The sequence below is a fragment of the Arvicanthis niloticus genome, chromosome 20 (genome assembly GCF_011762505.2).
Source record: "Arvicanthis niloticus isolate mArvNil1 chromosome 20, mArvNil1.pat.X, whole genome shotgun sequence".
Classification (NCBI taxonomy): Eukaryota; Metazoa; Chordata; class Mammalia; order Rodentia; family Muridae; genus Arvicanthis; species Arvicanthis niloticus.
The window spans coordinates 51,762,604-51,831,506 of record NC_047677.1 but is presented as its reverse complement, the minus strand read 5'-3'; the positions used below and the strand labels follow the sequence as shown (position 1 = coordinate 51,831,506).

At 38.1% G+C, this 68,903-nt stretch overlaps 5 protein-coding genes and 1 pseudogene across 10 annotated transcripts; 2 read left to right on the top strand and 4 right to left on the bottom strand.

The window, feature by feature from the left end:
- Positions 1-6,117: 6,117 nt before the first annotated feature.
- Positions 6,118-6,645, top strand: LOC117724150 (olfactory receptor 11A1-like; annotated as a pseudogene).
- A 4,522-nt stretch (positions 6,646-11,167) lies between these two features.
- Positions 11,168-18,580, bottom strand: LOC117724800 (olfactory receptor 1f45-like). 3 transcript variants are annotated; one of them, XM_076916444.1, is made up of 2 exons: positions 18,433-18,580; positions 11,168-13,093 (listed from the first exon to the last, which is right to left on the bottom strand). In XM_076916444.1, exon 2 carries the CDS (start codon positions 12,578-12,580, stop codon positions 11,651-11,653), a length of 930 nt encoding a protein of 309 aa, XP_076772559.1. In that variant the 5' UTR covers positions 12,581-13,093; positions 18,433-18,580; the 3' UTR covers positions 11,168-11,650. The 3 variants fall into 3 exon arrangements, with proteins under 3 accessions (XP_076772559.1, XP_034380612.1, XP_076772560.1); XM_034524721.2 differs by having other exon boundaries at positions 11,168-12,760; XM_076916445.1 differs by lacking the exon at positions 18,433-18,580 and adding an exon at positions 14,902-15,041.
- Positions 18,581-21,446: 2,866 nt separating this feature from the next.
- Positions 21,447-28,446, bottom strand: LOC117724759 (olfactory receptor 1f45-like). The gene is made up of 2 exons (XM_076916509.1): positions 28,375-28,446; positions 21,447-23,886 (listed from the first exon to the last, which is right to left on the bottom strand). The coding sequence occupies exon 2, from the start codon at positions 23,386-23,388 to the stop codon at positions 22,459-22,461; it is 930 nt and encodes a 309-aa protein (XP_076772624.1). The 5' UTR covers positions 23,389-23,886; positions 28,375-28,446; the 3' UTR covers positions 21,447-22,458.
- Positions 28,447-32,481: 4,035 nt separating this feature from the next.
- On the bottom strand, positions 32,482-36,103 carry LOC117724296 (olfactory receptor 12D2-like). 2 transcript variants are annotated; one of them, XM_076916451.1, is made up of 3 exons: positions 35,918-36,103; positions 35,017-35,109; positions 32,482-33,602 (listed from the first exon to the last, which is right to left on the bottom strand). In XM_076916451.1, exons 2-3 carry the CDS (start codon positions 35,054-35,056, stop codon positions 32,674-32,676), a joined length of 969 nt encoding a protein of 322 aa, XP_076772566.1. In that variant the 5' UTR covers positions 35,057-35,109; positions 35,918-36,103; the 3' UTR covers positions 32,482-32,673. The 2 variants fall into 2 exon arrangements, with proteins under 2 accessions (XP_076772566.1, XP_076772567.1); XM_076916452.1 differs by having other exon boundaries at positions 32,482-33,551; positions 35,918-36,102.
- Positions 36,104-44,384: 8,281 nt separating this feature from the next.
- On the bottom strand, positions 44,385-48,387 carry LOC117724295 (olfactory receptor 12D2-like). Of its 2 annotated transcripts, XM_076916440.1 has the most exons (4): positions 48,263-48,387; positions 47,416-47,510; positions 45,381-45,986; positions 44,385-45,194 (listed from the first exon to the last, which is right to left on the bottom strand). In XM_076916440.1, exons 2-4 carry the CDS (start codon positions 47,453-47,455, stop codon positions 45,058-45,060), a joined length of 783 nt encoding a protein of 260 aa, XP_076772555.1. In that variant the 5' UTR covers positions 47,456-47,510; positions 48,263-48,387; the 3' UTR covers positions 44,385-45,057. The 2 variants fall into 2 exon arrangements, with proteins under 2 accessions (XP_076772555.1, XP_076772554.1); XM_076916439.1 differs by having other exon boundaries at positions 44,385-45,986.
- Positions 48,388-59,837: 11,450 nt separating this feature from the next.
- LOC117724868 (olfactory receptor 12D1-like) lies at positions 59,838-64,133 on the top strand. 2 transcript variants are annotated; one of them, XM_076916470.1, is made up of 3 exons: positions 59,838-60,023; positions 61,085-61,288; positions 62,337-64,133. In XM_076916470.1, the coding sequence occupies exon 3, from the start codon at positions 62,340-62,342 to the stop codon at positions 63,264-63,266; it is 927 nt and encodes a 308-aa protein (XP_076772585.1). In that variant the 5' UTR covers positions 59,838-60,023; positions 61,085-61,288; positions 62,337-62,339; the 3' UTR covers positions 63,267-64,133. The 2 variants fall into 2 exon arrangements, with proteins under 2 accessions (XP_076772585.1, XP_034380712.1); XM_034524821.2 differs by lacking the exon at positions 61,085-61,288 and having other exon boundaries at positions 59,839-60,023.
- Positions 64,134-68,903: the final 4,770 nt, after the last annotated feature.

The window sequence follows — 68,903 nt, the reverse complement described above, 5'->3', positions numbered from 1 at the left end:
ATTCTCCTATTTCTCATTCAATTTTTGCCACAGTTAAAGACCATTTTCTTTTTTTCCATTTTTTATTGGATATTTTATTTACACTTCAGATGCTATCCCCTTTCCCCATCCCCCCCCCTTAGCAAACCCCTATCCCATGCCCCCTTTTCCTTTTTGCACTTATACATTTTTTAAAAATGTTAATCAAAGGCCTTATAAGTTTGGTATTGCTCAATCAGAGGTGTAACCCACTACCCAACCTATATATATCAACTATCTTTTACTGGTGGATACATGAACATCTGCCTCCCTGTCTCCCCCCTCTTTCTCTCGTTCATCACCTAGCTTCTCCTCTCCTTCTTCTCCTCCTCTTCTTACTCCTTCTCTTCCTCTCAGTACTCCTCCCACCTTAGCTCCTCCTACATATCACCCTTCCTGTTAAAATGAAACTTTTCTCTCAAAATACAATTAGAGAATAATTATGCCAATTTGTACCAGTGAGGTACAAGATAGTCCTAATAACCAGTCCATCATTTTTTTGACTAACCAGAACCTCTGTCATCTATCCTAAGACCATTTTCACAATTCATAAATAGCTCTACAGTACCATTCATTGAAATAAGTTAGAAAACATTTAACATTTTTGGACCCCCCAAACAACATGTGAAATTAGCAAGTCCATTTCTCACTCTAATAAAGATGTCTAGAGGTTTGTAATATATAGCAGAGCTGAACCATTCCCAAGATCATGAGACAATAATGTTTCTGTGTCTCTGGTTATATAGAGGCACCTGCTAGAACTGTGTAGTTACAATAATTATCTTATTTCTTCCCTCCTCTTAGTATCATGACTGAATTCAAAAATCAAATTGGTCTGATCAGATTAACAAGAAGAAAATGTGTAAATCTTTTCTAATGTATGACATATGAGGCAACTTAGAGAAACAATGAACAATAGAAGGTCATGAAGTAGAAATTTCACAAATTCTACAGTAAGTTATTCTATGAATAGATTCATATTTGTCTCCTTCGGCAAAGCATATAATCATTGGAGATTTTTTAAATTAGAGTATGTGTGTGTGTTCGTGTGTGTGTGCATTCGAATATATATTTAAATTACAATGATATATATCTATATATACACACACACGTATATATCTCCAAATCTTTGCAATTCCAAACCATACAAAAGACAGGTAGAATTAAAATGATCCATTATTTTAGCCACTCAGTACTATCCTATGTGACTGGTAGAAAAAAACAATGTTCCTAATGATTTTACTGGTAAATATAAAATACATATGGAGTCTTAGAATGATATTATTTTCATTCATTTCCAAGTAATACTGCTCTTTAAACCCATCTGGGATAACTGTTACCTCTTTCTAATGATCTAGTCCCTCCAATGCCTCTCATTTTTTTTGAAAATCAAACAACTCCATCCAGGGCAGATCAGGCTTGCCTATCTCTCTCCCATCCCCCACAGCCTGCTTGTCACCCAGGAAGTCTGCCTTAACTAGGGACACAGACTGCCTGTCTTCCAGGAAGTCTGCCACAACCAGGTACACAGGTGAAACCCCTGCCCCAATACCTGACCCAGCTGGGACCCCCTGAGATCTCAGCATATGCAGGACCCTGAACTGGTTTCACTTTTAGTTTACATCCAAATCTTGTGAGTGGGCAGAGAAGGGTGGGGTAGCCTAGGCTGACAGGCAGGTTGCTGACAGGCTTTCACATCCTGCAGAGGAATATTGCCTGCAAGGTAGGGCCAGATATGTGCCTTCTTGGAGCACTCTATCAGACTGTCTATGATGGCTCAGATTGCATCACCCTGAATGAGGACCTGAACTCCTAGACTTCAGCAGGCATGGTAGCTCAGATCACCAAGCTCAAGTTATAGTCAAATGGTACAGCAGAGTACTTCTGGGCCTATATGGAGGGAGAATGCCTGGAGCTACTCCAAAAATTCCTGCAAAATGGAAAGGAGACTCTGCAGTGAGCAGGTGTGAGGAACAACTAGGAACCACATTTAATAAGTAAAGATATCACCCCAAGCTAATTCTCTCTCTCTCTCTCTCTCTCTCTCTCTCTCTCTCTCTCTCTCTCTCTCTCTGCCTCCCTCTCTCTCTCTCTCTCTCTCTCTCTCTCTCTCTCTCTCTCTCTCTCTCTCTGTATGTGTGCGAGTGAGAGCTTGTGTGCATCTATGTGTAAGTAAATGGGTATTGTGTGTGTGTAGGCATGCATAAGCCAGGGATCAGGGAGATGTGTCTTCTTCTGTCCTTTCTATGTTTTCTGGAGATGGGATCTAACCAATTTGGTTAGAACAGCTAGCAATTAAACTCCAGGGATCCTCCTATTTCTGCCTCACTAGTACTAGAATTACAGACATGAACGAACCACATACAGACATACTCCAAACACACAATTTAAACTATTTCCATCTAAATCCCAAATAATCAAATCTTAAGAGATCAAAATTACAAAATTACAAATCTGGAAAAAGATTTTTTAATTCATGTCAAGACATTTACTTACATTTTAAAGAGATATTTATTTAAAGTGCATAAAATATCACAGAAGCCACTTTATCCCATAAAGTAGGTAATAGCATACATATTTGCATACACAAGCACTAGGGTACACTAATGAAACTCACACTGATGTAGTTACATGAGCAGCATGAACTGGAAAGAAGTATCACAAACAAAAGCTCACCTTGCCTGAGTCTCTGTGCTGACAATCTACTGTGCATGGAAACATGGGAAATAAAGGCCATAATCAAAGTAGAAGGTCCCTGCTGACAATAGACCGTCTAGGAGGCTCCTTCATATCTCGCCAGGTTTTCACATCCTTCCATGAGTCTGAAGTCCTAGTTCTAGTTGCTTTCTTTGGGCTAGGATTAAGGCTTGTCATAGACTTTCATGGCCCTGCTGCCTTCCAGGCCTCTTGCCCACTTTCACCGCCCCCCCTCCCCATGGGTGAAAGAAGCAGCAGTTACACCAAGCCTGCCAGTACATATGGTTGGATATGATTCCTAGTATGGAATAGGAGCCCATGGGAAAACACAGGCAGCTCATAACTCCTTCTTTATCCCATCATATTGGTTCTGATCAAGTCTCATTTGTTCTACCACAGACAGGAATATGATTAAGGCTGATGATTCTCTCACCTTCTTGAAAGGTAAGAACTAGCAGGGCCTAACGTGTGGCATGTGCTTAGACAGATAGATTCCTAGGTTATGGGGACTCTAAGGATTGGAAATTTTTGAGTTGAGTTCATTAGATTATCACCATTTCCAGGGAATAGGCTGAATATCTTGTATTCTCCAGTATAAAAGTACTGCCTTTTGTGTATTACAGGATGTGTTCAGATCTCTCCTTCTCTACCATGAATCTAAGTCCTCCAGCTTCTCTTTCTTCAGTTGGCATCTCATGCTGTGCCCTGTCAGCACAATGTGATGAAGTGAGCAGCCCAGGGCAACCCTGAGGACTGACTCTCTTGCCCATGACTGTATATCTCTCCTGTCTCACCTGTAACATAGGGGGATCTGAGACTTCATCCCTTATGGAACTTTAGGATTCTATGAGGCGTTTTTTACTTCCCTACTGAAAATGAGAATGTAGATATAGCTTTTTTGTTGTTTTTATACCTTCTGAATACAAGATTTGGTTGGTGTTATTAAAGTAGAAAAATTTGTAAATTTGAAAGGAAATAAAACATTAAAACTAACACAAACACCATAAACCTCAGTAATGCACTGAGCCTATTGTGGGGTCAGAAGAAGGCTAGAGAGCAGACTGTGGGGAATGACTAAGACGATAAAGGGAATGAAGACTGAGCCCTGAAACTCTAATAACTTTATGTTGGCAGTTATCTGAATACAGTGATGAGTTGTATTCTATCTCGTATGGAATTTTTACTTTAGCAGTTTTAATGCTTTAGGATTTTACTATGTGCCCTTTCCTCCATTGGAATGGTAATGTAAATTCTATGCCATCGTATGTTGGAAGTGTGTAATTTGCTTTGTAATTTTGATTTTACTGTGGGTTACTAATAATGTAGTGTGTCAAGTCTCAGAAGAGACCTTAGACGTGGGAATTTTAAGCTGTATCAAGACTGTAAAAGACTATGGAGATGTTTGAATTTAGACTAAATGAATTTTGCAATATGATATGGCCACAAGGCTATGGGCTCCATGGAATGGAATGTGGTGTTTTGAATAAGAATGGCAACAAATGATGAACTATTTGAATATTCATGTCTAGATATTAGAACTTGATAGGTTTCTTCACCTAAGTAATAAATTGAATTGAGTCAAATTAAAGTATAAAGGCAGGTTTATGAAAAGCAGCTCTCAGGTGAGTTCACTGGATTCACAGGAGGAAATCAGATGAGTTCACTGGATTCACAGGAGCAGTTCAGTGAAGTTTCATAACTTGGCCAGGTTGTGGCATTGCATATCTTTAATCCTGGCACTTGGGAAGCAGAGGTGGGTGGATTTCCAAGTTCATGGCTATCTTCCTCTGCAGACCAAGTTCCAAGATAGCCAGGGCTACAAGGAAAATACATTATCTTGGTTAGAAGACAGAACAGAAATAGGAGGATGATGAACAAGAGGAAGAGAAGAAGAGAAAGGAAGAAGGAAGAATAAAAAAGAAGAATGAGAAGAAGGAGGAGAAGGAAGAGGAGGAGAAGAAAAAATAAAAGAAAAAGAACTGTCAGGGAATTGGGGGTGGGGGTACTGCTTGGAGTTTAATAATAAAAACATAGAGATATCTGTATAGTATAAGTTGTTAGCCTTTTTTTTTTAGGGTAGTCTACTGAGCTAGTCATCCCAATTCAACCCTACTCCCATGCCTCTTACTCTTTAACATTTAGCTCTCAGACTGCCTCCCTGTTCTGCCACACCTTAAGCTCCAGCCTCCAGCTCTTTTTATTGTGGCACAGCAATGGCCAACAGGGAAAGACATACACAAATGTGCAGTAAGTGATACTCACAAGTTGATGGCAACCAACTGCTGTCTAATTGGACTTAAAGTCCACTCATCAGGAGGAAAGTCATACCTTGTACTAGAAATCTAGCCAGCTTCTTAGGGCTAAAGAGGTCATAGACCTTAGTAAAGAGTCTACTGTGACCCTTTGCTTAACCTTATTACTTTCTAAATCTTATTCTTATACCCACAGATATGTGTAGCTTTGATCCTTCATCAAAGAAGCCTCTTTTTACAGCAAATGAACATTATTAGTTAAGGTTCCCAATGCTGTGAAGAGACACCATGACCAACGTGAATTTTATAAAACACAACATTTAACTGAGGCTGACTTACAGGTTCAGAGGTTCAGTCCATTGTCATGGCAGGAAGCATGGCAGCATCCAGAGAAATGTGGTGCCTGGGAGTTCAACATCTTGTTCTGAAGGCAAACTGGAGTTGTCTCATGGGAAGCTAGAAGGAGAGTCTCAAAGCTCAACCCCACAGTGACACAGTGAACTAGCTGCACTAGTTCCTCTAGCAAGGCCACACCTACTCTCAAAACTGGACACATTCTAATAGGGCCATTCCCTGAACCAAGAATATTCAAATTACCACAGAGATCATTACAGAAAACCACAATTGAACATAGAATAGAAATCAGGTGACCACAGGGATCTCAGCTCCAATGGATACATTTACATCACAGCTCCTGTCTCTATAGTTCAGCAAACATCTAGAAGGAGGTGAAAAGATAGTAAGAGCCAGGTGATCTGTTCTCAAAAGGTGTCTGCTAGAAATAGCTTCATAAAAAAAAAAAGACAGGAATAATGGCAACATCAACATGCAAGAGGGAAACTTGTAGGGAGTCCCCACCCTAGATAAAGAACTATGGAGAGCTGATAACTGCTGCAAGAAGAAGAATTAGAGTCTAGAATCTCCCACGAATAAATCCACTCACTGCTTTTCCAGTGCAGGGTGGTCAGCACTAGAGTCATTTATACATAAACAACAAAATGGACTCTGTACATTTTATCTATATTTGTGTATAAACATACATACATACTTACACATACAAATACATATATGTGTATAACTATAATAATCAAAGAAAAATCGATATCAAGTTTATCTCTATCATGAAATCTGTTGCCTTCTATGATACCCACATCTCATAGGACCTGAATGGTGCCTGTGGCTGGTGCTCATAGTCTGGCATGATGGTGTTGTTGTTCTAATGGCTCAGCTGAGGATCTGTGGCCCCAAGCTAATTAATCACTTTTACTATGATTTCTTACCCATGATGTTCCTGGCTTGCTTATATGCTGGTCTGGTCCAGGTGACTATTTGTTCTCTTTGTTGTCTTCCTGACTCTCCCCTTTGGGCTGGTTTTGATGTCTTATGCTCAGATTGTGGTAATTGTGCTGAGAGTTCCATCTTGGGGCAGAAGGACCAAGGCCTTCTCCACATGCTCCTCTCACCTGGCTGTGGTGTCCACATTCTATGGAACACTCATGGTCTTGTACACTGTGCCCTCTGCTATCCATTCCCAGTTCCTCTCCAGGGTTATTGCAGTGCTCTACACAGGGTTTAAGATTTCACCACCATCTTAAACCCTGTCACTTATACCTTGAAGAACCAGGAGGTGCAGCAGGCACTAAGAAGGCTTCTCTGCTGCAACCCAACTGAAATGTGATCTAAGATGGAGAGCAGTGAAGATTCTTTATTTAATTGTCAAGCATTTGAGACTTTTTATCAACAATTTAATATTCCCATATTACTGGAATTCCTTATAATCCTCAAGGGCAAGGTATTGTGAAATAGGCCTATGGAAATTTTAAACAATATCTTCATAAAATGAAAAAGAGAGAGTTGTATCCCCATACACCACAAATTTATTTAAATCATGTTCTTTTTATTTTAACTTTTTAAAAATTTGGATGCTAAGAAACTTTCTGCTGTTTATGGCACCCTACATCTAGGCATACTTATGCATAGGTGAAATGGAAGGATCCACTTACTGGCATAAGGCATGATCCTGATTAGGTATTTAATATGGGGAAGAGAGCACGTTTCTGTTTTTTCTGCAGAATGCTAAAGGAGCATGGCAGCTGCCAGAGTGATTAGTGAGACATGCTGTTGCTGGAACAAAGAATAATGCTGACCTGTGAGCTTGCTGAGTGCCCTGACAATGGTGACTGGGAAGCTGTATTAGACATATGTTCCTGACCCACTTTTGCTTGCCTATATCCCAGATGGGACAAGCTGCTTTGCATCAAGATTTTAGACCCTGTGGAACAACAGAGAATCAAAAAGAGAATTTATAATGACTCTTGTATTTTTCTTAAAGGTGACCAGTTATTCAGACTCAATCATGGACTGGTCTAGAAATCAATCCAAAATTGGAAATAACAGTCTTCATTTGGAAGGCTGGTTCTGAACATTTTCAGAGACATATTTGGAAGTTAGCTACAGGTGTCTATGATGCTATATTAGCAAAAGATAATGTTGGGACAGGATCTGGATTTTAAACAAGTGTTAGTACATGTTTTAAGGCTCTTTTAATTGTCATGTCAAAATTACTTTTGTTTCTTCTACAGTATTTAATGTAAGTTGTATTGATTGTACACTTTCTAATTGTGTTAGTGTGTTGAAACCTGGCATGTCTGTTACAGTGGTCTATCAACCAGCCTTTTTTTTTTTTTTATTGCCCTGAGTATCACAGGACCTTAATATTTTGAAAAAAAGCTTGCAAGTACTGGAAGAAGTGAATCAGACTTTAAGCAGAAGCAAGAAGGTAGTGGGCTTGATTATTGCTGGTATAACAGCTTTAATTACATTAATACTTAGCATCACTACTTCTGCAATTGCTCTGACACAAGAAGTTAAGACAGCTACTTTTGTTAATTATTTAGCAAAAAAACTGTTACTAATGTGTGGAGTATTCAAGAAAATTTAGAAAGGCATTTGGAGCAATCGACTGATGCTCTTTATCCTATTCAAATTATTGAAAGGAGATTCAGAGTAAGGAGCCATCTTGAGTGTCATGCCAAATACCAGTGGAGTTGTGCTACTTCTAAAATTTACAATAATGGTCATTATAATTAGGAAAAAGTGTAATGATACTTGCAAGGTATTTGTCATAATTCTAACACCTCTCTGGATGTTTTAACTTTGCATAGTGAGATTATGAACTTAAATAATACTGCTCTGCTGAGGTTTGATGGGGAAGATACTGCTGATAAAATTATACGTGGCATGAGGTCAATATTTCCATTTTGGTCAAAATTCACTAATGGTATATATAGCTTGATCATGCTAGCCCTTTTTGTCCTGGAAATACTTTTATTCCTGCCCATCATGTTAAAGCTTGTCTTGTAAGGCCCGACAGGTAGGGAGGAACTCCCTCCCTGCTCTTGGGAATTCATGGCCACCCCAATAACTGCAAAGACACCGAACTTGATGTAACAGCAAAAGGTATATTTCAATCAATGCGTTGAGGTCACACTTCCAGCCCGTCCTACACAGAGGCAAGCAGTGAAGTATGACCCCCACTTAGGGAAAAGCTAGAGTTTTTATAGTAACCGCAACCCAGGGAAACGAGGTGGAAATATCAAACACTATTCAATTTTGTCTTGTGGTTCGTTTTGTTCCTGGTATCCAGGATGCATGGGCACACTGAGAACTCCCAACTCAAACTCTTCTGTATCCAGGGTGAACAAGAACGCTAACTTGAACTCTCAGCTCAAACCCTATTCAATTTATCTTATGGTCACTTTTTAGTTCCTGGTACCCATAGCACTTGGTCACACTATGTTGAACTCCCAGCTCTGAACTCTATTCAATCTATCATCTATTTTGTCTTGTGGATAGCTAGTTTCCTAGGACCCAGAACACAGAACAAGCTGATCTGCACTCTTGATTCCATCTGTGGAAGGTTTAAAAATTTTTAACCCTTTCAGTCTTTAACAACATCAATATGTTTGCAGCCAAAGTACATGGCTTGAAAATGAAAATAAACCCCCAGACAGAGTTATTAATTTAACAGCCTGGCAAGCCAAGCACAGGTAAGATTCTGCACAGAGCCTTACCATCCTAAGAGAGAAGTGCATTGCCTTTGATAATGCATATTCCACAAAGGGTAAAGAAGGCATTCTTGTCAGAATGACCTAAGACAAGCTCTGTCTTGTTTATGAAATAAAAAAGGGGAGATATGAAGAGCTTTAGGGGCTGCTTGTCAGGAATCTGACACTGGCCAAGGAAAGGCAATGGGCCTCAGGCAGAAATCTGACATTAGGCTAGAACAAAGAAGTAATTTCAGGCAGGAATCTAAATATTAGGTAAGAACAAAGAAGTAATTTCAGGCAGAAATCTAAATCTTAGGCTAGAACAAAGAAGTAGGCTTTAGGAATGAAAATGATTTGGGCTAGGACAGGGAAGTAGACTCAGATATTTTGGTCTTCTGATTAGCCCTCAGAAACAGTGATCACGGGAGTGATCGCAGGACTTTGTTTATGGCCTTGCTTGTTCTTTGATTATTTGTGTTTATTGTCTTGCTTGTTACTTGACTATTTGCATCTATTGTACTACTAGTTCCTCGACCTAGAACTGACCTTAATACTTGCATGTAATTAAAATGGAATAAAAGAAGATTGGAAAAATATAAAAAGAAAAAAAAAAGAAATCTGTTGGGAGCCGCACTAGCCCCACATTTGGGTGGCCAAAAAATGTCAAGGCCCAAGCAAAATGTTGAGGCCCCGGGCTGACCCACGTTTGGGCAGCCACTGTATCCTGGCCCAAGCTGCCGCTCCGGTCCGAGGGTTGGGGTTCAGCAAGAGCGAGGGTGAGGACGGACTCGAAGAATGCAGACCAGACAGAGTGTAATTCAATCCCATTTATTCTTCAGTCTAAGTCCTAAGTCTTGAGTTCCTAGTGCCTAGTCCCTAGCTCCTAGTCCCTCCAAGTTCCAAGTTACTTCTTCCAACTTCTCTTCCAGGTGCCTGCTACCTGTCTTCTCTCTGCTGTGTCTGGTTCTCTGTTCTGTTCTGTCTCTGCCTTTTATTTGTCTCACTTCTAAGCCATGCCTTTTGGTCACACCTTTAATCATGCCCTTAGGTCTTGTCTCTAAATCTTATCTCTAAATTATACTCTTAAGTCACACACCTTTAATCTCACACACCTTTAATCTCTCGAACCTTTAATCTCAAGGTATCTAAACCAAGATTATCTGAGTGTGCTCAGCTGTTGTAGGTTATTGTAATCCAAGTCACATGTCAGGATATATGGCTCAAGATGGCTGCAAAGCTGATAGCTGCTTTCTGCTAAAAGTCGGCCCCCAACATAAATCTATAGGGACACTTAAAGCATATTAGTTTGGGCAGTATATGATACATGTTCAGCTATATCCAGAGCATCAAGTTTAAGCAATACCATAGTTATATCAAGTAAATAAAGTAAATAAAAATGTGAAGAAAAAAAGAAATACACCTAGAGAACAAGGCGATTTAGAGATCCAATCTGTTCAATAGAGTATCTAATTACATGATATTAAAATGTATATGTTTCATAAATTTTTGAATGAATAATGAAAAAAAGGAAATTATAGAAACAAGACACCAACACAAACACATATCTAGAACAATGTTCATGTATGTTATTGCAGTATGACACTTGAACAGTTCTTTCCTATTGTGTGTATTTGGTTTGAGCATGCAAATTTAATGGTGGAACTTGTAATTTTATTTCCCACAAAATGATATGCCATAAGTAATTTTATAAATATACACACACTAACAACAAAAATAAAGTATTTTAAAAGAAATACTGTAATATACACTCCATTAAAAGATAGAATAAAATTATATTCTTTCTTATCCTGTTCCTATTGACCTGGGTTATTGTCAGAGTCACTAGCTTTCTAACTTCTTACTTGTGATTTAAGTTCTGTGAAGCTCTCTAACACGATGTGTCAGTGGTATCTAGGTTCAGCTGGAGGAAAGATATTAGAAAAAGATCGGAATCCTTTAATTCACTAGATCTCCAGAACAGGAGATGCTGCAGTAAAACCTATAAGGCTATCAGGAGGCTGTTGTTATTAAATGACTGGTAAAAGTTTTTTAAATTATCACATGATTGCAGTGATTGCAATGGATATTCATACATCAGGAATATGAGTATAAGAGGACAAATTAAAGAATATCAAACCCAACATAGTAATCTTCCAATAAATTATTTTATTTGGTACTTGTCTTGTTGCTGTGACAAAACACCTGATAAGCAATTTAAGAATGAAAGTTTCATTTTATTCATGATTGAAGAATAAAATACATCATGATGAGAAAAGCAAGGCAGGAGGTTGGGGTGAAGGGTTACATTGCATCTGTGCTTAACAATCAAAAACTGATGAATAATGATAATAAGCTAGGTTTGTAATTTTTTCATTATTAGTCTAGGATACTTCTATGAAACAGATGGTGCCATGCACATTCAAATAGATCTTTCTATCTCGGTGAAATCTCTCCAGAGATACCTTCACAGAAGTGCCCAAAGTATTGTCTTCAGGGTCATTCCAAATCCAGTCAAGTTAACAATGAAGATTACCCAAAGGCCTCATGTAGTTTTCACTTGAGCCATGGTGTTAACTGACTCACTTTGCATGTGTTGTACTGATGTGGGTTGTAATCATTCCTGAGTGATGATCCTTAGTCCTGAGACTTCTCAATGTTCAGAATCCTTCTCAATGAACTCTGAACATCCTTATTTCTCAGACTATAAATGAAGGGGTTCAGAGTGGGAGTTACCAAAGTATACATGACAGCAGCTACCACCTCCCCAGAGGAATGAGAACTAGATGGGGGTTTCAGGTAGGTGGCAAAGACTGTGCTGTAGAAAAGGAGAACTACAGAGAGGTGGGAACTGCATGTGGCCAAGGCTTTCCTTTTCCCCTGTGCTGATGGAACCCTAGCCACAGCATAAAAAATACAACCATAAGAACTTACGATGCAGAGAAGTGCACTGATTCCTAAAACTGCAGACAAAGCTATCATCAAGAACTCATTGAAGAAAGTATCAGAGCAAGACAGCCACAAGAGAGGCCTAGAATCACAGAAAAAATGAGGAATCTCTTGATTGGGATGAAAAGATAGCTGAGAGAGGAATAAGGTATAGAGCAGAGATGCACAATGAGCTACTCCCCAGGACCCACAAGCTAGAACACCACATCTCCAAGGAGTCATGAGAAGTGGATACTGAAGTGGGTGACAGATAGCAGCATAGCGGTCAATTGCCATGACTGCCAGAAGCAAGTTATCCATGTCAGCAAAAACAGCAATCAAGCACAACTGAGTCAGGCATCCAGAGAATGAGATTGATCCATCTCCAGTCCACAGAGCCTCTAGCATTTTAGGGGCCGTGGTGGTGATGAAACAAAGGTCCACGAGTGAGAGCTGACTAAGGAAGAAATACATGGGAGTGTGGAGGTGGACATCAGCACCAATGGCTAAGAGAAGTAGCAGGTTCCCTAAAAGTCCCAGCAAGTAGAGAGGAAGGAAGATGCTAAAGAAGAGCTGCTGTTTCTCTGGGTCACTGGCCAGTCCCAAGAGGATAAATCCAGGAGCCTGACTGCAGTTCATTATGGGTCTTGTATTTCAAACAGAAATTGGTATGAAGACAACTCTTTCACTGAAGTCAACAATTGGCATCCGTCCAGACTGATCCCTTGGCAATGGGTCTCCCTCATGGCGTAAATTGAGCAATAGAAACTAGAATAGCAAATGGAGGGACAAGACTTCAAGTTCATTAAAAATGGCTCCCTAGGGAGACAAAAGACAATTTGTTGAGTATTTTTCTGGAATTCTATTGGTGAAAGCTATGCTATTTAACTGTTGTGTTGCTTGATTGAATAATCACTTTCCTGTGAATCTGTTTAACTGTGATTCCTTTGAAGGCAGAGACTGTATCTTAGTATGTAGCTTCCTGCTTTGCTCACCGTTAGATTTTAATAAATATTCCAGTCAATCCATAGAGTTGCCCCTCTGGTTGCAGATTCAGCAGAGAAAGTACAGTATTGCTGTTTTACTGGGTGACTTGCTGTGACCACTGTTTCCTCAAATAATGTGTTGTCCACAGTGTTGTGATGAGATTTCCTTCAAATAATAAAGTTATGTTACATCTTTGCTTAAAAGAAGTTACTTGGTTGTTGGGAGCCAACCTTTAGCAGAAATCGGCTAGAAAGCAGCTATCCACATGCTAGCCATGCCCCCAAGGCTTACGGCATATCCACGAGCCTACAAGGGGCGTGGCAAAAGTGTATAAATGCCCTAGATTTTCCTTAAAATAAAGAGACTTGATCAGAGATTTGATCAGAACGTCTGTCTTGTCTTCATTCCTTGTGTCTTTTCTCCTCATCCTCACTCTCTCTCCCTCTAGACCCTGACCGGAAGACCAAAGTGGCAGTTTGAAGCCAGGCAGAGCGGAGCAGGCCGCAACATAGTAACTAACCAGGCTTTTTAAGTCTTTTGTCTCAAGCCAGGTAGAGCAGAGCCGGTTGCAACACTTGGTAACCAAAATTTGTATGAAACCCTATAAGTCCTTGAGTTTATAAGGCTCTAGTATTTTGACCTGGGGATGCCTCATCAACTCAATCATGCCTCACTGTCCATAATCAATGAGTTTTGGGCAGGCAACATTCAAATTTCTCAGTATAAATTTTCTGTCTTAGTCTGCTTCTGTTGGTAGCATAATAATACAAGCTAATTAATGAAAAAAGATTCATTTTGGATCAAAGGTCAATTAAAAGATGAAAGAAACCTCCCATGGACTCTGAGACAGCAGAACATAACACATAGAACAATGTGGGAAGTGTGTGTTTGTGGACTTCTGGTAACTTTGCTTAAGCCACTAGTGTGTAATCATTGTGTGTTTACCTAATCCAAAGACAACCAAAAGTGTCATTGCAGTCAGACTCAGTTTCCCCCATCTCGCTACCTCAGTGAGCTATGATATGACTGAGACATAATACATGGTTTCAAACAGGAGGGTTTATCTATGCCAACTCAGTTTCTTTCCTAGGAAGTCTTATGCTTCTTTGATTGGCAGATCTACCTTACACCATCATAGATTACCACACTTGTGCTATCCAGTATGTTACCATATATATTTTGTTTAAATATTTAGTAAAGTTTTAAGTTAGTATTTGCCTTTTTTACAAGGAATTGAGATATATTACTATATTATGATAGAGTAAAGCAGAATCTAATTTTCCTCTTCAAGTAATGCCTAATGCTTGGCATTGCAAAGAAACAGCAACTAAGAAGTGGGCATTGCGTTGTAGCTGCTGTGGTTAATTTTAATATTTTAAGAATGAACCATATTTCCTCCAAGCATTGTTCTACTGGTGTGAATTGAACACATAGTGCATCCATGTCCTTCATTCCCACATATGTAAACAATGTTATAACATTGTTCTCCCAACAACATCTTCCTCACTTTAGCCCCTTGTTCACCTTTTCTTTTCTTACCTTAACTGGACATTTCCCCATCAATTCAATCAAAGCTCATTGCATCAAGAGTATAACTGGCTAGATTCATTGTACTCTAATGACTATAATTTAAGCTGCAAACATTTCACTTTTGCCTCGACTCTTTTGGTTAAATACCTCTAGAGTTTCTTATTTTCCATTAATTACATATATTGTACTGTGCCTGGTTATTGGGAACTCATGGATGTGCCTCTGCCTACCTGTCCCAGCTGTAGCTATGCAGTCTTATCTTTCTGGCTGGTCATCCATAGTTTTTCTAGTTCTCACTCCAGATATCATGCACTCTTGTTAACATTAATCACCATAGATCCTTTCACCTGAACAACTTCATCTTTAGTCAAATTTGACAGGGCTGCAAAACTGTTATACTTTTATCTTCTTGTCCACTTTTAAACTGTTATTGAATACTTTACCTTTTGTTATCTCTTCTTAAATATAAACACAGGATGATCTGGTGTTTAGCTTGATATTGTCTGAATGAGTTTTTTAGTTTCTGTAACTTTTCTAGTTTCTGTATTTTTTTCTTCTTGGTTAAATGTGAATTTCCTGAAGTGAGAGGCCATAATTTCTGTTTTACAAAAAGGTCACAGAATAGATGAATTTTGTAATGATTAAAACTGGTCTTTAGAATAAGATGCTACTCTGGAGGCTGCCTCCCTAGACCTGGTCAAGGGCAGTCAGAATTAGAAAAACATGACTCTGTTCCAAAGAAAATAATGGCTTTGAAAACCCACAAAGGAAATGAAACAATATCTTAAGAGTGTGGAGAAAAAATATATTATATACTAGTAAGAAGAAGACTGACAGAGAGGGTGCTCCAATACTGTCCAATCTTTTGTTCTCTCTCTCTCTCTCTCTCTCTCTCTCTCTCTCTCTCTCTCTGATTCTTTTTCTCTCTCCCTCCTTTTTTATTATGATTTCCTTTTTCACACCTCAGCAGTATTTTCTTCACTGTATTCTCTGCTTAACTATGTTTTTATTCTTTCTTTCATGAGAAGAATGGGTTAACAATAGAAATCTAGGAAGGAATCCATTGTGTTACTGTAAAAGGCAGGGCTCTACTATTAATAGAAGATAAGAAACATAATCTTCTTCATCAACTGCTTGCCAAAAGTTATATTATCTGTATATTTAAAATGAAGAAACTAATGAAAGTTTATTGTTGAGTGGTATAACTTAGAGATTTGTGTTTGGGGCTAGAAAGGTGGCACAGTACTTAAGAGTGTTGCTGCTTGTCCAGAAGATGTGAGTTTGGTTCTCCACATCCAAGTCAGGTAACACACAAGCACCTGAAACTCTAATTCCAAGCTCTCTAAGCTCTTTTTTGGTCTCTGTGGGCACTGACACACATGTGCACATACAAATACAAATATACACACATGTACTTTATGATAAAATATCATTTAAAAAGAGGACAAAAAGCAAGTCTCCCTGTATACAAGAAAATTGAAATAACTCCCTGCATCTGATTAGTATACTGTGGATTTAAGCTGGATATCATCAACAACGAAAACAAAAGAGAGCCTACAATCTCATGGAAACTAAACAACTCTCCCCTGAATGATAAATGGCTCGAGACAGAAATAAAGAAATTAAAGACTTTCTAGAATTCAATAAAAATGAATACATAGCATTTCCAAACATATGGGACACAACAAAAGTGGTGCTAAGAGGAAAGCTGACATCATTAAGTGCCTGCATAAAATAACTGGAATGATCTCATAGCAACTTGACAGCCTACCTGAAAGCTCTAAAACAAGAAAGTTCTAATCATGATCAAGAGACGTAGACATTGGAAGAGGGGGAGGAAAGATTTGAGGCATGAGAAGGGATGTAGGACATCAGGAGAAAATGACCCACTGAATCAACTAAGTAGGGTTTATATGAGCTCACAGTGACTGAATCAGCAAGCACAGGACCTGCATGGGTCTTTATCAAATCCTCAGTGTGGGTGTTATGGTTGTTAGTTTGGTGGTTGGTGGGAGTCCTAACAGTACGAGCAAGTGCATTTCTGATGCTTCTGCCTATACTTGGTACTCTTTTCCTCCTAATAGATTGCCTTGCCCTACCTCTATATGAGGGGTTTTGCCTTGTCTTTTTGTATCTTGTTTTGTTGTGTGTGGTTGCTGTATCTTAGAAGGCTGCTTCTTTTTGAGGGGAAATTGAGAAGGAATGGATCTGGTAGAAGAGGGGTATGGTGGGGGGAAGAGATGGGAAAACTGACAGGAGGAAAAACTGAGGTCAGGATGTATTGTATGAAAGCAGAATCTACTTTCAATAAAAACAAATATGATACATATACATGATAAGAGTTTAATTACTGATTAAGAATAGTTACATAAAAATTTTCAAGTAAATGAATGGTCCTGAAAAATAATTGTATTAAATGAAGTGATACAAACTCAGAACAAAAGAACCCTCACATTCTCTCTCAAATGCAGATTCTAGATTGTGACATACATACATACATACATACATCTGTGTTTGAAATGATGTAAATGTATATAAAGCCGTAAATATTATAAAGGGGACCAAAGGAGAATGAGAGAGAGAGAGAGAGAGAGAGAGAGAGAGAGAGAGAGAGAGAGAAAGAGAGAGCGAGCCTGTCTTTGTGGTGCATTAGGAACATACATTCTTCCCACAAACTATGGGGGGAGTTAAATCCCCACACGTGGGGAGATTGTATAATTTTAGTTATTTGGCATTGCCTTTTCATACTGTACAGTAAAGAACATATAAAATGCTCAGAAGTAAAAATTTTTTTAAAAAAATCTGGATCATGTTACACTAACTGGAAATGAAAAGCTGTATTTGAAAGACAGAAGATCCATATAGTATGACTACAGTATGCTTTTTTCCTTTAATTTTTTGTGTACATGTTTATTAACTTCTGGATGCTCACATGTACTTCTGCCAATTGTAAATGTTTTAGAACATGGAGACATGCGTTTTAAGGAATATGTTTCTAAGTGAGAATGAGAACTTCAAAGTTTCACAAAGCTGACACTCACTGGAGATGCTGTTAAATCACAGGTGTCTTGTATTCATCTCAAACCTATTCATCTATAAAATATATAGGTCTTACTGGAACTCAGAGAAACTGAGACTCAGTACTGAGTTTATCTGAAAACTACTTCAGCATCTGAGGTAGCGTGGAAAGACTTAGGTACAGATGGGCTACATAGTAATATGTGACGATCCCTTGGCATCTAGAGCTACTGGCTCATTTTTCTATTTCTTATGATGTATTTATCCAAAGGCTCCTGTCCCAATTCCTAGTTACTTTATAATCCAATAGTTTTAATTCCATGCATTTTGAACCCTCTTAAAGCAAGCACTTATGCTTGTATTTCACAAAATAACTCTCATCAATGCCAGGTTTGTACTTCAGTCTTTAAGTTATAATTTGATTTTTCAAAAAGAGGGCACAATTTAAAATTTTTTGTTTTTACTTCAAATTTTTCATTTGTCTGGCTTTCAAGGTACCTACAATACTCTCCTGGTGTCTATTGATCTCTCTGCCTCATCTTCAGTTTCCTAATCTGGTTTTTCCTCCTGTTTTAAATCACTTTTAAACTCATCTTTGTACTTCTTTTCTATTTCCAGTTTCATGCTTCAAACACCTGTAAGCAAATCACTCTGTTTTCAATTCTGGATCTTTTTCCTCAAACGTGTGTGTGTGTGTGTGTGTGTGTGTGTGTGTGTGTGTGTGATATATATATATATATATATATATATATATATATATATATATATATAAACATATAGTATCATTTCTTCATTGAAGCATATTTACTGGGAAACATGTTTTTTTTTATGTGTGATTATTTACATTCAACTTTAGAAACTAACATACAAATGGAATGATGTCCTATATTACATCTTCTATGTTCCACTATGAAATATGAGCTCATACTCCTTGAAATACCACATTTCACACTTACCTTCTGACTTCTCTAATGTCCACTCATGAGTGATGAACTTAGAAACATCACTTTGCCCAATGGTCTTAGACCCAAAAGCATCCTGCCCTTTGCATTCATTGCTGAGACCATATATGAGAGTACAGATGATGGAGTCTGCAAGTCTAGTTTGAATTACTTCTCTTGGGATCATAAAAGATTTGCCTACAGAAAAAATATTCTTTCTTGATCTTGGAGATTTAGTTCCCAAAGTTACTCATTAGTGGAAAATATGTAATAACTTTCCATTGAGAATTTTTCCTAAAGAGTATTTGAAGAATAAAATCACTATACAGCCATACATTTTGGGCATAATTCAGACATGAAAACAGAAAGGTATTTACAACTCATGGTCTGTTTCTAGTCATTAACCTACCTTCTTAACTAAGGAAAACTTGAATGGTGTACATGAGTCCATAATATTACATGGCCTCTAATTAGACCCACTCTAACTGATGTATGAGTTTTAAATTGCACTTTTCTAAATAAGTATAAAGATTCAAACATACATCCTATTCATTAATCATCTACCAGAAGATTCCAACAGCACTGCAAGCTTAATTCTATCTAACTAAGAATTCCTGTTTCATTCTCCTATTTCTCATTCAATTTTTACCATATTTGAAGATGATTTTCACAACTCATAAACAGCTCTACAAGTACCACTCATTGAAATAAGCTAGGAAACATTTACAACTTGAGACTACCAAAACAACATTTGTAACTAGTAAAAGTCCATTTTTCACTCAATAAAGATGTCCAGAAGTTTGTAGTATATAGAATAGCTTGACCATTCCCACGATCATGAGAGCATAATGTTTCTGTGTCTCTGGGTATATACAGGCACCTGCTAGAACTGTGAAGTTATAATAATTATCTTACTTCTTCCCTCTTCTTAGTATCATGACTGAATTCAAGGACCAAATGGTCTGATCAGATTAACAAGAAGAAAATGTGTAAATCTTTTCTAATGTATGACATACAAGGCAACCTAGAGGAACAATGAAACATAAAAGGTTGTGAAGTTGAAATTTCAACAATTTTACAGTGAGTTATTCTAAGAATAGATTCACATTTGTCTCCTTCAACAAAGCATACAAACATTGGAGTTTTTTTAAATTAGAGTATATATATATTTTTTTCAAATCTTTGCAATTCTTACACCATACCAAAGTTGGGTGGAATTAAAATGGTCAGTCATGTTAGGCCCTCATTGCTATCTATCATAAGTGACTGGTAGAAAAAAAAAAACAATGGTCCTAATGAATTTACTAGTAACTATAAAATACATATGGAGTCTTAGAATGATACTATTTCATTCATGTCCAAGAAACACTGCTCTTAAAACCCTTCTGGGATTACTGTTACCTCTGTCTAATGCTCTAAATCCTCCGATGCTTTCCATGTTATTTGAAAGTAAAACAACTCCATCCAGGGCAGATCGGGGATACATGCCCCTCTCTCCCATACCCAACAGCCTGACTCTCTCCCAGGAAGTCTGCCTTAACCAGGGACACAGACTGCCTGTCTTCCAGGAGGTCTGCCACAACCAGGGATATAGTAAGAAACTTCCCCAATACCTGCCCCAGTTGGGACCACCACAGATCCCAGCTTATGCCTGAAGTATCAGTTCTGCTGCAGCCCTGACTTCCTTCTGTTGGCAACTCCACCTGGGGAAGATGTGGCACACCTGCCCCTCTCCCATTCTCACAGTCTGCCTGTCTCCCATGAGGTTTTCCATAACCATGGACACAGGTGAAACTCCTACCTCAATCATAGATATGATTCCTGGTATGGAATAGAATAGACAGAAGTCCATGTGGGAACACAGGCAGCTCATAACTCCTTCTATATGCCATCATGTTGGTTCTGATCAAGTCTCATTTGTTCTACCACAGACAGGAACATATTTAAGGTTCTGATGATTCTCTTACCATCTATACAGGTAAGAACTTGCAGGGCCAAACCTGTGGCATGTGATTAGATAGATAGAGTCCTAGGTTATAGGGACTGTAAGAGTTGGAACATTATGAGTTGAGATCTTTAGAGTATTACCACTCCCAGGGAATAGTCTGAACATCTTGTATTTCCCAGTATGAAAGCACTGCCATGTGTGGGACTGAGTCTTACAGGAGCTGTTCAGATCTCTCCTTCTCTACTATGAATCCAACTCTCCCAGTTTCTCTTTCTATAATTGGCATTTCATGCTGTCTCCTGTCAGCACAGTGTGGCAAAGTGAGCAGCTCAGACCAACCCTCAGGACTAAGTCTATTCCCCATACCTGTGTCTCCTCCCTCTCTCACCTGTATCACATGGGCATCTGGGACTTCTTTATCCCTTGTGAAACTTTAGGTTTCTAGGAGCAGCTTTTTACTTCACTGTTGAAAATTAAAATGCAGATATAGCTTTATATTTTTTTTTTACCTTCTGGATATAAGGTGTGGTTTGTGTCATTAAAAGAGAAAGATTTGTAAATTTGAAAGGAAATAAAACATGAAAACTTACAAATCCCATGTGTTTAATGCACCGAGTCTGTTGTGGGTGTGTCAGGAGGCTTCTCTACTGCAAACCAACTTAAATATAACCTAGGAAGGAAGGCAGTGGTGGTTTTTCTATTGGACAATCACTGTCTTGATTGAAAAGTCTCCCTTAATGGGATGGAGGTGAATAACTACGCTCTTTCTTAAATTCTGCTTTAGGTTTTAAGAACTATGCCCAGGAGAAAGATGATAGTTAAACAATTATCTCATGTTAGTTTAAGAGATATAAATGACTGAGTTGTTTATTGAATACACCATAAATAGTGCTTTGAATTGATTATCACACAGTGAAGACATGTACTGGATTGTCACTCTGTAGCCTGTTGCTGTATGTAGCACTGCTGTTAATGATTAATATAAAATAATTATAGAAACGAGACACTAATACAAACATAAATCTTGAATAATATTCATTTATTTTATTGTAGTATGACATTTAAAGAGTTCTTTCCTATTGTATATATTTGGTTTGAGCACACAAACTTGATGATGCAACTCACAATAGCAATCCCACAAAATGATATGTCATAATTAAGTTTACACATATATACCCACACAATAATACATTATTTTAAAAAGAATCCTATTCTATACTCTTCATTAAAAGTAAGAATAAAATTATATTTTTCTCTTCCTGTTCCTAATGACCTGTGTTATTGTCAGACTCACCAATCTCCTAACCTCTTACTTGTGATTTAACTTCTGTGAGCATTAAACTGCATTTAGCATGATTCATTAGTGGTATCCAAATTCAGCAGAAGTAAAGATATAGAAAAAGATAGAAATACATAAATTCACTAGATCTACAGAAAAGGAGAGACTGTAACACCGATAAAGATATCAGGGGGCTGTTGTTACTAAACCACTGGTAGGAAATCCACCAATTATATAAAGATTGTAGTGATTACAATGGAGATCCATCATCAGGAATATGAGTAGAAGAAGAAAAATTAAAGAATATCAAACCAAACATAGTATGATTTCCAACAGATCATTGTAATTTTTTTACCTGTCCTGTTGCTTTGGCAAAATTCCTGAGAGGCAATTTAAGAATAAAAGTTTTATTTTATTCATGGTTTGAAGAATACAGTACATCAGGATGAGAAAAGCACAGCAGACAGATGGTATCACAAATCACATTACATGTCTGTTCAACAAGCAAAAACCAGATGAATAATGACAGTAAGTTTGGTTTTTTTTCTTTTTCTATCAGATCAGGGTGATTCTATGGAACGGATAATGCCACCCAAATTAACAATTGATCTTTCCTTCTCCATGACATCTCTGCAGAGACACGCTCACAGAAATGTCCAAAGTAGTGTGTTCAGAGTGATTCCAAATCCAATCAAGTAAACACTGAAGATTACCCAAAGGCATCATGTAATTCTCCCATGAGCCGTGGTGTTAACTGACTCATTTTGTATGTGTGGTAGTGATGTGAGTTGTGATACTTCCTGAGTGATGATCCTTAGTCCTGAGACTTCTCAATGTTTAGAATCCTTCTCAATGAACTCTTAACATCCTTATTTCTCAGACTATAAATGAAGGGGTTCAGAGTGGGAGTTACCAAGGTATACATGACAGCAGCTACCACCTCCCCAGAGGAACGAGAACTTGATGGGGGCTTCAAGTAGGTGGCAAAGACTGTGCTGTAGAAAAGGAGGACTACAGAGAAGTGAGAACTGCATGTGGCCAAGGCTTTCCTTTTCCCCTGTGCTGATGGAACCCTAGCCACAGCATAAAAAATGCAACCATAAGAACTTAAAATGCAGAGAAGTGCACTGATTCCCAAAACTCCAGACAAAGCCATCATCAGGCCCTCATTGAAGTGAGTGTCAGAGCAGGAAAGTAATAAGAGAGGCCTAGAATCACAGAAAAAATGAGGAATCCCTTGATTGGTATGAAAATATAACTGAGAGAGCAATAATGTATAGAACAGAGACACACAGTGAGCTACTCCCCATGACCTAGTGGCAAAAACCTCACATCTACAAGGAGTCATGAGAAGTGAATAGTGCAGTGGGTGGCAGATAGCAGCATAGCGGTCAATTGCCATGACTGCCAGAAGCAGGTTATCCATATCTGCAAAAACACCAAAGAAATACAGCTGAGACAGGCATCCAGAGAATGAGATTGATCCATCTCCAGTCCACAGAGCCTCCAGTGTTTTAGGGGCTGTGGTGGTGATGAAGCAAAGATCCACAAGTGAGAGCTGACTGAGGAAGAAATACATGGGAGTGTGGAGGTGGACATCAGCACCAATAGCTAACAGAAGTAGCAGGTTCCCTAAAAGTCCCAGCAAGTAGAGACCTAGGAAGATGCTAAAGAAGAGCTGCCGTTTCTCTGGGACACTGGACAGTCCCAAGAGGATAAATCCAGGAGCCTGACTGCAGTTCATTATGGTCTTGTTTTTCAAGAAGAAATTGGTATGAATACGATTCTCTCATTGCAGTCAACAATTGGCACCAGTCCAGACTGATCCCTTGGCATGGGTCTTCCTCATGGCATAAATTGAGCAATGGAAACTAGAATAGCAAAGGGAGGGACAAGACTTCAAGTTCATTAAAAATGGCTCCCTAGGGAGACAAAAGACAATTTGTTGCGTGTTTTTCTGGAGTTCTCTAGGTGAAAGCTATGCTATTTTACCATTGTTTCTTGATTGAATAATCACTTTCTTGTACATCTGTTTGACTGTGATTCCTTTGAAGGCAGAGGCTGTATTTTAGTATGTAGCTTCCTGCTTTGCTCAAAGTTGGATCACAATAAATGTTACAGTCCATCCATAGAGTCACCTTTGGTTGCTGATCTAGCAGAAAAAGTACAGTACTGCTGTTTTACTGGGTGACTTACTGTTGCCACAACTAATGGATTGTTCTCAGTGCTTCCGAGAGAGTTCCTTTAAAAATAAAATCATGTTACTTTGTTTAAAAGATGTTACTTGGAAACCAAAATTTGTATGAAACCTTTTAAGTCATTGTGCTTATAAGGCTCTAATATTTTGACCTGGGGATGCCTCGTCAACTCGATCATGCCTCCCTACCCATAATCAATGAGTTTTTGGCAGACAACATTCACATTTTTTAGTATGAATTTTCTGTCTTAGTCATCTTCTGTTGCCAGCATTATATTACAAACTAATTAATGAAAAAAGATTTATTTTGGATCAAAGGTCAGGTAAAAGATAGAAGAACCCCTCTTGATAAAACCTGAGACAGCAGAGAACAACACACAGGACAATATGGGAAGTATGTGTCTGTGACTTCTGGTAACTCTTCTTAAACCACTAGTGTCTAATCATTGTGTATTCACCTAATCCAAAAGAAAACCAAAAGTTCCACCATTGTCAGACTCAGTTTCCTTAATCTCAATACCTCAATGATTTGTGGCATAACTCTGAGAGATAATACATGGTTTATACTTGCCAACTCAGTTTCTCTACTTAGGAAGTCTTATGTTTCTTTGATTGGCAGAACTACCTCACACCATCATAGATTATCACAATTGTCGTATGGAGGATGTTATATATATATGTACATATATATATATATATATATATGATATATATACATATACATACACACATGTATATGTATACATATATATACATATGTTTAGATATTTAGTGAGGTTTTAAGTTAGTATTTGCCTCCTTCACAAGGAAATGAGACATTTTGATAGAGCAGAGCAGAATCTGATTTTCCTCTTCAAAGTATGCCTGGTGCTTGGCATTTAAAAAACAGCAAATACTTGTTAGTAAATGGATAATTGCCTAGCAGAGATTGAAGTCAGAAGTGGGCACTGTATTGTCCCCTTCTGTGGTTCTTTTTAGTATTTTAGGAAAGACATATCTTTCCTCCAGGCATTGTCCTACTAGTATGATTTGAACACACTGGTACATCCATGTCTTTTATTTCCAAATATGTAAACAATGTTATAACATTGTTCTTCACAAAATCTTCCTCATTTCTGCCCTTTACTACCCTTTTATTTTTTACCTTAACTGCACATTTTCTCAATTCAATCAAAGCTTATTGCTTCAAGAGAATAACTGGTTAGACTCGTTGTACTCTGATTACTATAACTCAAGCTGCAAACATTTTAGTTTGTCTTGATTCTATTGCTCAAATACCTCTAGTGTCTCTTCTTTTCTATTAATTACATATACTGTACTGTGCCTCTGCCCATTAGTTCCACCTTTAGATAGGCAGTCTTCTCTTTCTGGCTGATCACCCATAGTTTTTCTAATTCTCACTCCTGACATCATGTACTCTTGTTAACATTAATTATCATAGTTCTTCTCACCTGATAATTCTTCATCTTTAATCAAAATTTACCAGAGTTTCAACACTATGTTGTAATTTTATCTTCTTATTCACCATTAAACTGTTATTGAATACTTTCACATCTTAATCTTTTTGTAAATATATAGACAAGATGATCTGGGGCTTACATTGATATTGTCTGAAGGAATTTCTAGTTCCTGTAATATATAATTTTTTTCTTCTCATTTAAATGTGAATTTCCTGAGAGTGAAGGCCATAATTTCTGTTTAAAAGGTCAAAGAATGCATGCCTTTTGTAAGCCATAATTTTTGTTTAAAAGGTCAAAGAATGCATGCCTTTTGTAAGGATAGTTACTGGTCTTCAGGATATGTTGGTATTCTGGAAGTTGCCACCTTATGACCTGGACAAGAATAGTCAGAATAAGAAAAATGTGACTCAGTACCAAAGCCATTCTTTAATGGACTTGAAAACCCACCAAGGAAATGAAAGAATTTATTATGCACTAGTAAGAAGTAAGCTGACAGGGTGCTCCAACACTTTGTCGAATTTTATAGTCTTTCTTTCCTTCTTTCTTTCTATGATTTCTCTTTTTCAGACCTCAGCAGTATTTTCTTCATTGTATTTTCTTCTTAATTTGGTTCTTACTCTTTATTTTATGAGAATAATGGATGGACAATGTAGATCTAGGAGTGAGTTCATCATGTTACTATAGTGCACTACTACTACGACTAGCAAAAATACTAAAAGTATTCTTGTTCATATACTGCATGCCAACAGTCAAGTTATCTGTATATGTAACATGTAGATAATAAGGAAGGTTTATCCTTGTGTTATAACTTAGAGATCATAGTATAAAGGTAGGAAATGGCACAATACTTAAGAATATTACTGCTTTTCTAGAATACCTGAATTTGGCTCCCCACATCCATGCCAAGTGATACACAAGCACCTGTAACTCTAGTCCCAAGGTCTCCTTTCTGTTCTCTGTGTGCACTGATACACATGTGTATGTACAAATACAAACATACACACATGTACTTTATAATAGAATAACATTTTAAAAGAAGACATAAAGCAAGTCTCACTATATACAAGAAAATTGAAATGACTCATTGCATATGATCAACCCACTATGAATTGAAGCTGGATATCAGCAACAACATAAACAAAGGAGAGCCTACAAGCTCATGGAAACTGAAAAACCCTATGCTGAATGAAAAATGAGTAAAGACAAAAATAAAGAAAAGAAAGACTTTCTATAATTCAATGTAAATGAATACACAGCACATCCAACCTTTTGGGACACAATGAAAGTGTTGCTAAGAAGAAAGTTCACCTCATTAAGTGCCTGCATAAAATAATTGGAGCAATCCCATACTAGAAACTTGACAGCCTGCCTAAAAGCTCTAGAACAAGAAAGCTCTAATCATACCCAAGAGAATTAGTGGAAGAGGGAGAGGAAAGATTTGAAGAGTGAGAGGGCATATAGGACACCAGGGAGAGAGAGAGAGAGAGAGAGAGAGAGAGAGAGAGAGAGAGAGAGAGAGAGAGAATTTTGTGGTGAATTAGGAACACACGTTATTCCCACAAACTATGCAGGGAGTTAAAACCCCACATGTGAGGAGATTTTATAATTTTAGTTGTAGTTTCATACTGTACAGAAAAGAACATATAATAAGTTCACAAGTAAACTTCAAAAAACATCTGGGTCATGTTATCCTAAATGTAGGTATGACACAATATCCTTTTTTCCTTTTCTTTTTTCATTTACATGTTTATTAATTTCTGGGTGCTGACATGTGTAGTTGTGCCAATGGACAAATGGTTCAGAATGAGGAGACATGAGATTTTAGGAATAAGATTTTAAATGAGAATGAGAACTTCAATGTTTCACAAAGCTGACACTCACATGGAGATGCTGTTAAGTCACAGATGTTGCACTCCACCCCAGTGGTTCTGACTTAAGAGACTGGGATGAGATATGAGAATGTGTGTTTCAAACAACTGATGCTGCAATTAGCAGCAATGAATTTTTAAAAATGAAGTGTTCTGTCAATCATACATATAATATCAGTCTGCCATCTTTGTACTAAGAACTGGGAGGTTATTTTCATATAAGATTACATCTACTCTCACACTTTTTCCTAGAGACAATCCTTCCCACCATCAGCCAATGACATGCCCCTCATGTTGTCAATCCCCATGTTAAATATTCTAAATGATAATGTAATCATCTGAAACTGATCACTGCTATTGTATTCATCTCAAATCCATTTATCTATAAAATATATAAATCCCATTGGATCTCAGAGAAACTGAGACTCGGTTTTGAGGTTATCTGAAAACTATTTCAGCATTTGTGGTTGCATCTAAAAACTTAGCTTCAGATGGGCTACATAGTAATATGTGATGATCCCATGACTTCTAGAGCTATTGCCTTACTTTTCTATTTCTTATGATGTATTTATCCAAAAGTTCCTATAGCAATCCCTAGTTACTTTCTAATTCAATAGTTTTAATTCCGCACTTTCTTGAACCCTCTTAAAGCAAGCACTTATGCTTGCATTTCTGAAAATAACTCTCATTAATGTCAGGTTTATATTTCAGTCCTTAAGTTATAATTTGATTTTTCAAAAAGACAGCTCAATTTAAAATCCTTAGTTTTTACTTCAAACTCTTCATTTGTCTGACTTTCAAGGTCCTACAATACTCTCCTGGTTTCCAGTGATCTCCTTCTCATCCTCAGTCTCCTAATCTGTTTTCTTCTCCTGTTTGAAATATTTTTAAACTCATCTTATGTACCTCTCTTCTAGTTCCAGTTTCATGCTTCAAATATCTGTAAACAAATCACTCTAAGTTTTCAATTCTGGATTTTTCCTCAAACATATGTGTGTATGTGTGTGTGATATATGCATATATACAATATATAATATTTCTTCATAGAAGCATTTTTACTGTGAAACATTTTCTTTTATGTGGGATTATTTACATGCAACTTTAGAAACTAACATATAAATGGAAAAATGTGCTATACTACATCTTTTATGTTCCAGTATGAAATATGACATACTACTCCATAAAGATCCATGTTTCACACTTACCTTCTGACTTCCATAATGTCTACTAATGAGTGATGAACTTAGAAACATCCACTTCGCCCAGTGTTCTTAGACCTACAAGCATCCTGCCCATTGCATCCATTGCTGTGACTATATATAAGAGTAGAAATGATAGATTCTGGAAGTCTAGCCTGTATTACCTCTCTTGGGGTCAGAAAAGTTTTGCATACAGAAAAAAGTTCTTTCTTGACCTCAGAGATTCAGTTCCCAAAGTCACTCATTAGTGACAAGTCTATAATAACTTTCCATTGAGAATTTGCCTGTAGATATATTTGAAAAATAAAATCACTAATTAGCCGTAAAATATTAACCATAATTCAGATATGAAAACAGAAAGATATTTACAACTCATGGTTTATATCTAGTCATTGATCTATCTTCTTAACTAAGGAAAACTTGAATAGTGTACATGTGGCCATAATATTTCTTGGCCTCTTAAAAGAACCACTCTAACTAATGTAAGACTTTTTAAATTGCACTATTATAAATATAGATTCAAACGTGTCATACTCATTAATCATCTACCCTTAGATTCTGATAGCATTTTAAACCTAATTCTATCTAAATGAGAACTCTTGTTCCATTCTCCTGATTATTTTTCATTCAATTTTTTACCATATTTGCTGATCAGTATCACAGTTCATAAATAGCTCTATAGCATACCATTCATTGAAGTCTGCTTGGAATTATATTTAACTATTTGAGACCACCAAGACAATATGTGAAATTATTAAAAATCTATTTTTCTCTCTAATAAAGATGTCCAGAGGTTGGTAATATAGAGATCTGGTGCACTCCCAAAATCGTGAGAAAATAAAGTTTTTGTGTCTTCTGGGTACATATAGGCACCTGCTAGAACTGTGAAGTTCCAATAATTATCCTATTTCTTCAGTTCTTTTAGGAAAATGACCGAGTTTAAGAATCAAATTGATCAGATTAACAGGAAGAAAGTATATAAATTTTATCCAATTTATGGCATAGGAGGCATCCTAGGGAAACAACGATCCATGGAAGCTGTGGGTCAGAGACTTAGATATTAGCTTCAGGGAAGGAGGGGAATGAACTGTGCACAAGCTACTGAATCATATAGAGTTTAAAACATTGGAAGGCAGGCCATTCCAAGGCTTTTTCAGATACTCTGATGAAAGGACAAGGGAACACTAGTTACTGCCCAAAGACAGATGTGGCAAGGTCCAATCTGGATTGGAGTCATGACTGAAGGAGTTAAAGTTTCAGTTTTTCTGGAAACCTGATATTTTCTCCCTAGAAGAGCTGTGGTTGGCTGCTGTATGCTCCTTTGTGATATCTTTGATACATCCTGGATTTTCCTTGTGCAACATTGCTTAATTAGCTTCTGGCTGATTTTGTCCCATTCAGTGGTAGCTTTCTACTGATTGTCCCATTTTTGCTTTGCCTGCTGTGTATAAAATGCTGTAATTTATAATAAAATTATCTATCTTGAGCCATCAGCTCATGAAAAAAATCTCTCCATCTCAACTTCTTGTCTTCTCTATCTTTTCTCTTTTAGGAACCCATCAGTGAAGAAGGGGCTACTGGTGCAGGTCATAAAAGGCAACAGTTATTTTAATAGAATCTGGGAAGGACTCTCTTTTTCAAGGACAAAGTGTGCTCATTACAGAAAAACTTTCACAACCATAATAAATCAATCTAAATAAGGTGTTCTATAACTCACTATAGTTCCATATTCTGTATGTATAGATAAGATATAAGATAGGGAATGAATCTTTGAGATTAGATTTTCATGGTATATACCTAGCTGATATATATACCAACATAATTAGCTTTAGATAATGTAGCCTGATGAAAATTTATTTACTTCTATCTGTCAGCCCTTTGAATATTCTGACATCTTAAAACAATTCAACTGTCTAGTTCTTTCTTCTCCACTGGCATTTGAATGCAGAATTCTTACTCTCATGCCCCTAGACAAATCTGTTAATATGATGCTGATAGGGGGATTAATGTGCCTAGAGAAAATGACAGTAAGTTAGGTATCCTATGCAAGTTAAGAAGAAAAATAGAAGAGGGAGAAGGAGGAAAAAGAAGAGAAGATGAAAAAGAAAAGAGGAGAGGGGGAAGGAGAGAAGGAGGAGGAAGAACAAGAAGAAATTTGTAGTTTTTGAGGGTTCAGGACATTATTTCTTGCTTCTGTCATTACATGCAAATATCATAATAGGAAGAGAGTGATAGAAGATGTTCTTACTTCATGGTCCACAGAGAACAGAAGGTGAGAAAGGGAGTTCAAATGACTCTCAAAGGCATTTCTCTAGAAATGAACCTCCTCAAGCTATGTTCTACCTCCCAAAGTTTCTAGGACTCCACAGACAGTGCCATTATTGAAGATCATGTATTCATGCTAGTGAAGACTTATTTTTGACTTAAATTATTATTCCTCAAAGGCACAAAAGTGCTGTTTTTGCATTATTACATGAGTGATATTTCATGGGCTATGGTGGAGTGTTAGATCTTAAAATGCTGTTTTTTGTGTCAAGTTGACAAGGCATGGACTTGTGATGTCCATCTTGTGAAGTCTTACAGGTATCACCAGGGAGTGCAGAGTCACTCAGTGCCTTGTCTGTCATCACCCTGCTCAACCCACTAACAGTACCACACAACTGCTCTTTCTCCTCCTTCCAGAGGTTAATCTGCTGCTGGAAAAATTGCTGTCAACTTCCCTCTGCAGCATATTCTGCATTGCCAACCACATATAGCTTTATCTGTGAGTCTAAGCCACATCACAGATAGATTCCTTGTCTCGCTCTGAGTTTCACAGCTATCATTTAGTGAGTAGATAATCCAAAGGCCTCAAACAAAAGTCCTTGAAGCTTAAAGAGTTAAAATGTGCCGGGCAGTGGTGGCGCACGCCTTTAATCCCAGCACTTGGGAGGCAGAGGCAGGCGGATTTCTGAGTTCAAGGCCAGCCTGGTCTACAGAGTGAGTGCCAGGACAGCCAGGGCTATACAGAGAAACCCTGTATTTAAAAACCAAAAAAAAAAAAAAAAAAAAAAAAGAGTTAAAATGGGGGGGCTTTTGCCTCTCTATCCAGTTGGATCTATCCATTTGCAAGAATTATAATTTCCTTGGCCATAGATGGATCCAATGACAAGGGCTGTGACTCCAGCCACTTGAGAGGTTGACCAGGAACCTAGTAAAGTCAAAGCCTACCTGAGCAATATTCAGTGCCAGGTCAGCCTAGAAAATTTTGTAAAGTTCTATCTCAGAAAAAAAGAGGCCTAAAGTATAGGCATCAAATGTGTGAGATATTGTGCTCAATTACCAGCACCGCCTCTTAAAGTGAATTTATGGATCATATTCTAGTATGTTAAACTAATGTGGCCTTATAGATAAATGTACCTATGAATATCCATCTATTTAAAATATGGGCAATCCATGGGTATATTTTGTAACACCTCATCCATTGTGCACCATGAGGAAGAGGGGGGGAATACGCAAGGGGGCTCATGAATCTCTCTTTATTCCCAACACAAAAGCAGAGTTGCTGATCAATCTGGGCCACCAGACAAGGACTCAGGAGCCTTTTTTCTTCTGGCAGCTCTAAGTAAGGGCTGAAGCAGGATATAAGCATAAAACCTGAAAGCATCTGAGCCACATTACAGTTCTACATGTTACCAATCAGAACTCATGGATTAGAGACTTTCCCAAGTTTTCCTGAGTTATCACTGAGTGTAAGTGGTTTTGCCTGGACTTTCAAATTCACTTGTTCTTTCTCTTGTTGGGGACAATGCATTAAGATAATTATTGTTCCTTGGATAAGGAGTTGGTAACAGCTATGTTTAAGGGAACTGGTTTTGCTTAGAGAAGGAGCTGGTCATCTTAGGTAAAATGGAGTCTATAGTAAAGATGGCAGTACTTAATACAGGTTCCTTTCATCTGCTCTCAGCAATTTGCATACTGGATTTTACATGCAAACATATATGAAAAGATACCAAGTTGGGTTCATCAATGGTTATCTGCCAAATAAATTCAGAATTAAAATTTTATAAGGTGTACCTGGTTTGTTCCAATTTCCATTTTATATACAGATTACAAATGTAAATACAATTGAGCCACATTTTCTCATATATTTATTCTTTTACCTGGTCATCTTTGTTATACATATTATACAAAATTGCAGAATCAATAATAATAATAATAATACATATCATAGACAATTACAGAATCAAAAAAATTCACACTTCAGTGTTCACAATAATTGCTTGTGTTGTGATATTTCAGAATAAGTTCCTGGATTTCTTCAAATCAAAGCAGTATTCTGATTTTCCTATCCAGAGCACCCCTCACTTCCTTGTTCCTCAGAGTATAGATGAGTGGATTGAGTGCAGGGGTGACCACAGTGTACATGACAGCAATGATCCTGTCCTTCTCCAGAGAGCTCCCTGAATCAGGATTGATATAGATGAAGAGAACAGGAGCATAGAAAATAGTGACAACTATGAAGTGAGAAGCACAAGTGGACAGTGCTTTGTGCAGCATGCTGCAAGAATGGGTCTTGAGAAAGAGATAAGTGACAATGTAGAAATAGGAGAGAAATGTCAGAAAGAAGAGGCCAATGCCAATGGTCCCTGCAAGAGTATTGAGCAGCCACCTGTTGAGTTCAGTGTTTCCACAGGCCAGCTCCAATAATGGCTTAACATCACAGAAGAAATGATGGATTTGGTTGGAACCACAAAAGTTCAATTGAGATGTCATTATGGAGTGAACCAGAGCATGAAGAAAAGGAATTGCCCATATGCTAGCAGCTAGCTGGATGCAAACCTGACGATTCATGATGGAAGGGTAGTGGAGTGGTCTGCAGATTGCCACAAAGCGATCAAATGCCATGACTGTCAACAGCAGGGCCTCTGTACATCCCAGAAAGTGGAAAAAATGAAGCTGAGTTATGCATCCCAAGAAGGAAATTGCTTTGCTTGTGGAGAGGAGGTTCTCCAACATCTTTGGCACTGTTACAGTGGAGAAGCAGATATCTAGACATGCTAGGTTTCCCAGGAAGAAATACATTGGTGAGTAGAGTCTTGAATCCAAGATGACAATCATCATGATGGCTCCATTCCCAAACACATTGACAAAGTACATAGCAAGGACCGTGACAAAGAGAATAGGGTTCATTTCTTGTATGTCTGTCACCCCCAAGAGGAGAAATTCAGTGACTAATGTGTGATTCAATAACACTTAAAAAGAAAAGATAGGATAGTTTTTGGAACACTAACCTTCCTGTCCATCAGTTTTTCTAGTCAATATTTTTTTGCCAACACAAACACAGTTTCTAAGTAGTTTTCTATAACCCAGCAAAGTTCTGTTGAAGATCTTATGTACACACCTTTCAGACCATTGGATATTAAGGTGAAATTTCTGTTGTATATTCCTATTCTAACATCTTTTAGTTTATTACATTTTTACTATTGTCTTTTTATTGGAGATGAACGACATGTATATTATCTAGCTGTTTTTATATTTTGATCTAATTGTCTTTTCATCTCTTTATTTGTCTCTAACAAGGAGCAGCTTTAAAATATCCCACCAGGTTAGAAAGCCTCTGAGAAGGAGGTATACTCTTGAAGTGTTTAAATGTGGAAAAAAATGGCAGGAATGAATTTTTCTCAATCACAGAGTTAATAGAAAGTACAGACAGCTTTATCATAACATAGCAACTTTACCTCATCTTAATAATGAATTAGGTGTAGAAATGTTTACATCAATTGGTTTCTCATTCATGATTGAGTCAGATGAGATAAGAAACATGATCACATTAAGCTCAATAGTCTGAACATATTTGTGCATAACACTTTACAGTGTAGTAGAAAATAATGGGCTTACTGTCTTCTATTAATATGAACCATTGAGAATGTTAAAAATAGATCCCCAAGATGTTCTTTAATAGTCTCCAAATATACCCACCATGATTTAAACATCTCTTCCTTCAATATCTTGAGTGCTGGGGTAATAGTCATACAGTCATGCCCACTCGAGTATTGCATTATAAATTATACTTTATGCCATTTCTATCCTCCTGGTTAGGCTAAGACTAAACAAAGCCTTTTACACTTCCCAGAGTATTGTATTAAGAAATTGTCTTCTCTGTGGACCCAGTAGTCTTTTCCCTCATTTCATTAGAAGAAACTACACATGCCTAAGGCTTTAGTCTCTTTGAAATCTTGGCTTCTCTGTTACCTAATTAAACTTGTTCTTCAAATATTGAGTAGGTTCACTTGCCTCTCTTCTAGAACTACTAATGGCACCATAGTGAGTAACTAACTCTTCTGTTTTATCATCCCCAAAATGAGGCTGCCTTAAATCATTCTACTCTAACATTTTCAGGATGGTTCATCTCTCCCTCATTTTAGACTCTTTTCTCTCTATAGAATTAATTCCTGGCATTTTTCCTGTCAAATGAAATCTTGTATTCTCCTAAATAAATGGCTAATTTTCATTTTATTTACATAATCAAAATAGAAATGTTTTTAAAGAATGTTAAAGACTTTGGAGAATATGTTGTTTGGAAAAGGTTTTCTATTGTATACTCAAAACATACTAAAAGGAACATAACTTTTAAAATTATCTTTATCTTCAATATTAGGAAAATACCTGAATTGTCTCCCTGAGATACACTGGTAGGAGCAGACATAGCTGTGAATAGTTCTTCTGGTTCCTTTCATTTAAAGATGTACTATATTCACTCTGTGTACATGAGAGAAGAATGAAAAATCAGTGTGTGAAGAGCTCATGTTGCTGGAAGTCACTGAGAGAAATCCCCAAATTGCACTGTAGTTAGACAAAGACTGACACAAGGAAGAGTCCTACAAGAGAGGAACCACTCTACTGTGACTTGTCACTGATTTAAGAAAACAATTTGCCCATCTTAAAAAACAAAACTGCTGTACTGAAAAAACCTGTAAGGATTCTAAACAATTCTAAGCTTTTATGAAAGACAGTCAGAGAAATTATGTAATCACTAGGGTCCTTCTGTGAAAGGTCACCTTGAAACAACTCAGGGCAGTTTCTTTAACAATCATACAGAATTTGTCTGTTTATAAACAGAACCAACTTTCTTGTTAAAATTTCAACACCTTTGATACAGTTAATTTATGAATCTTTGGACAAGTAAAGAAAGCAGTTTTAATATATATATATATATATATATATATATATATATATATCAAAAATACATTTACCAATTTTTTTAAAGAAAAAGAGTGATTGGAAATATCAATGATATTAATTCTGCCCAGCACTTTAAATATTTGTTGATTTCATAGAATGTTTAAGTAACTATGATAATGAATTGAAATGATATGTTGTAATACAACACAGAAGCCAAACAGCCTTCACTAATCCTCACATACAGTGAGGAATCCATCTCAAGACAGGGAACCAACTCTGAACCCTCCGAAATGATGACGTTTAATGTTGCAAACAGATAGACTACTCCCTAAAGAACAGAAAGTATAAGACATTTTCCAAGTTTAAGCTGAATGCATTCTCTTACCTGGCTCTTTTATCAGAAGACAGGTTACAAAGAACCTAAGGTTTGTGTACACAAATTTCACAGGTCATAAAATATTGGAAGTGACAGTTCATGTTGTAGTTCTGGTTCACATTTCATCTCCACAATCCCTTTTTCCATCAGCAATTCTGCTGTTGTTTTAATGAGACAGATCTGTAGACATAAAAACCCAAGGGGGCACATCCCCTGGTACTGAATTGAAAATAAACTTGGAACTTTCCCCAGTTGCAAAAGGGGAATATAATTTCAAGCAATTCCTCTGTGGTTCTCTATTTTTCAAAAGCTACATGGGCACCTGCCCTATGAGATTCATAAGCTAAGACCCAAGCTTGACTATTGCTTTGTGGACACCATCTTGAAGTTTTTAGTAGTACTTTTAGCATAGGACCCTTCATGTTTATTTTCTCATAGTTGTCCAAATGCTGTGACTCTTACCTTTGTTACTAAAACAATTTTACATTTTCTATATTAAGTCCGAGTTGTTACAAATTATCTGTGTATTCAAGTTATCTTTGTATTCAATGATTCAATCAGACACACTGGGCTCTAATTTGCTGTTCTCTTTAACCCATGGATATCTTCTTTACATTCTTTCTCAATGGCATTGTCTTAGTTAGTGTTTTATTGCTTTGAACAGACACCATGATCATGGCAACTCTTATAAGGACAACATTTAATTGGGACTGGCTTACAGAATCAAAGGTTTAGTCCATCATCATCCAGAAAGGAACGTGGCTGCATTTAAGCAGGCATAGTGCAGAAGAAACTGAGAGTTCTACATCTTCATCTGAAGGCTGCTAATGGAAGACTGACTTCCAGGTAGCTAGGGTGAGAGTCTTTAAGCCCACACCCACAGTGACATACCTACTCCAACAAGGCCATACCTCCTAATAGTACCACTCTCTGGCCAATGCATATACAAACCACCACAGGCATTTATTCACTGAACATGATAGCAGGCTATACAAAGACCTTTTCAGTTAAGTAGGTGATATTCCTTAAACTTCCTTACCCTATGTGTTCCAATTCCTTTACTCTTTCTTCCCTGTGCCTTCTTCCATTATTCCTGCTGGTGTCTGCAGATTCTAGAGACTAGATAGTTTTGCTTCTATTTCATGCCATATATACATAATGATTTCTGTGTCTATTTAAAACGTAGATATAATTTAGGAAACGCAATTGCCACTGCCTTAATTATAACTAATTCCTAGGTTTTCATGCCAAGAACATAACTTTGTTCTTATATAACAGAAAATGTGTGTGTGCATGTGTGTATGAGAGGGGGGGTAGCATTTTCTTCATCCATTTCTCTGTAGACAGACCCCTAGGTTTATTTCATGACTTACCTATTGTGATTGATGTACAAGTGTCTATGTGATACGTTGACTTGGAATTCTTTCAGTCATATGCAGGAGTAGAATTGCTTGAGTAACATCATAAAAATGTTTGCACTTCACTCTTCAGTGATGAGTATTGGGGAAAGAAAGGTAAGAGCCTGTATTGAGAGTTGCTCTGGCCTCAATAGCAGCCTCAGGTGGTAGTTCTCATTGCCTCTCAATCATGCTTCAGTCCAGTTGCTCCCTCCTCGAAGAGGTATGAAAGGCTCTTTAACCCCCTGGCACAGGAAAAAAATGATTAAGGAATTTCAAATTGACTACCTTTTATGCCTCTGGTTTAAAAAAAAAATGATTCAAGAAGAGAAATTAAGTCGTGTTCTTTAAAGTTGGAAAAAATTACTTGTTCCCCCCCACATCTAGCTTGTGAAATTTTAATCTACTATATTTACAAGAGTATGCAAATATAACTCTAGTTTCCTTCTTTTCTTCATTTAAGGAGACTACTCACACAACAATGGCTGTGTTTGTTTGTTGATATGTTATTAAATTTATTATATATATATATATATGTTGGCATACATGAGCTACAACATGTGTAGGTTAGGCGACAAGTTTCAAATGTTTGTTCTCTTTACCTACCATGTGGGTCTCTAGGATTTAACTCAACTTTTTGGGCTTGGTTGCAGATGCCTTTGCCCACTGAGCCATCTGACTAACCCTGTTCTAGCTGTAATTGATTCATTGCCTTTGTTGTTTTTCTGAATAAATATTGTTGTGGCTCCAAAGGAGAAAATAGTAGATATAAAAAAGAGATGTTTTTCTTTGAAAAATCTTTCTTCAGGCTGTATCTAAGGCCTCATTTCTCAGTCTGTAGATTTCTGGATCGAGTGTTGAGCAGAAAAAGTATTAAAAAACTAAGAATAAAGTCTAGTGAAGTTGGAGATCCTGAATGTGGGTTTAGAAACTCAAAGACACCAATAGAGTTAAACACAATACTTGTCTATTTGGCATAGACAAACGGAAAAAACTTTGGTTCTGCCCTCCACAAACGGCACCTTTAGCTCAGTAGAGCATATATGCACATAGGTAAAGCTAAAAAAATATGAAGCAGAAAAGTACAAGCAAGTGGGGAAGCCAGTGAACCAAGCTCACATGATCATTGGAACAAGAGAGTTTCAAAACCAAGAGAAATCACAGAACTAGTGAATGACACTGGTCCCACAGAGAAGATGGAAAAGTAAGAGCTGTGTGCATAACACCAAAGATGATTCCACATCACACTGGCCAAGACAGCTAATACCTCATACATGATACATAATACAGCATACATGTGCTAACATTTGTGATGACTTTGTGCCACACAGCCATATAACAATCTTTGGAAATGACAGTGAGTATGGCCATGGCAGTATAACTACAGATTGTGAGTGCAAAACCCTGCAGTGTATACTCTACAGGGAAATGTAGGCACTGTGCATGTAAGAGCTGCAGACAGACTTTGGCCCCATCACAGAAATGTAGCAGACATCCAAACAGAAGACTTTTGTCAAGAAGAAGTGCATAAGTGAACAGAGACAATACTCAGAGAAGTAACAGCAACAATGGAGATAGTGTCAATTAATACCACCAGGTCTAAAGCCAAGAAAATTATTTCTACATCAAGCTTTCTGGAAAAATCCATGATAAGAAGAATACAGAGATAGATAGATAGATAGATAGATAGATAGATAGATAGATAGATAGATAGATATTATCATTTCTTGTTTTGGGAGTTTTTTTGGGTTTTTTTGGTTGTTTGTTTTTTTTTTTTTTTTTTTTTTTTTTGAGACAGGGTTTCTCTGTATAGTCCTGGCTGTTCTGGAACTCACTCTGTAGACCAGGCTGGCCTCGAACTCAGAAATCCGCCTGCCTCTGCCTCCCAAGTGCTGGGATTAAAGGCATGCGCCACCACCGCCTGGCGAGATTATCATTTCTTATAGGAGCATTTTTACTGTGCAATGTATTTTCTTTTACATGTTGCGGCCCGAGCTGCCCCTCATTGGGCGCGAAAAATGTCGCAAACCACTCTACCCCACGTTTGGGGGCCAAAGTATCTTAGACCGATCTATCAGTATTGGGACCCCGCACTGCCAAAAGCCTTGGGGGCTAAACTGTTAGAGCCAGCACTGCCCCAAGCTGCTCAGGTCTGCGGGTCAGGGTTCAGCAAGAGAGAGAGTGAGGATAGACGAGGAATGGAGACCAGACAGAGTGTGATTCAATCCCGTTTATTCTTCAGTCTCTCTTCTTCTCTCCAAGTCCCTAGTCTTGAGTTCCTAGTCCCTAGTTCCTAGTCCCTAGTGCCTCCAAGTTCCAAGTTTCTTCTTCCAAGTGCTAAATGCCTAATGTCTAATTCTCTTTGCCTAATACCTTACAATCCTTCCAGCCCCAAGTCTCAAGTGCTCTTCTTCCAAGTGTCTAATACCTAATAATCATCTGTTGTTTTCGTCTGTCTGCCTCTGCCTTTTTATATGTCTCACTTCTAAGCCACGCCTCTAAGTCACACCCTTAAGTCACACCCTTAGGTCTTATCTCTGAATTATACCTTAAGTCACGCCCTTAAATCACACCTTTAAGTCTGACACACCCAAGGGAAGATCCTGGGTGTCTAAAACAAGATATCAGAGTGTGCTCAGCTGTTGTAGGCTAATGTAATCAAATCTCTTGTCAGGGTATATGGCTCAAGATGGCTACAAGGATGATAGCCACCTTCTGTTGGCTCCCCACAGGATTATTTACATGCAACCTTGAAAACTAACATATAATATATCTTCTATGTTCTATTCTGAATAAGAGCTCATATTCCATAAAATATCACATTTCACATTTACCTTCTGACTTCTCTAATGTCCACTAATAAGCAATGAACTTAGAAACATTCACTATACCCAATGTTTTCAGACCTATAAGCATTAAGCCCTTTGCATTTATTGTTGAGACCATACATAACAGTAGAGGTGATGGAGTCTGGAAGTCTACAATTATCTGATTTACCTCTCCTGTGATCAGATAAAATTTGCGTATAGAAAACATCTTCCCTAGCCTTAGAGATTCAGTTGCCAAAGTTACTCATTAATGACAAATCTCTAAGAACTTTCTGTTGAGAATTTGCCTGTAGATGTATATTAAAAATACAATCTAAATCAGCCATATGATTCAGATATGTAAGCAGAAAAATATTTTTAAAATCATACTTTATTTCTAGCCATTGATCTACCTTCTTAAATAAGGAAATCTTGAGTAGTGTACATGTGGCTATAGTGTACCAGTCCAGCCAGTAAGAATTTGAGCAGTCCTCTAAGGGGTGAGTAAGGATTATAGGAAATATGGAAAAGAAGACTCAGAAAAAAAGGTTAGGAATCATGAGAGATGTCCAGTCAATACTGTGGCAGCCTCGAGTTTAACTCTCTTAGGCATTATATACTCTACAGCATTGTAGGAAACAAGGTCACAACTAGCAGACACAATGGCTGATTCACATTTAATATCTCTACACATGTAGAGGGGTCCCTATTCCTCCCTGTTCCTTCCTCCAAGATTAGCAAAACATTCAGCCACTCACCATGAGCTTCAAGTCTATCCCCTCTTATTGTTCTATACATCTCCAGGCCCTGGACTGACTTAACTCTGCCTGAGAAGCAGGCTTTCACAGAAGCAGGCAAAATGGCTCTCAATACCATAGCTTCCCTTGGGCTCTAAAAAGAGCTACCATAAATGAAGTATGATTTTTAAGATGCACTTTTCTAAGTAAGTATACATTCAAACATGTATCCTTTTCATTAATCATCTACTGTAAGATTCTGGCAGCATTGCAAACCTAATTCTCTCTAAATGAGAATTCTTGTTCCATTTTCCTAATTAATTCTCATTAAAATTTTAACATATTGGCTGATCAATTTCACAAGTCAAGAATGCCTGCACAATGTAATATTCATTGAAGTCTGCTTGGAGTAACATTTAACTATTTAGGACCACCAAGATAATATGTGAAATTAGTAAACATCTATTTTTCTCTCCAATAAAGATGTCCAGAGATTGTTAGCACAGAAAAGAGCTGCAATATTCTCACAATCATGAGAGAATGATGTTTTGTGTCTTCTGGGCACCTGCTAGAACTGTGAAGCTCCAGTAACTATCCTATTTCTTCTGCCTCTTAGGAAAAGGACTGATTTCAAGAATCAAACTGATCTCATCAGATTAACAGGAAGACATTGTGTAAATTTTATCTAATGTATGGCATAGGAAGCCTCCTAGGAAAACAATGATCCATAGAAACTGTGCATCAGGTGCTTAGATACTACATTCAGAAAGGGAGAAGGAGCTGTGCATAAACTACTGAATTATATGCAAAGTTTAAACACTGCTACTCAGGGCAATTACAGGCTTTCTCAGAGGCCCTGGTGAAAGCATAAGAGAACATGGTTACTGCCCGAGGACAGACTTGGCAAGATCCAGTGTGGAGCTGGGGTCAGGGCCTTGAAAGAGTTAATGTTTCAGTTCCTGGAAACCTGATGTTTTCTCCCTTGAAGAGCTGTGGTTGTCAGTCCCAAGGCTGTTGTGTGCTAGTTTGTGATGTCCTTGAGACATCCTGGGTTTTCTTTTTTCAACAATGCTTGATTAGCTTCTGGCTTACTTCATTCCATTTTTGTGATAGGTTTCTGCTGACTCTGTCTTATTTTTGCCTTGCAGGCAGTATTTAAAATTCTGTAAGTCTTAGTAAGCTTACTTATCATATATGAGCTATCAGATCATAAACAAATCTATCAACCAAAACTCTGTCTTCTTTATTTTTTTTTTTTCATCCATGGTCCTCCCCTTTATTAAACCATCACTGAAAAAAGCCTTACTGATCCAATCATAAAAAGTAATAGTTATTTTAACAGAAACTATGAAGGATTCTTTCTTCAAAGACAAGTTATGGCCACAATAGAAATTCTTCTACAACTATAATAAATCAATCTATAGCATTAGATATGCTATAAGTCACTGAGTTATATAAAGTCCATATTCTCTGAGTTTTGATAAAATGGGGCATGAATCATTGTGAAGAGGAATAGATTTTCATGGTATGTCCCTAGATACAAGCAACATAATTTGCTTTAGATAATATAGGATAATTAATATTTATTTGCTTCTGTCAGTTCATTGAATATTCTAAAATACTAAAAAAAATTCCTTTCTATTCTTTCCCCTCTACGGGCATGTGGATTCAGAATTCCTCCTGCCATGCCCCATACACAAAAGTTTTTATGGTGCTGAACAGGGTCTGTGAATATCTAAGGAGATTATTCAGTCTGGAGACAGCTTATTCAGTCTGAAAATTAGTATCCTAGGCAGGAATAATAATAATAATAATAATAATAATAATAATAATAATAATAGAAGAAGGAGAAGGAGAAGGAGAAGGAGGAGGAGGAGGAGGAGGAGGAGAAGGAGAAGGAGAAGAAGAAGAAGAAGAAGAAGAAGAAGAAGAAGAAGAAGAAGAAGAAGAAGAAGAAGAAGAAGAAGAAGAAGAAGAAGAAGAAGAAGAAGAAGAAGAAAGGAAAATAAGAATAAAAGACTGAGGAGGAAAAGCAGGAGGAAGGGGAGGAAGAAGAGGAGGAAGAAGAGAAGATGAAGAAAGAGAAAAGGGAGGAGAAAGAGGAGGAGGGAAGGGGAAGAAGAACAAGAAGATAAATAGAAAAAGAAAAAGGAACAGGAACAGGAAGATGAAGAAAAAGAGGAAGAAGAGGATGAAAAGGAAAAAGAAGAATGGATTGATTTGGCTCACAGTTTCTGAAGGTTCAGGACATTGTTTCTTGGTCCTGTCATTTCAGCCAAATATCATATCAGGAGAAGAGTGATGGAAGAGGTTCTTACTTCATGGTCCACAAAGAACAAAAGGAGGTGAGAAAAGGAGCTCAAGTAACTTTCAAAGGCATTTCTCTAGAAATGAACTTCTTCAAGCTATGATCTATCTCACATAGTTTCCACAGCTTCCAAAACAGTACCATTCCTTGAAAATCATGTATTCATACCAGTGAAGATTGCATCAACCTGAATTGTGATTCACTCAAAGGTACCAAAGTGATGCATTTGCATTATTATATGTGTGTGAGATTTCAGAGGCTACGGTGAAATATTATGGCTTTAAATGCATTGTTTTGTGTCAAGGTCACAAGGGATGAACTTGTGATGATTCATCTTGAGAATTCTTACAGGCATTGCCAGGGAATTCAGAGTTACTCAGTGCCTTGTCTGTCATCAACATCACACCCCATTAACAGCTCCTCATAGGGGCTCTTTCTCCTTTTCCCAGAAGTTGATCTGCTGTTACCAGCCTACATTCAACTACCCTCTGCAGCATACTCTGCACTTCTGATCACATATAGCGTTATCTATACATATAAGCCACATCACAGTAAATTTGACTCACCCTGATTTTCATTTAGTGAGTGGAAAATCCAAAGACCTACAAAGAAAAGTTCTTGAAGCTTGGAGATGTAAAAATAAAAGCTTTTGACTATCTATCCAATTGGATCTATCCAATCCGAAGAATCCTAATTTCTTTGATCATATATGGTGACAATGCAAGGGCTATGTCCCCAGCCACTTGAGAGGCTGACCAGGAAACCAACACATTTAAGGCCTTCCTACACAACCGTTTCAGTACACCCTGGAAATTTTCAATAAACTCTATCTCAAAAAACAAAAGACCTAGAGATTGGTCGGTTGTAAAGTATAAGCATAGCATGTACCAGATATTGGATTGCATTCCCAGTTCTGCCTTTTAAAGTGATTTTATTACACATTATAGAATTTAAAACTAAGTGGCCTTAAAGATAAGTGTACTGATTAATATTCATCTATTCAAAACATAGGCAATTCAGTCATATTTTCTTATATTTAGTCCATTCTGTGCTATGAGGAAGAGAAGAGACTACATCAGTAGGCTAGTGAGATGACAAAACCTTTTATCAATCTCACCACATAAGCAGAGTCGCTGAGAGATCCTGGCCACCAGAAAAGAATTCAGGAATCTTGTTTCTAGTTGCAGCCACAACTAGTGTATAAAGTAGGACTTATAAGCACAAAACTTGCAAGCAGATGAGCCAAATTTAATACACGTATGATTTAAACCAGTCATAACATGGGAATTAGGGACTACACAAAGTGTTCCATCATTTTCAGCTGACATTCAATGTAAGTGGGTTTTTCCACAATCAACTTTGTTTTTTCAAATGTTGTTAGAGTAATTATACTTTGGATAATTATTGTTGCATAAAAGGGTGTTGGTAAAAAATATGGTTTGGAAACTATTATTTCTTAGTGAAAGAATTGGTCAGGTTAGGTAAAATAAAGTCTAAAGTCAAAATGGCAGTATGAAGACAAGTTCTTTTTATCTGCTCCCAGCAATTCACATACTTGATTTTATATACAAACATATAAAGATATGTTTTACATACAAATATATAAGAATACAAACATAAAAAGGATACTAAGATGGTTTCATCAACACTTATCTCCCAAAAAACCCTCAAAGTTGGCATTTTACAGGAAGTACCTGGCTTGTTCTAATTTCCATCTTATATATAAATTAGAATTTTAAGTACAATTAAGTCACATTTTCTCATATATTTATTCTCTTACCTGGTCATCCTTGTTATACATATCATAGACAATTACAGAATCAAAAAAACTCACACTTCAGTGTTCACAATAATTGCTTGTGTTGTGATATTTCAGAATAAGTTCATGGATTTCTTCAAATCAAAGCAGTATTCTGATTTTCCTATCCAGAGCACCCCTCACTTCCTTGTTCCTCAGAGTATAGATGAGTGGATTGAGTGCAGGGATGACCACAGTGTACATGACAGCAATGATCCTGTCCTTCTCCAGAGAGCTCCCTGAATCAGGATTGATATAGATGAAGAGAACAGGAGCATAGAAAATAGTGACAACCATGAAGTGAGAAGCACAAGTGGACAGTGCTTTGTGCAGCATGCTGCAAGAATGGGTCTTGAGAAAGAGATAGGTGACAATGTAGAAATAAGAGAGAAATGTCAGAAAGAAGAGGCCAATTGCAACTGTACCTGTGAGAGTATTGAGCAGCCACCTGTTGAGTTCAGTGTTTCCACAGGCCAGCTCCAATAATGGCTTAACATCACAGAAGAAATGATGGATGTGGTTGGAACCACAAAAGTTCAATCGCGATGTCAATATGGAATGAACCAGAGCATGAAGAAAAGGAATGGCCCAGATAGAGATAGCCACTTGGATGCAGACCTGACTGTTCATGATGGCAGGGTAGTGGAGTGGTTTGCAGATAGCCACAAATCGATCAAATGCCATAACTGTCAACAGCAGAGCTTCTGTGCTACCCAGGAAGTGGAAGAAATGAAGCTGAGTTATGCATCCCAAGAAGGAAATTGCTTTGCTTGTGGAGAAGAAGTTCTCTAGAGTCTTTGGCACTGTCACAGTGGAGAAGCAGATATCTAGACATGCTAAGTTTCCCAAGAAGAAATACATAGGTGAGTGGAGTCTTGGGTCTGAAATGACGATCATCAGGATGGCTCCATTCCCAAACACATTGACAAAGTACATGGCAAGGACCGTGACAAAGAGAATAGGGTTTAATTCTTGAATGTCTGTCACCCCCAAGAGGACAAATTCAGTGACTAATGTGTGATTCAATAACACTTAAAAATAAAAGATAGGATAGTTTGTGGAATACCAACGTTCTTATCCATCAGTCTTTCTAGGCAATAATTTCATGCCAACCAGAACAGTTTGTGAAAGTAGTTTTCTATAACCTTGCAAAGATCTTATGTATTTGTCTATCAAACCATTAAATATTAAGACTAAATTTATGTTGTGTATTCCTATTCAAACATCTTTTAATTTCATATGGTTTTCATTATTAATGTCATTTTGTTGGAGATGCAGAACAGGTACCATCCTACCATTCTCTCTAGCTATGAGTATTTACATAATAATCCACCTTTCATTTCATTAGTTGTCTCTGACAGGAAACACATTTTAAAATATCTCACTAGGCAGACAGACTCTGAAAAGTGAGAACACTCTTGAAGGGCTTTAAAGTAAAGAAAATAGGTAGGGATGAATTTCTTTCAATCACAGAGTTAATAGAAAGGACAGGCAGACAACTTATCATAACACAGCAACTGCACCTCATCTTTAGAATATATAAGGGGTAGAAACATCTTTGCACTGATTGTTTCTTATTTGTGATTGAGCCAGATGAGGTTAAAAAAAAAAAAAAACATGACCATATTAATCTGAAGAATCTGACCAGATATATGCATAACATTTTCAGGGTTCTAAAATATAACAGGCTTATTGTCTTCCAATAACCTGAACCATTAATAGCCATACAAATAAATCCCTAAAATGTTCTTTGACAGTCTCAAATTGTACCCATCATGACTCAGTCTCTTTTCACAGTTTCTTGAGTGATTAGGGTTATAGTTATACTGACAGGCAGATGCAAGATACTTTTTGCATTATAAAGTATGCTTTATGACATTTCTATCCTCATGGCTATTTTTAGACTAAATAAAGCCTTTTCTAGGGCCCAGAATATTTGAATAAGAAAATGTCTACTTTGTGGACCTAGCAGTCTCTTCCCTCAATTCATCAGAAGGAACTACAAAAACCTATAATGTCAGTCTCTTTGAAATCTTGGCTTCTCTGTTACCTATTTGAACTCATTCTTCAAATATTGAGGAGGGTTAAATGTCTCTTTTCTGGCACCATTAATGGGACCATGGTAAGTAACTCTTGAGTTTTATCATTCCAAAATAAGTTGCCTTAAGTCATCCTACTCTAAAGTTTCCAGGGTGGATCTGCTCTCCTCATTTTAAGATTGTTTCCTCTCCAAGAAATTAATTCCTATCATTCTTTCCTATCAAATGAAGGCTTGTTTTCACCTAAAGAAATGAACAATTAATTTTATTTGTATAATAAAAATTGAATTGTTTTAATGAATATTAAAGCTTTTGAGGAATATATTGTTTGGAAAATGTTTTCTATTTAATTGTACACTCAAAACTTACTAAAAGACAAGTAACTTTTAAAATTGCTTTTATCCTCAATATAGGAAAGTACCTGAATTGCCTCTCTGAGATACACTGGTAGGAGCAGACATAGCTATGAGAAGTAGTCCTTCTGGTTCCTTTCATTTAAAGATGCATGGATTCTTTCTGTGTACATAAAAGAAGAATGAAAATCAATGTGTGGAGAGCCCATGTTGCTGGAAGGCACAGAGAGAACACCCTGAACTGCACTGGAGTTAGACAAAGGCAGACACCAGGGAGATTGCCTACCAAGAAGGAACCACTCAAGATGTGAGATATTTCAGGGCGAACAAAACAATTTGTCCATCTAGAAAAACAAAAGTTAATGAATTGTATAAAGCTTGTAAGGATCCCGAAGGATTCTAAACTTTATACCTGGATTCACAGTCTGAGAATGATATAATCAGAGGGTCTTTCTGTGAAGTGTTGCCTTCAAAGAACTTAGGGCAACAAATGTTCTTGCTAAAAATTCAACTCCTTTGAGCCAATTAATTTATGAATCTTTGGACTAGAAAACAAAGCAGTTTTAAAAATATATATCAAAAATGCATTTACTAGATTTTTAAAGAAAAATAGCAATTGAAATGGTCAATGCTACTGATTCTTTTCAACACTTTCCATATTTGAGAATTTCAGGTTGGCTTTAGAGTGTGTTTAAGTAACCATGAAGATTAAGTGAGGTAAATTGTGGTAATATAATACAAAAACCAAACAGCCTTTCACTCACATTACTCAAATACAGTGAAGAGTCCATCTCAAGACAGGGAACCAACTCTGAACCCAGAGTATTGATGTTTAATGCTGCAAACAGACAGCTCACCCCCTAAAAAACAGAAAACACAGGAAATTTCCAAGTTACACCTAATTCATTCTCTTACCTGGCTGATTGTTCACAGCACAAGTGACAAAAAATTCTCAGGTTTATGTACACAAATTGCATCGATTGTAAAATACTGGAAGTGGCAGTTCATGTTATTGTTCTGACCTACTTTTCATCTCCAGGATCCCCTTTGCCACCAACAATTCCCTTGCTGTTTTAATGGGACATATAAACCCCAAGGGGGCACGTCCCCTGGTACTGAGCAGAATGGGTATGAAAATAAACAAGGTACTTTTTGTTTGCAAAGGAAGATATAATTTAGAGCAATTCTACTGTGTTACTCTATTTTTCACAAGCTACATGGGTACCTGCCCTATGAGATTCATAAGCTAAGCCCCCAACTTGGCTATTGCTTTGTGGAGACCATGTTGAAGTTTTTAGTAGTACTTTTAGCATAGGACCCTTCATGCTTATTTTCTCTTAGTTGTCCAAATGTTATAACTTTTACATTTGTTATATGAACAATTTTACATTTGATTATGTTAAAGTCCAAGTTACTACAAGTCATCTTTGTATCTAATGACTTAATCAGCCACACTGGGATCTAATTTGTAGCTCTCTTTAACCTATACATATTTTCCTTACATTCCTTCCCAATAGAATTTATTCACTGGACATGGTATTAGGCTACATAGGAACCTTTTTATAAGAGGGTGATAGCCATTGAACTTCCTCTACCCTATACATGTATTCATATGCTTTTATTATTATTTCTCTGTGCAATCTTCTATTATTCCTCCTGGTTCATCAAAATTCTAGAGTCTAGATAGTTTTGCTTCTAATTCTTGTCATATGTACATACATAATTTCCTGTCTTTATAAACTATAGATACAATCTAGAAACCACAATTGGCACTATTTTAATTGATTTAATGAGTTTATTGCTGATGCTAGGTTTTCATGCCAACAAAATAACTTTGTTCTTCCTGTCACTAAGTGTGTGTGTGTGTGTGTGTGTGTGCATTATGAAACCTTTTAACCTTTTCTTGATCCATTCCTCTGTAAACAGACACCTAGGATTTTCCTATAACTTACATACTGTAAGTAGTGTTGTACATGAATATGCAAGTGTCTCTGTGATATATTGATTTGGAACTCTTTCAATCATTTACAGAAGTAGAATTACTGGGGAAACATGGTAAAAATGTTTTCACAACACCTCTCACTGATGAATTTTGGAGAGGGAAAATAAGAGTCTGTACTAAGAGTTGGCTCTGGCCTCAATGGGTAGTTCCCATTGCCTCCCAGTCATGCTTCAGCCCAGTTGCCCTTTGCCAGGGAAATGTATAAGGCTTTTATTCCACCTTCCTCAGAAAAAGTGATGAAGGAATTTCAAGTTCTTTTCATGTCTTTGATTTAAAAAAAAATATCCAGTGGACTCCAAATCCTGACCTGTCCTGGAGGAACCACTGCACTCAGAGCAGCAGGATTTCAGGATCTCAGAGGCAGCCTGAGTCCCAGAAGCTCTTCTACGCAGGAACTCCGGATCACAGAGACAGCTGGACTCTGAGGAGTTCTGATACAAGCAAGATAACTGGAAAGACAGGCTCCAGACAGAGACAGTGAGTGCAGGTAGCACTAGAGATAACCAGATGGTGAAAGGCAAGCACAAGAACATAAGCAACAGAACCAAGGTTACCAGGCATCATCAGAGCCCATTTCAATGCAAAAGGTAAAAAGCTCCTAACCCAAAACATCCTGGAAATCCAGGACACAATGAGAAGGCCAAACCTAAGGATAATAGGTATAGAAGAGAAGAAAGATTCCCAACTTAAAAGGGCTAGTAAATATCTTCAACAAAATGATAGAAGAAAACTTTCTTAACCTAAACAAAAAGATGCCCATAAACATACAAGCAAGGAGCCTATAGAACTCCAAATAGACTAGACCAGAAAAGAAATTCTTCCAGTCACATAATAACCAAAACATCAAATGCACAAAATAAAGAAAAAATATTAAAAGCAGTAAAGGAAAAAGGTCAAGTAACATATAAAGACAGACCTATCAGAATTACACCAGACTTCTCACCAGAGACTATAAGAGCCAGAAAATCCTGGACTGATACCATACAGACCCTAAGAGAACACAAAGGCCAGCCCAGACTACTATACCCAGAAAAACTCTCAATCACTATAGATGAAGAAACCAAGAAATTCCATGACAAAACCAAATTTACACAATATCTTTCTACAAATCCAGCTCTACAAAAGATAATAGATGGAAAACTCCAACACAAGGAAGGGAACTACAATCTAGAAAAAGCAAGAAAGTAATCTTCCAACTAAGCCAAAAGAAGATAGCTAAACAAACATAATTTTACCTCTAATAACAAAAACAACAAGAAGGAACAATCATTTTTTTTCTTAATATCAGTGGACTCAATTCCCCCAATAAAAAGACATAGACTAACAGACTGGATATGTAAACAGGACCCAGAATTTTGCTACATACAGGAAACGCAACTCAGTGACAAACACAGACACTACCTCAGAGTAAAAGGCTGGAAAACAATTTTCCAAGCAAATGGTCACAAGAAACAAGCTGGAGTAGCCATTCTAATATCGAATAAAATTGAGTTTAAACCAAAAGTAATCAAAAGAGATAAGGAAGGACACTTCATACTCGTCAAAGGAAAAATCTACCAAGATGAACTCTAAATTCTTAACATCTATGTTCCAAATACAAGAGCACTCACATTCATAAAAGAAACTTTACTAAAGCTCAAAGCACACATTGCATCTCAAACAATAATAGTGGGGAATTTCAACATCCCACTCTCAGCAATGGATAGATCATGAAAACAGAATCTAAACAGACAGTGAAATTATGAACAGAATCATAATCATAACAGAAGTTATGAACCAAATGGATTTAACAAAAATCTATAGAACATTTCATCTGAAAACAAAAGAATACACCTTTTTCTCAACATCTCATGGTACTTTCTCCAAAATAGACCATATAATTGGTTACAAAACAGGCCTCAACAGATACCAAAAGATTGAAATAATCCCTTGCATTTTATCAGATCACCATGGACTAAGGCTGGTCTTCAATAATAACAATTCTGGTATTCAATAATAACAATGGAAAGCCCACATGCACATAGAAATTGAACAGTGCTCTACTCAATAATGACTTGGACAAGGAAGAAATAACAAAATAAATTAAGAACTTTTTAAATTTTAATGAAGATGGAGATGTATCATACTAAAACTTATGGGACACAATGAAAGCAGTGTTAAGAGGAAAATTCATAGCTCTAAGTGCCCACAAAAAGAAACTGGAGAGAGCATACAATAGCAACTTGACAGCACACCTGAAAGCTCAAGAACAAAAAGAAGGAAACACACCCATGAGGAGTAACTGCAGGAAATAATCAAACTCAGGGCTAAAATCAACCAAGTAGAGACAAAAAGAACTATACAAAGTATCAACAAAACCAAAAGCTGGTTCTTTGAGAAAACCAACATGATAGATAAACCCTTAGCCAGACTAACCCGAGGGCACAGAGACAGTATCCAAATTAATAAAATTAGAACTGAAAAGGGAGAGATAACAACAGAAACTGAGGAAATTCAAAAATCATCAGATCCTACTACAAAAGCCTATACTCAACAAAATTGGAAAATCTGGATGAAATGGACAACTTTCTAGACAGATACCAGGTACCAAAGTTAAATCAGGAGCAGATAAGCCATCTAAATAGTCCCATAACCCCTAAAGAAATAGTACCAGTCATCAACAGTCTCCCCACCAAAACAAGCCCAGGACCATATGGTTTCAATGCAGAATTCTATCAGACCCTCAAGGAAAACCTAATACCAATTCTCTTCAAACTATTCCACAAAATAGAAACAGAAGGAACACTACCCAAGTCATTCTATGAGACCACAATCACGCTCATATCTAAACCACACAAAGACCCAACAAAGAAAGAGAACTTCAAAACAATCTCCCTTATGAATATTGATGAAAAAATACTCAATAAAATTCTGGCAAACAGAATCCAAAAACACATCAAAAAAAATCATTCATCATGATCAAGTAGGCTTCATCCCAGGAATGCAGGGATGGTTCAATATTCAGAAATCCATCAATGTAAATCCACTATATGAACAAACTCAAAGAAAAAAACCACACGATCATCTCACTCTTAGATGCTGAGAAAGTATTTGACAAAATTCAATATCCCTTTATGGTAAAAGTATTGGAAAGATCAGGAATCCAAGGCCCATATATAAACATAGTAAAAGCAATGTACAGCAAGCCAATAGCCAACATCAAACTAAATAGAGAGAAACTTGAAGCAATCCCACTAAGATCAGGGACTAGACAATGCTGCCCACTCTCACAATACCTATTCAATATAGTACTGGAAGTCCTAGCCAGAGCAACTAGACAACAAAAGGAAGTCAAAGAGATACAAATAGGAAAGGAAGAAGTCAAATACCACTAGTTGCAGATGATATGATAGCATACTTAAGTGACCACAAAACTTCCACCAGAGAACTCGTAAACCTGATAAACAGCTTCAGCAAAGTGGCTGGATATAAAAACAACTCAAACAAATCAGTAGCCTTCCTCTACTCAAAGGATAAACAAGCAGAGAAAGAAAATAGGGAAATAACACCCTTCAAAATAGTCACAAATAATATAAAATACCTCGGTGTGAATCTAACCAAGCAAGTGAAACATCTGTTTGACAAGAACATCAAGTCTCTGAAGAAAGAATTTGAAGAAGATCTTGGAAGATGGAAAGATCTCCCATGCTCATGGATTGGCAGGATTAATATAGTAAAAAATGGCCATTTTACAAAAATTAGTCTACAGATTTAATGCAATCGCCATCAAAATTCCAACTCAATTTTTCATAGAGATAGAAAGAGCAATTTTCAAATTTATTTAGAATAACAAAAAACCCAGGATAGTGAGAACCATTCTCAACAATAAAAGAACTTCTGGTGGAATCACCATCCCTTACCTCAAACTGTACTACAGAGCAATAGTGATAAAAAAAAAAAAAAAAAAAAAAAAAAAAAAAAAAAAAAAAAAAAAAAAAAAAAAAAAAACCTGCATGGTATTGGTACAGAGACAGGCAGGAAGATCAATGGAATTTAACTGAAGACCCAGAAATGAACCCACACACCTATGGTCACTTGATCTTTGACAAAGGAGCTAAAATCACCCAGTGGAAAAAAGACAGAATTTTCAACAAATGGTGTTGATTCAACTGGAGGTCAGCATGTAGAAGAATGCAAATTAATCCATTCTTATCCCCTTGTACAAAGCTCAAGTCCAAGTGGATAAAGGACCTTCACACAAAACCAGATACACTGAAACTAATAGAAGAGAAGTTGAGGAAGACCCTCGAACACCTAGGCACAGGGGAAAAGTTCCTGAATAGAACACCAATTGCTTATGTTGTAAGATCAAGAATTGACAAATGGGACCTCATAGAATTACAAAGCTTCTGTAAATCAAAGGACACTGTCAATAGGACAAAACGGTAACCAACATATTGGGAAAAGATCTTTACCAATCCCACATCTGACAGAGGGCTAATATCCAATATATACAAAGAACTCAAGAAATTAGACTTCAGAGAATCACATAACCCTATTAAAAATGGGGTACAGAGCTAAACAAAAATTCTCAACTGAGGAAACTTGAATGATTGAGAAGCACCTAAAGAAATGTTCAACATCCTTAGTCATCAGGGAAATGCAAATCAAAACAACCCTGAGATTAGACCTCACACCAATCAGAATGGCTAAGATAAAAAACTCAGGTGGTAGCAGATGCTGGTAAGGATGTGGAGAAAGAGAACACTCCTCCATTGTTGGTGGAAGAGCAAGCTGGTACAACCACTCTGGAAATCAGTCTAGCAGTTCCTCAGAAAATTGGACATAGCATTACCTGATACCCAGCTATACCAGTCCTTGGCATATACCCATATAACAAGAACATATGCTCCACTATGTTCATAGCAGCATTATTTATAATAGTGAGAAGCTGGAAAAAACCCAGATGCCCTTCAACAGAGGAATGGATATAGCAAATGTGGAACATTTACACAATGGAGTAATACTCAGCTATTAAAAACAATGACTTCATGAAATTCTTAGGCAAATGGATGGAACTAGAAAATATCATTCTGAGTGAGGTAACCCAATCACAAAAGAATACACATGTTATGCACTCACTGATAAGTGGATATTAACCCAAAAGTTTGCAGTGCCCAGATACAACTCACAGACCACATGAATCTCATGAAAAAGGAAGACCTAAGTGTGTGTGCTTTCGTCCTTCTTAGAAAGGGGAACAAAATACTCATGGGAGCAAATATGGAGACAAAGTGTGGGACAGAAACTGAAGGAGGGGCCACCCAGAAACTGCTCCACCTGGGTATCCATCCATTATGCATTCACCAAAGGCAGACACTGACATGGATGCCAGGAAGTGCATGCTGACAGGAGCCTGATATAGCTGTCTCCTTAGAGGTCTGCCAGAGCCTAACATATACAAAGGTGGATGCTCACAGCTAACCATTGAACTCATCATGGGGTTCCCAGTGGAGGAGTTAGAGAGAAGACTGAAGGAGCTGAAAAGATTTGTGGCCCCATGGGGAGAGCAACAATACCAGCCAACCAGAGCTCCCAGGCTCTAAACAGCTAACCCAGGAATACACATGGAAGGACCCAGGGCTCCAGCTCTATATGTAGAGCAGGATGGACTTGTCAAGCATAGGTGGGAGAGGAGGTCCTTGGTCCTGTGGAGGCTGGAAGCCCAGTGTGGGGGAATTCGAGGGCAGGGAGGTGGGAGTGGGTGGGTGTGGGGGGGGCATACTCTCTTAGAAGCAGGAGGAGGTGGGATGGGATAGGGGGTTTCGGGGGGGGGGATGTGGAAAAAGGAATAACATCTGAGATATAAATAAAATATCCAAGAAAAAATCCAAGAAAAGAAATTAAGTTAGGTTCTTTAAAGTTGGAGAAAATTAGTTGTTCCCCACCCCCATATCTAGCTTGTGACATTTTAATCTACTTTATTTACAAGAATATATTAATATAACTCTAATCTCCTTCTTTTCCTCACTTAAAGAGACTACTCACACAACAATGTTGGATTTTTTGTTTATATTTTATTAGAATTATTTATTTATTGTACGTGTGTGTGTGTGTGTGTGTGTGTGTGTGTGTGTGTGTGTGTGTGTATTTGAGTGTACATGAGCTACAACATGTGTAGTTCAGGGGACAAGTTTGAAGAGATAATTCTCTTCTTTCACCATGTAGGTCTAATGGATTTATCTCAGCTTATCGGGCTTGTTTGCAACTGTCATTACCTACTGAGCTATCTGACTAGCTCTATTCTAGCTTTAATTAACTCTATTGTTTTGCTGAATACATATTTATGTGGTTCCCAAAGAGGAAATAATGGATATAAAAGAGATAAGTTGGGCTGGAGAGATGGCTCAGCAGTTAAGCACACTGACTACTCTTCCAAAGGTCCTGAGTTCAGTTCCCAGCAACTACATGGTGGCTCACAATCACCTGCAATGGGATTTGATGCCCTCTTCTGGTGTGTCTGAAGACAGCAACAATGTACATTAGATATCTAGATAGATAGATAGATAGATAGATAGATAGATAGATAGATAGATAGATTTTTTTAAAAAAAAAAGAGATAAGTATTTCTTTGAAAAATCAAAGGCCAAATGAAGATGCTTCAGTCCCATTTAGAAGGGGGAAGAAAATAATTATGGAAGGCAGAGGGAGGAAGGGAGGGGGCCTAGGTGGAAGAGGGGGAGAGAGAAAAGGGAAACAGGATCAGGTATGGGGCAAGAACAGCAGAGAAGCCCAGAGGGACAAGAGAATGAATGGTAATAAGCAGCCTTGGGGAGTGGGAGGTGGGGGGACTCTCTAGAAAAGTAACAGAGACTTGGGAGATGAGAGACTCTAAGGTCTCAATAAGGGTTACCTTAGCCAAAATGACCAACACTGGGGAGAAGAAATTCGAAGAGTCTACCTGTAGTAGATAGGCAAAACATCAAGTGGAGGGACAGTATTACTAACACACAGTCAAAATTTCTGACCCAGAATTGTTCCTGTTTAAAATAACTGCAGGGACAAAAGTAAAGAAGAGACTGAAGGAAAGACTGTCCAGGGACTGGCCCAACTTGGGATCTATTTGAGTGTGGGAAGTGGGGGTTGCACCAAGGCCTGACACTTACTCATGCTATGATGTGCTTGCAGATGGGAGCCTGGCATGGCTGTCCTCTGAAAGGCCCTACCAGCAGCTGACTGAGACAGAAGCAGATACTTATACCCAATCATTAGGACTGAAGTCAGGGACCCCTACAGTTGAATTAGGGGAAGGATTGAAGAAGGTGAAGGGGAGAGAGGCACCATAGGAAGACCAACAGTCTCAACAAACCCAGACCCCAGAGAGCTCCCAGAGACTAAGCCATGACTGGCTGGTCAAAGACCCCTGGCACAAATATAGCAGAGATTTACCTGGTCAGGCCTTAGTGAAAGAAGTTTTGCTTAATCCTCAAGAGACTTGAGGCCCCAGAAAAGGGAGAGGTCTGGTGAGGGGAGCACCTTTTTAGAGTGGGAGGAAGAATGGGATGAGAAACTGTGGAAAGGAGGACCCAATGTGGGGGGGAGGAGGAACAACTGGAATGTAAATAAATAAAATAATAAAAACATAATAATTAAAAATAAAAAACAACAAAACCATCTTCCTTACATCTCCACCTATGTCCTCATTTCTCAGGCCGTAGATTTCTGGATTGAGTGTTGAGGGAAGAAAATGATGATAAACTAAAAATAAAGTCTAATGAAGCTGAAGATTCTGAATGTGGGTTTAGAAACTCAAAGACACCAGTAGGGATAAAGAAAAAAATGACTACAGATATGTGGCAAAGACAAGTAGAAATGTCCCTGGTTCTGCCTTCTACAGATAGCATCCTTAGTACAGTAGAGAATTATCTACATGGGCAAAACAGAGATGACAATGACTTCATAAAATTTTCAGGCAAATGAATGTAACTAGAAAATATCTTTCTGAGTGAGGTAACCCAGACACAAAAGGACACACATGATATGTATTCACTGATAAGTGGATATTAGCTCAAAAGCTCAGACTACCTAAGATACAACTCACAGACCATATGAAGCTTAACAAGAAGGAAGACCAAAGTGTGAATGTTTCAATCCTACTTAGAAGGGGGAAGAAAATAATCATAGGAGGTAGACGGAGGGAGGACCTGGGAGGGTAAAAGGAGAGGGAGGGGAAAACATGGGGCAGGATCAAGTAAGGGAAGAGACAGGAGAGAAGTCCAGAGGGTCAGGAAGATGAATAAAAATATGTAGGGGGCGGTGAAGAAGAAGGAATAGCCACTAGAAAGTCTCAGATGCCAGGGAAGTGAGAGGTTCCCAGGACCCAATGGGGTTGACATTAGCCAAAATACCCAACAAAGGGGAGATAAAAACCTTTAGGGATGACCTCCAGTAGATAGACATAGACCCCCAGGTCCTACAAATCTCAAAATTTTTAACCCAGAATTTTTCTTGTCCAAAGGAAATGGAGGGACAAAAAAATGGAGCAGAGACTGAAGGAAAGGGCATCCAGAGACCACCACACCTAGGGATCCATCCCATTTGCAGACACAAAACCCTGACACTATTGGTGATGCCAATAAGTACTTGCTGAGAGGAGCCTGGTATATCTGTCCCCTGAGAGGCTGGGCCAGCACCTGACTAATATAGATGTAGATATGGCCAACCATTGGACTGGGCCCAGGGACCCCAATGAAACAATTACAGGAAGGACTGAAGGGGCTGAAGGGGATTGCAACCCCATAGAAAGAACAATAAAATCAACCAAACGAACATCCCAGAGCTCCCAGGGACTAAACCACCAACCAAAGAGTACACATGAATGGATCCATGGCTCCAGATACTTATGTAGCAGAGGATTGCCTTATCTGGCATCAGTGGAATGGGAGGCCCTTGGTCCTGTGGAGGCTTGATGCCCCGACATAGGGTGATGCTAGAGCAGTGAGTTAGAAGTGGATGGGTGAGTAAAGGAGCACCTTCTTAGAGACAAGGGGTAGGGGATGGGATTGGGGGGTCTATGTAAGGAGGAGATCTGGAAGGGGAACATTTAAAATGTAAATAAATAAAATAGCCACAATGTGAGGAGAGGCCCTTAGTCCTATGAAAGCTCTATACTCCAGTGTAGAGGAATGCAAGGGCAGAGAGGCAGGAGTGGGTGGGTGGGTGAGAGAACACCCTCATAGAAGCAGGGGGAGGGGGGATAATATAGGAGGTTTCTGTGGGGTAGAGGGGATAACATTTGAAATGTAAATAAAGAAAATATCCAATAAAAATGAAAAGATATCACAATGCAATAATAAAAAATAAAATAACCATTAAAACATAAAAGCATGTTGAGCAAGCCATGAGGATCAAGCCAGTAAGCAGCAGCCCTCCACGGCCCCTGCATCGTTCTGCAGGTTCAAACCCTACTTGAGTCTCTGCCCTCACTGCTTTTGATGATGAACTATTATTATGGAATTGTGATTGAAATAAGCCTTTTCTTCCCTTAAGTTGTTTTTGGTCAGGGTGTTTCAACATAGCAATACTAACCCTAACTTAGACAAGTGTGGTTTGTGTGTGTGTGTGTGTGTCTGTGTGTGTGTGTGTGTGTGTGTATACTCTATTGCTTCCTGTTACTCCCTTGAGACAGAATGTCTCGTTGAACATGGAGTTCCCCAGCCCCCAAACACACCCATAGGCTGACAACCAGCAAGCCCTAGAGATTCTCTTGTCTTTGCTCCTTCCCCAGTACTACACAGATGGGCAGCCACACCCAGGTTTTTAAGTGGACCCAATTAAGTCCTATACTTATGAACAAGGACTTAGTTGTAGGACATCATTTATTTTTTGCAGAATGTTTTGCCAAATACTCAAATCTCAATAACATTAGTCTTCTGACCAGTTGTGCTTTTTAAAAAGTCAATGGTGTTCTATAATGAACATACTAAAAGTATACAGCATTTCCTGTTGATAATCAATAAGTAAATATAGATTATTAAAGACATTAAAAGAAAATAATACTTAGGATCAGTCTTTTGGGGGTTGGGGCACAGTGTTGAATAGTTGTATTATTATACCTAGAACAATTCAGTGCTGTTGATTTGTGGTAAATTGTTAGCAATTTTCCATACTGTACTCTCAGTGTGACATGATTAATTGGTTAATTTTTATCTCCAACTTTCTTTCAACTTTAAATTTCAGGGTATTTTTCTAGGGAGTCCTCAGGAACAGATACTGAAGTCTCAACTCTATCTGAAGAAATCAAGGGAAGTTTTGCTAAGAAAACTTATTAGGCCACAGAGATTTGGATTGTCTTTTGTTTTCTACTAAGGATTAATCATAATTATGCCATATGAAGCACAGCAGAAAAGTGGTGATTTCATAAGACAGCTCCTTGCTTACTCTTAGAATAATTCTTAACACCAAGGGACAAGATCTCTCAGGACTTTTATTTTTAGAGTCTCATGATTTTTAGAGCCAGCAAATTTTTCAGAAAGTGAGAAAGAATTTTCCGAAGACAAATAATTTATCCCTTTGGATTCAGTGCTAATAACTCATTCTTGAGGACTGATCCCTGAAGTGTTGCCTCATATGTTCTTCTATTATTTACAATCACAAGAAGCAGTGCCCTGAAAATACCTTTACTTGTCCAGTCAGGTAAGAAAATGAAACCAGAGACAGACTAGAAAGTTGTCCATACTTTCTGTGTTGTGGTCTGCCTCTTGCTGGCACTAGAAGAAGTGTTTAAAATTTAGAGCTAGGGCTGGAGAGATGGCTCAGCCATTAAAGGCTAGGCTCACAACCAAAAATATAAAATTTAGAGCTAGGTTCCCATTTTATAATGGACAAACGCCCTACTACAGGTTATAAAACACTCTCCCACATTTTCACCATCATATCTTATGCTCAACTCAACATGACTGGGTCCTTAGGCATCATCCAAGGCAAATCTTTAATCTCTAAATATTCAAACAATAGTGAAAAATCATGTCACAGAGAGAAGTGTGGCAAAAATAATGTTCTCTAAAACTCAGGAAAGTTTGGTCCCTTGTTTGATTTATTGTTTCTTCAGGTTTTGGTAATTTTTTCAAGTACATTCTTGATGCAATTCTATTTTATGGATCAGAAAAAATAAAATGACTGTTAGTGTTTAGAAAATTATTTGCATTTTTAAAAATTAGTAGTAAGGATTTTAAATATACTATGCCTAGCTATCAAATAAAGTTATTCTTTTGAAAGATAGCCTTTTAGGGAGATGGAGTAGAGGTTAATTTTAAAAAATCATCTCCATGGTAAAGCCAAACGTGTCATGGGCTCTAGAAGTCTCCCTAGTTTCAACCTGGTCACATCAAATCAACTTCCTCTCAGAACTCCAGCCATTTCTGCTTTATGTATATCAGTATTCAGATTTCCTTCCAGTTCCTACTGTCTACTCATGTGTCTCAAGTCTTCAAGTGTCTCACATGTCCTAGCTTGTCTTTCCTAAGATGTGAAAGCCACACAAGGCATTTATTTAACAAAATGGAGTAGAGAGGAAGCTGCTTCACCAATCCTATCTGCCACTGCCAGTACATCCAAAGATAGTGCTGGGTCCTTGGTAAAATATCCAAAATAATTTTTATAGTGGTAATCAGTACAGATTTAAGTCTTGACTTATAATGAATTACTCATTTATAATTTCTAAAGAGTTAAATCATTCACTGAATAAAATATTTTAGGTCAACTCAACAAAAAATCAAGATGAATGTATTTCCTTAGTAGAAGGCAGAGTTTCTTATTATGAAAAGTAAGGTCAGATAACAAAAAAAATCAAGGAAGGCTGGCAACCTATGGCAACTTTGAAGAGAGTTGGAATGAAGCGACAGTCTACTTTGGCATGATAGAATAGCTGCCAGAGACCTGCTAAAGGAACTGTGGTGAAGGTGAGTTCAACTTAGAACCTCTTAGCTGAAGGATGGACTTAGTTCTGGCAAAATGAAATGATTTAAAATATGCCCTAAGACAAAAGTAGGATTTCTAGAGACCAAAGGCAAAGATACTTAAGAAGAGAGTTTTGGTGAAACAAAGAAAGAACTTGAGTTCACAGAAAGTAGTCTTATATTAAAGGATCTCTAGAAAAATGACCACAAGTAAATAACAGTATATACTGCAACATTTTTCACTGAAGATATCACTTGATTTCTTGTTTGAGAAAATGTTCAGGCTCAAAATGTAGTAAGACAACAAGCTGATCATCTGATCATCTACTACAACGAGACATTCAAAATACCTCAAATTGACAAAGAGTATGTGATTTTCAGCTCCCCTCTGCCTTTCCATTAAATAGGGCCCTTTGACTTTACTGGGCATGTGGGCCAGGATGAGATTAATAAAATAGTATCGTCAGCATTAATAATCTAAGAATAAGTGACTACTGCTATTTTATGGCATTTCTACTTCAGAGACTTTATAATAAAATTATTTAATTCTTTACTCTTACTCTCATTTGATGTTTATACTCACCAGACAAAGAATGGCATAACAAAATCTTTAAAAAGCAACATATCGACACAGCTGACTTAGAGATAAATGAAAATTATGTTCAAATGTAGATGTTCATAGTCAGAGAACATGATGTATGGTCAAAATGACACCAAACTCTCAGAGAATTAAAGTGTTAATGATGAATCTAAATTTTAAATATAGTTAAGTCAGAAATCATGGCTGTTGAGGATCTAAACAATCAAATATTATACAGGATCTAAGGCTGGCTTACATAAAACATTGATTTTTTCTTCCTTCCCCTCCTCGTCCTCCTCTTCCTCCTCCTCCTCCTCCTCCTCCTCCTCCTCCTCCTCCTCCTCCTCCTCCTCCTCCTTCTCTTCATCCTTCTCCTCCTGGTCCTCCTATCTAAGCAAGAAAATTCTAGTCTGGAAAAATTGATTGGCCTCATTCGTGGCTGTGTTCTACAAACTATGTTGTTTCTTTTAGGTGATGTTGAATCAAACCTCTGTCACAGAGTTTGTCCTCTTGGGAGTGAGAGACTTACAAGAACCACAGCCTTTTCTCTTTGCTATTTTCTTCACCATCTACTTTGTCAATATAACTGGGAATGGAGCCATCCTGATGATCGTCATTTTGGATCCAAGACTCCACTCACCTATGTATTTCTTCCTGGGAAACTTAGCATGTCTAGATATCTCCTACTCCACTGTGACACTGCCAAAGATGCTGGAGAACCTACTCTCCACAAGCAAAGCAATTTCTTTCTTGGGATGCATAACTCAGCTTCATTTCTTCCATTTCTTGGGTACCACAGAATCTCTGCTGCTGGCAGTAATGGCATTTGACCGCTTTGTGGCTATCTGCAAGCCACTTCACTATTCTGTCATCATGAATTGGCAGATCTGTATCCTTGTGGCTGTGACCATCTGGACGATTGCTTTTCTTCATGCCTTGCTTCACTCTGTAATGACATCTCGTTTGAGCTTCTGTGGTCCCAATCATATCCATCATTTCTTCTGTGATATTAAGCCATTGCTGGAGCTGGCCTGTGGGAACACTGAGCTCAACCTTTGGCTGCTTAATACAGTCACAGGCACCATTGCCTCAGTCCCCTTTTTTCTGACATTTCTCTCCTATTTCTACATCATCACCTATCTCTTCTTCAAAACCCGTTCTTGCAGCATGCTCCACAAAGCACTGTCTACTTGTGCCTCTCACTTCATGGTTGTTATTCTGTTCTATGCTCCTGTTATCTTCACCTACATTCGTCCCACCTCAGACAGCTCTCTGGATCAGGACAGAATCATTGCCATCATGTACAGTGTGGTCACTCCTGCTCTCAATCCACTCATCTACACCTTGAGAAACAAGGAAGTGAGGAGTGCATTGAATAGGAAGGTGAAAAGATGGCTCTGACCTAAAGAAATCTAAAGAACTCTGCTGAGGTGTAAATACCAGGCAATAAGAAATTAAGATATATTTCTGAAATTAAGATATGTTTTATGTAAAATAGATGCACACATATATTATGAACAAATTGAATGATGGAAAATATATGGGAAAACATGTTCTAATGCTATTAAACAATTAAAGCAAGAGGAATTTGAAGTTGTCAGGCTCTAATCATAGAATTCAGTTCCTGAATTTAATTTGGGCATATTAATTGATAGCATTGACTTGGGACATACTCTAATGTGTCTTGTACATTACTAGGTATAGAAATATGTGTATACTACCTGTGTTTAATATAATCTGTAATTACAGTTGTTCATCTGTCAACTTATATTAGTTGGATAAATATCAATATGCTTGCTTATTTTGAGGGATTATTAAAACTATGGTTGCTCAATTGAAAAAGTTAGTTGCAAATCTCAAAAATTACTAAAAATTTTAGAGGCAATTAATTTCAATTTCAATTAAACATGATTCTGATTCAGTTAAACTTGAGGTTTTGGTACTGAGTGGATAAGTTTTTATTTTTAAAATTTTATTAATAATAATTTTAATAAATTATTATTTACTTTTGAGTCCAGCTAATACTCTTCATGCTCACCATCCTACTTCCTGTACAGTCTCTTGTGAAGGACTAGATGTCTGTATACAGTATTTTCTGGACACTAGACATGAGAACACAGTTGTGCACATGAACTCACAATGGCTGGGAATGAACACACAGTCTTTCAGAAGATTAAGCCAGACAAAATTCCATGAATTTCCACCCCAGCTGAAGATCTTGGGCAGTAAATAGCTACTGGGAGAAGGAGAGTCTATTTTCTTGAGGAATGTGGGCCATGCTATCTAGTGTATGAGTGCATACATGTGCACATAAAGACAGTACAAAATGGATTTAGTGTGTATTCAATGAGGTTTTTTAATGGAACCCATGGAGTCCACAGATATACCCCTCCTAACAAGCAAAACAACTAAAGATATTAGAAAGAAAACACCAAAACACTAAACTTTATGGCGAAGATTTTTGTTCTTGATCAAAAGAGAAAAGTTCTCTCCCTCAGTTCCTGCAACTATGCTTCAAGGCTGCAGAAACTGTACCTGAGTATGAAAGCTCTTTGATGATGAGCAGGTCCAATGCAGATGGTCACCACTGTTAAGTGGTCACAACTAGCAAAACCCTTCCTGCTAAGCCAGAAATCACCATAGTTGTGATCTAAAGATTTAAAGTGTTTCTCAGAATCATTTAGTAAATGTGTCTATTTTCTTACTGTCTAGTTATTTCAGTTTGGATTCAATCCAAATAACAATGATTGTTTTTAAATGAGAGATGGTACCTTTATAAGACTTTCTTTTTCAAATTAGTGCTATCAAATTTTTAACTTAAAATCTTTTTCAAGGACTGCAGAGATGGTGCACTGGTTAAAAGCACTGGCTGCTTTAGCAGCTGAATGTCCTTCTATTCCAAGCACTGACTTGGAATGGTGACTCACAATTGCCTGTACCTCCATTTTCAAGGCATCTGAAGCCCTCTTCTGGCCTCCTGAATGAATGTGGGTTACAGACAAACATGCAGACAATACTCCTTTCCCTTCTTCACACGTGAAAACAATAACAATAAAATTTTTTGAAAACACTTCAGATTTTAGTTTTTAAAAAAAAAAATCATGAAAGCTCAAATTTGGTGTTTTTTTTAATTGCCCAGGTTGAGTGAGGGGTATTTGTTTATTTATTTGTTTATTCATTTATGTTTTCTGCAGGTCTACCTGGTGAAGGTGGGTACCTCCACTCACTTCTGTGGGAGCCAATGTGCTCTGATTTTATCATTTTCAGGAAAACTAGCTGTGGTTCCTAGTTTAGGTAACGTCAGGATTCCTGCTCAGTGGTGCATTATTCATACCCACATACTGTGCACAGTGAAGATTTCATGTCTCCAAAGTTTCTTGAAGACCTTTATTTATAATGACCTTAAAAAAAACTTTTTATTGATTCTTGTAAGTTTCACATTATGCACCCAAATCTTGCTCATCTCCATCCTTCATATCTGCCCTTTGCTGTTGCAACCTACATACCAAATAATACACACACAGACACACACACACACATACACACTCAAGCATAGAAAACATCTCATCATGGAAGCTGCGTCCTGTCCAGCAGGACATTAAACAGGGGTCCAGGGAGATCACCTGAAAGAGGGGGCAGGGGGTAGCAGGCAAAGACACAAAGAAAACACAGCTTGTCTATAAGCTGATCAAACCGCAAGTTTTACTTCTTCACACAGGGGTTATATACACAAAAAGGCAGGATGTAGATCTGAGGGAAGGAGATGATGCAGGAATGTAGGTGTTCAGGGGGAGTACAGATATCTTCCAGAACAGTGTATCAGCTGGGTGAAGGTTCAGGGGACAGGCCACTATGACTCCACCTATGATTTACTTGTCCTAATCTAAATTGGTACTATCCACCAAGGTCGCCTATCTACAAGGTCTACGACTAGATCCTGGCAACTGTCTATCAAAGCTGTTTGTTTACAATAGCTTCTAGCCATCTGTTCTAGTATTTTTCCACAGAAACCAAGATTTTGTGCTAGCAGGCATGCATGTTAGGCCTACCTCTCTGTCTTCAGGCCTATGGCTGATTCCAGGCCTTTAGTGTATAGACAGAGATGCCCCTGACAAAGCTATAGTATGGCACAGTGTGTCCACAGTATATCCCTGTCCACATAACTTCTCCTGCACATATTCATTGCAATGACTGGTCATCTCTGGCTTCTGTGAAACCATCAGTGCTGGATCCTCACTGGATCTCCTCCTGGCTATCCTGTTGTTGCCCTGTGCATTGGAGATCCTACAGCTTTGGATCAACAGGACTGGCCTTTTCACAAGTCCCAATGTTTGTACATGGTATAGATTTTGGGGTGGGCCAACTCAGAGCCCTTGATCTGAGCCTGTTCATTGCACCATCAGGATAAGCTTTCCAGCATTGCTCTGCTTAGACCACCCAGTGACATCTGTACGAGGCAGGGTCAGTTCTTCTGCAATCATGCCCTCTGGGCTACCTCAACCACACCCATTCATCCAGCTAACTCCACTGTGTAGCCTAGTGAAAGCACAGGGTCTACACTCCCAACTGCTGCATCCTGTGAAGAGATGGTTCACCCATGCAAACTTAACTAGAGCCAGTTCTAATGTGCAGCCAGGCAAGGTACAGGGCCAGCTCTCCTAAGTTCCTCAGCTGATAAGGGGCAATATCAGCTCATCTGCCCTCTTGACCCAGAGCTAGCTCTCCCAACTGCCTCAGGTGGGGAGGGTGAGACAACAGAGAGCATCCATGCCCCTGATGCCAGTTCACAGCAGAGGTGTGGAGGAGCCAGCTTCCAATGCTCTTGCCCTCAGGACTGGATCACTCTGTCCTATCCACAGCTCTACTGTGCAGCCAAGATGAACTGCAGGGCCTGCTCTCCCAAATATTACAGGTGGTGAGAGTGAGGAGGAAGAGGAGGAAGAGGAGGAAGAGGAGGAAGAGGAGGAAGAGGAGGAAGAGGAGGAGGGTATCATCTACATACTCACACCACCTCATGGCAGAGGAGTGTTGGGGCCAGCTCTCCCTCCTTCACACCCAAAAGACCACTTAATGTAGTGCCCAGCCCCAGCGTCAGCTCTGCTGTGCTGCCCAGGCCAGGTACACTATTCATTTTCCCTAGTGCTGCAGCTGGTGAGGAGCTATTCCCTTTTCATGATCCCAATGGGCAGCTTGGCTAACTGTACATATGCCACCATACAGCAGACCAGTGGTGGTAGAATCAGTTGTCACACACTCATAATTTCAGAGCAAGCTCACCCACACCCTACCACCAAGGCCAGCTCCAATGTGCTACCTAGATAAGGTTGGGGGCCTACTGTCCCTTGTGCAACCACTGGTGAGACATAGACCAGTTCTCAAAAGCACTGCAACCAGTGAGGCACAGGACCACCTCTACACAGCTACTGGAGATCTAAATGGTCCCCTGTCACTGGCCTGATGAGGGAAGTCCCCATGTTCTCTAATGGTAATGTGGACCATGGACATTGACACCACCTCCTGCTGCTGCTGCTTAGTAAAGGATATAGTCATGATTCTCAGTGACAGGTCAGGCTTGAACCTCATCAAGGCCCCAGTTGGCTGGGGTAGCCACTCACAGCAGGCCACTTCTCTCTACCCTTGACTCTCCAATTCCATCTGGCTTCATAATATTCAAGGTGCTCCACTTCTCCTTCTCTCCCATCTATCCACTACATACTTGCACATTGTGGAGGGTTCTGCTGCAGGCTAACACCTTGGCTGGTGACATCCTCTGATTGGGCTTCAATAGTGAGGTGCCAGGCAAGTATCTATGGCTCACCTGTGCCAAGGACTGAAGGGCAGGTCTGTGGGTGGCATGGCTGCTCTACACTGTGATAGGCTGCACTCTGTGTGTCTATGGCCCACCCTTGCTCAAGGGCAGGTCTCTGGGCATCTTTCCCCAGCCTCACCACAAGGCATGGCAAAATGCAGATCTCTGCCTGTCCTCCTCCTCCCATTCTGCACTGCCTGGATTTGATTTGATTTGATTTGATTTGTTTTGATTTGATTTGATTTTTACGAGTCCTAGGCATTAAACAATTTTGGCCACCAAGCCAAACATCAACCTAGAATGAACAAACTGCTATTTCCTCTGCTCCCTACTCATATAAGAACACCACTCATAAGGTGTTTTTCTGCTCATTGCCACAGGGGTATACTGTCCTTTAGAACAGAAAAATATATGAATATTTTATGAAAGTTGTACTTGCTGAGGATAAAAAACCTGTGGTGCACAACTCTCTTTGTTCTGTGAAGCTGATTACAGTATAAATAAAATTTAAGAAAGAAGGGGCTATGATGGGGTGAGTGCAGGGGTCCAGTCCCAAAGGGGTCTTATTTCTTGTTGGTTCTTCTTGATGCATGGGGGGGAAGCATTAGCAGAGAGTAAGATTTTGTCTTACAAGATATTTATAGTTGCTGTTTAATAATAAGTTTACTTATCTAAGTTCCTTTGCTACTGTAGCTGACCTGCCTTCTGTGTTCCTCTGAGGTCAGAAACTGCAGTCTCTGGCATTTAGCACCTCATTCTAAAACAGCAGGAGATTAAGTAAAGGAATAACTACTAGAGCCTTTTCCCTTTTGTCCAGATGCCTCTTACTTCTCAGGCTAAAGGAAAGTTTGGAGCAATAAACTTCTATTGAACCAGGAGAAGAGAATAATACTTGCAGAAAGAAAAACTTTTACATAAGCAAATATGCATAAACACATAAATTCATATACAGGTTCAAGCATGTGCATTTATACATTTTCATTCAAACCAGTTGGGCCCAGTTTGCATACATTTTCATGATTACATACTTACACACACATATGCATACTTACATATGAAGATGGAACAAAAAGACCAAATACCATTACATAAAGAACTCACTCATGCTGGATGAAAAATGAGCTTCAATTTTTATTATTGCATGGGGGCGGGGGGGAAGCTTCTACCCTTTTAAGGATAAATGAATTAAACCCAAGTTTGTAAGAAGAAAGTTTTGTTCCTTTAATAAA

Coding starts and splice junctions, on each gene's coding strand:
- LOC117724800 (XM_076916444.1), bottom strand. CDS start 12,580: ATGAACTGCAGTCAGGCTCCTGGATTTATCCTCTTGGGACTGGCCAGT.
- LOC117724759 (XM_076916509.1), bottom strand. CDS start 23,388: ATGAACTGCAGTCAGGCTCCTGGATTTATCCTCTTGGGACTGTCCAGT.
- LOC117724296 (XM_076916451.1), bottom strand. CDS start 35,056: ATGTCTGCTCCTACCAGTGTATCTCAGGGAGACAATTCAG. Junction 33,603..35,016: donor ATCTCAGGGAGACAATTCAG/GTATTTTCCTAA, acceptor TTTCTTTTTAAG/TGTTATTGAATCACACATTA.
- LOC117724295 (XM_076916439.1), bottom strand. CDS start 47,455: ATGTCTGCTCCTACCAGTGTATCTCAGAGAGGCAATTCAG. Junction 45,987..47,415: donor ATCTCAGAGAGGCAATTCAG/GTACTTTCCTAT, acceptor TTTATTTTTAAG/TGTTATTGAATCACACATTA.
- LOC117724868 (XM_076916470.1), top strand. CDS start 62,340: ATGTTGAATCAAACCTCTGTCACAGAGTTTGTCCTCTTGGGAGTGAGA.